This window comes from Gopherus flavomarginatus, chromosome 1, assembly GCF_025201925.1.
Source record: "Gopherus flavomarginatus isolate rGopFla2 chromosome 1, rGopFla2.mat.asm, whole genome shotgun sequence".
NCBI lineage: Eukaryota > Metazoa > Chordata > Testudines > Testudinidae > Gopherus > Gopherus flavomarginatus.
In genome coordinates this window covers 148,235,914-148,306,784 of record NC_066617.1, presented here as the reverse complement: position 1 = coordinate 148,306,784, position 70,871 = coordinate 148,235,914, and the positions used below count along the sequence as shown (strand labels likewise).

The window sequence follows — 70,871 nt, the reverse complement described above, 5'->3', positions numbered from 1 at the left end:
ACTATTGGATACTAGAGGTTGTACCAAGTAAACTCCTCAAAAGTGGGTATGCTTATCCATGCCTATTGCTCCAAAGCCCTGTAGTAAAGACATTTCACTAGACTCCTGTATGAGAAATAAAATTAATGATTAGACAAAAATATTGTATAATGGGTGATCTGTGTGTGTTAATTCTTAAAAAGAAATGTTTTAAAGAATGAAAGTGTTAGCAACCCACCAGCAGACAAATGTACATGTAATGTAAGTACTGTGTTTACCAATAATCACATTTACTATTTGCCACCACCAAAAAGTCTCAGCCTACTGTGAGCAGTGATTTAGCTGAGTTCTCGATCAGTCTTGGGATAGAATGGCAAACAGTTACCAATCATCTGTTAAAAGGTAAAAAGTTAACATAGTTCATATTATACATGCAAATGGGGACATGTTAAGAATTGCAACTGCAGAAAGACGTAACAGCTTACCAACAGTATAACATATTTTCTGGATGGTCTCCCACAACTACTGGCATACTAATGTTACTACCGCTAATTCTTTTTTGGTTTTAAATTTGTATGTGTTTAATTAAAATGTTTGGAATGTGCTGTTGGATAAAACAAATGTATGCAAAGCTAGAGCCACAGGCCCAAGTCACCTCCAAGTATTTTCTATTACGTTAACTAAGTAAGAAGTGACACTGGCGATTAATAATCTTAGTGTCAAAAGGGAGCTATGTAGGAGCAGGATTTTATAATGTCCCATAAGAATTAATGTTTCTACCTGTACTCGGGAGGTGCGAGGGGCAGTAGAGTGCTCCTGGAGAGAAAAGGGAGAAGACCATTATAGGATTTTTCTGTAGGTCCTTCGGCAGGGGAGGCTTAACTTTGGACCCTATCGTTATGGGTATACCTTGCAGGTGGAATTGCATGTTTGCCTGAAATCTTTATCACTTATGTAGAAAACTATTTAAAATCAATACTCTCTTTCTCTCTCTATATATATCCCATAGCTTATCTCAAATAGAGAACAGAAGGATGTTGCAAAGGTAAGCTTGTGTCAGCCGCCTAAATTGCAGTAAATGATGAAACAATGCATGGGACTGGGAATCTGTTTGGCCCCTTTATGTGGCCCTTTGTCGTTTTTGGACTTTATGTTAACGAGCAACTTTACTGATATTTAATGATGTTTTCTGTATGCAGGTGCTTGTCTGATCCGGTAGCTAGCTAGCTAGACTAGCTGTAGAAAAGTTTGGTAAAGCGGTCAGAAAAATAGGGGCACTTACAATGGAAATGCTTAAAAATATATTAATTAAAGCTCTCAATTTTCGAACTAGAATTTATTCTTCACAAAATAAGTTGAATCAAACTGAAGATATTCAATAAGTTTATTAAAGAATGTCTGAAAAGGTAAGTAAAGAAAAAACAGAAAAGATAGTTAGCTATCTAGACAGACAGATAGATAGATGACAGTGTCACAGACTAAGGGGAGTCAGGCCGTGCACCCCTCTTCCTGCGACTCTCAGTGAATCTCAGCCAGCCAGTAAAACAGCAAGCTTATTGCACAACAGGAACGCAGTCTACAGCAGAGCCTGTAGCCACAACCAGGACCCCTCAATCAAGTCCTTCTGGGGCTTCAGGAAGCTTAGTTTCCAGCTAGGGATTCCCTAAATTCCTCCCACCCAGCCCAAAACCGAAACTGAACTAACTCCCTCCAGCAGGCTCTCTTCTTGGGTCCAGCTTCCCAGGCAAAGGTGTCGACACCCTACTCCCTGCCTGGCTCAAGTGACTGCCTCAGGTCCTGTCCTTCACCTAATGTCATCCCCGGCTCTCCCATCCCCCACACAGTCCCTACTGCATCACAGAGAGATAAATAGATTTTCTTCCTTTTTCACTTCTGCCCAACAGTTTCTGTCTGCACTCTGGAGGTGAAAGCAGAAGCAGAGTGCTCCTGGAGAGAAAGAGGAGAAGAATACTGCAGGACTTTCTGTATGTCCTTCAGCAGGGGAGGCTTAACTTTGGACCCTATCGTTATGGGTATACTTTGCCGGTAGAATTGCATGTTTGCCTGAAATCTTTATCACCTATGTAGAAAACTGTTTAAAATCAATACTCTCTTTCTCTCTATATATATCCCATAGCTAATCTCAAATAGAGAACAGAAGGATGTTGCAACGGTAAGGTTATGTCAGCCGCCTAAATTGCAGTAAATGATGAAGCAATGCATGGGACGGGGAAACTGTTTGGATCCTTTATGTGGTCCTTTGTCGTTTTTGAACTTTATGTTAATGAGCAACTGTACTGGTATTTAGTGATGTTTTATGTATGCAGGTGCTTGTCTGATCCGATAGCTAGACGTGCAGGTGAATGAGCCCCTGATGGTGTGGCTAATGTGATTAGGTCCTATGATGGTGTCACTTGAATAGATATGTGGACAGAGCTGGCATCGGGCTTTGTTGCAAGAATAGGTTCCTGGCTTAGTGTTTATGTTGCATGATGTGCGGTTGCTGGTGAGTATTTGCTTCAGGTTGGGAGGCTGTCTGTAAGCAAGGACTGCCCTGTCTCTCAAGATCTGTGAGAGTGAGGGATCATCTTTCAGGATAGGTTGTAGACCTCTGATGATGCGCTAGACAGGTTTTAGATGGGGGCTCCAGGTGACCGGTAGTGGTGTTTGTTATTTTCTTTGTTGGGCCTGTTCTGTAGTAGGTGGCTCTGGGTACTCTTCTGGCTCTGTCAATCTGTTTTTTCCTTCAGCAGGTGGGTACTGTAGTTTTAAGAATGCTTGATAGAGATCTTGTAGATGTTTATCTCTGTCTGAGGGATTGGAGCAAATATGGTTGTATATTAGAGCTTGGCTGTAGTCAATGGATCATGTGACGTGTCCTGGATGGAAGCTGGAGGCATGTAGGTAAGTAGAGCTGTCAGTGGGTTTCCGGTTTAGGGTGGTGTCTATGTGGTTTCTTAAAACTACAATACCCACTTGCTGAAGTGAAAAAACAGATTGACAGAGCCAGAAGAGTACCCAGAAACCACCTACTACAGGAAAGGCCCAACAAATATTGTAGTTTTAACAACCACATAAACACATCTGCCAACGTGATATATGCCATCATGTGCCAGCAATGCCCCTCTGCCATTTACATTGGCCAAATCGGACAGTCTCTACGCAAAAGAATAAATGGACACAAATCTGACATCAGGAATCATAACATTCAAAAACCAGTGGGAGAACACTTCAACCTCTCTAACCCCTCAGTGACAGACTTGAAGATGGCAATTTTGCAACAGAAAAACTTCAAAAACAGACTCCAAAGAGAGACTGCTGAACTCGAATTAATATGCAAATTAGATACAATTAACTTAGATTTAAACAGAGACTGGGAATGATTGGGTCATTACACTAATTGAATCTATTTCCCTATGTTAAGTTGTCCTCAGACCTTCTGTGGGTCATCTCAATTATCACTTCAAAGTTTTTTTTTTCTCCTGCTGATGATAGCTTATGTCAATTGATTGGACTCTTCCAGTTGGTATGCATACTTCCACCTTTTCAAGTTCTCTGTCTGTGTATCTCCTGTCTGTGTGTTCCATTCTATGTGTCCAAAGAAATGAGCAGTAGCCCATGAAAGCGTATGCTGAAATAAATTTGTTAGTCTCTACGGTGCCACAAGTACTCCTGTTCTTTTTGCGGATACAGACTAACACAGCTGCTACTCTGAAACCTGAGTTCGTAGTGTTGTTATAGTCAGGTTTGGTCCAGGATATTGGAGAGACAAGGTGAGTGAGGTAATATCTTTTATTGGACCAACTTCCGCTGGTGAGAGAGACAAGCTTATGAGCTACACAGAGCTCTTAAGAATCTGAGGTTAGATGCCCTCAAGAGTGGAGTTGTTAATATAGGAAGCAAATAGTTCACTAGAGATCTCCATTGGAATGTCAACTGATACCATCTATTAATTTACCATAGTATGTCAGTTATTGCAGTTATTTCCAATTCTAAGTCCACCACCATTGTTGGCAAGTATTGGTTTTATAATGGTGACTGAAATTACTGTATGAGGTAATCGTTTTCATAGAATCTAAATTCATCAATCTTGGGGAGACTTGATTTCAGTTGTGATCCATTCTATTATTGCATACTACTTTGGCAATGCCGCTATGCCCGCAGGTGCTTCCTACCTAATAATCAGTTGAATGTTAGAATCTTCTTCCATGGACAGTAGTTTGTTATCCAGACAGCAGCTAAACAGATAGCTTTGTCCAACTGGAAGAAGGAATGAAGGGACTAATTGAAAATAAAACACTTTAAAAGCAGCAAAGAATCCTGTGGCACCTTATAGACTAACAGACGTTTTGGAGCATGAGCTTTCGTGGGTGAATACCCACTTCGTCAGATGCATGTATTCACCCACGAAAGCTCATGCTCCAAAATGTCTGTTAGTCTATAAGGTGCCACAGGATTCCTTGCTGCTTTTACAGATCCAGACTAACATGGCTACTCCTCTGATACTTTATTAGTACAAACTTTACTAGTAAAAGATGACAGCCATTCTATTTCATGACAAGCTGACATAGATCCCTGTGTGCTCAGATATCATGGAGATGAGTGCAGACTAAAAACTTCATATTGATCCCAGGAGGCAATGGAGAACAGTTGCAAAGTGGTAAATTGTGTCATTTTAAACTTTTCAGGGCTAAAATTCAGAATAACATGAACTCACAGCTGGTGATTCCTGGCTTGATCATCTTGGCCATTAAACTTGTCGGAATGTCCCTGTTCATTGTATATTGTGAGTATCAAACAGTATTTGTTATTTCTCAAGTGGAATTTACATTCTCTGGGATCTTTGTAATTAAATCTCACTGCCTCAGGCAAGGCCCATATAAATCCCACTGGGTGGCATTCAAAAAGATTATCCATACCACCGTTACTGCCTTTGTCATCTCCAGGGTGGACAACTGTGCATTGGATTATGCTTGAAAACAACTCAAATCCTTCAGCTAGAGCAGAACTTGTTTACCTGTCTAAATGACAGACTGATGTGAACACATAATACCTGTGTTCTGTACCTTACGCAGTTTTCCCTTCCTCGCTCAGCTGCAATTCAAGTGGACGGGACTTCGCTATCTCGGATATCTCTTCTTCCCATATACCTTTAAATGCTCTTGTTGTCTGCCTCCATGGTTGAACTCTAGGAGGGGAGGGAGGTGGCATTTTAATGGAGGGCTCTGAGTGCTAGTACTAGTACTTTTTACTATTGCTCATATTCTTCAATTTTTAACAGAGTGCAAGACACATCTGGCCAATCTGTCCTTTAGCCTCCAAATGAGTTTTGCCAATAGTGTGAAGATGAAAGAGAGTCAGCTCCTATATGGTTCTTGTGACCATATTTTGTAATTGGTATTGATTATTTACATTTTTATACCTACCTGGAGAGAGTTCCAGACAAAACATTTTGGTAAAATGTAGTTGTAGCCAAGAAAAAAAATCCATAACTTAAGGAAACATGTAAGATAACATCATGGTTCTCAAAATTGAAATATTTAAGAGCCAGGAAATTCAAGATAATATTAAAATTTAAAAATTGTTTGAAAGTATAGGAACTGACCATTAAGATCTCCTGAGCAACCTTAACTCTGCCCCTCTGAGCCTCACCTAGCTCAGCCACCATTCCAGTGACAATAATATTCAACAATAGAGGGCAAATTGACAGTTTTGATATTAGTATTGCATAGGGCATAGAGGCCACATCAGGGATCAGGGCCCATTGTGCCAGGTATGTCAAATATACAGCAAAAAAAATGCTTCCCATAAGAGCTAGCAACCTAAGTATAAGACAAGAGCTATCAGATGGCTACAACAAATAGATGTGGAGGGGGAGCACAAAGCAACAGTGAGATGTCTATGACCATGTGAGTGGCACCAAGGTGCATACAGTGACTTGTGTGTAATTTGGCATATTAACTGAGGTGCCACCTGGCTGCTGTTTGTGTTTGTATTTCATAATAACTAAATCCTGTCTAATAGTCAAAGGAAGAAGTTTGCTGGAAGGTGCAACTTCCTAGCATCAACTTTGTAGCTTACACAATTCATACAGAAAAGACATCCTGACCTATACAGAGGAGATCACAGTTTACCAATAATATACCCATACAGGGATGGTAGAAATGTGAGGGCTGCCCTCTTGGATGACACACTGAGACTGAATCAGGGATCTCCATTATTAAAAGCACAAGTTGCTACAGCTTGAGCTAAAAAGTCAACTTCCTGTAGCTGGTGGCTGTAACACTCACATCCTCTGTGGATTAGTTCACAGAGGTTCCTGTAACACACACTGACCAGTGGATTACAAAAGTGCTTCCTAATATTGTCTGATATGTGTATCTATTTATCTATCTATCTATCTATACTTGAGAGATGCTGCCCTTTGTTGGGGAATGTTCCCTTCCTTGAAAAGGGATGGGCATGCTTTGCACACACATAGTTCTTGGTCTCTGTTCCCCTTAGGTATCTAGGGACTGATCAGAATATAGAAAAGCAGCAACTGTATGGACTGGCTTTGGATACAGGGGATCTGTTTGTCATGTGTATTTCCCCCATTTGTATTTATTCTGCTAAAAGTCTTTCTGTAATCTTACTTCTCTATAGGCCAAATTGACAAATTACACCCCCACCAACTCCAGAGACACAGCCAATGCATAAATGGAAAGAAAGGGGAGTGGTTGTCTCAGAAGTGACTAATCTGGCAGGTTCATATTCACTTTGTTGCACAACACTGCCACAGCCAGTTTCCTATTTTACTATGAACTGACAATTTCCTAAGGGGTCCATAGCTACCAAAGGAAATGGCTTATGTATGTCTATGGCAAGTGGGAGAGAAAGAAAGGACTGGAGTTTGGAAGCATCTCCATCTAAACCAGTGGAGATGCGTAGTGAATGACCATCATGTGCTGTCTGCTGATGAACAAAAGTTCCACTGCCAATGGGAATCCAGTTGTATAACATGTTTAGAGAACTATAATTATCCCCAAATCTACATGCATCCCCAAGTATGGATTAGGTTGTCCTTTCCCCAAAGCCATTCATGGTTGCTTCCATGATTGTGATGTGAATTTCATGCTTTGTGGAAACTATAGCATGTGAGACAGGAGCTGAGCCACACATCTTGTAACAGAAGAGCATGATAGCTAGGCAGTCACCTTAATATGTGCCTTTGTCTGTGCATGCCCTTTTGCTTAATTTGACTGTTTGTGCCTCTTGTGCTGAGTTTGCACCTGAACTCGTGATTGTTTTGGCTGTACATGTGCCTGCATCACTTCCCATGCTCATAACTCCACCTAAACTTGTTGTCTGTATCGCTGCTTGTGTCCTTGACCTCTGCTTGCTCTCTTTTTGCCTAAATCTCTGCATGGGTCGGATCATTTATCATTTGATGCTATTTCTTAGAATGTCAGAGATATATTACTCCCTCCCCTGAATGCTATATTTTCCCACTGTATTCTTTGCCATCCTAAGGCCTAAGGACATGCTCCAGTGTCTTGGGAATGAGAGGCAATGATGAACTCTTGCTGAGATCCTTGGTGTTCCCAAATGCAGTATTAATAATAATAAAGTAAAACAAGAAATGCACAACCATTCAAAAATGTATCACCCCAGGTGCACTTCATATTGAGTATTATAGATCACCTCCCAGAGATCAACAGCTAGTCTTGTGATCAGTTCCACAGATCTTCCCCACTCTGGTTTCTCAGAGGATGCTCAATTCCACAACTGAGGGGAACAGACCAGGTAATGTTCAGGCAGTGAGATTCTGGGATTTGCTGTGAAATTCTCTGGGGGCAAAAGGGGAGTTATCTTGGTTTGTGTTCCTGATTCCTCATCACTGATGTCCACTTCTGCAAAGTACCCCATTGGCTGAGGTATTTGCCCAGAGAGATACTAATATTTGCATTTGTGTCCCAGCTGGGGTAGGGGTCTGCAGAGATGGGATTGTCCCTCACTCATCATAGTGGATGGGAAATGGTTAGCAGCATCCATCTGGGATATGAGGTCTCTCCTATGAGGTCTCTCCTGTCTGCCCCTGTGTCCTGAACCTTGTGTGCTACAGGTATACCTGTGCTTCTTATGCCTGGGTTTGTGTTTGTGCTTTCCTTGGAGCCCTTCCCTGCACTTCTGGACTATTATTATGTCATTGGTCCAAAGCAGTGACAGTCTTCTGGCTATTCACCATTTTTTGCAGGTCAGGGTTCAATGGGGAGTCCTCTGCTGCCATTCCCAATAATCCCAGCAACCATAATAATGAAATAAAACCTATCCTTGCTTTGGTTATGTCCAGACCTTCCTAACCTCTAATTTATGGACTGTGTGTGTGTGTTCTGGGTTTTGGGGATAATGATGGGTGCAGCAAAGAGGGAAATCTCAACTTTTTCAATTTTGCACTGTAGATCAGGAAGCTCATTTTGATAGGTTGGATCACAGAAACCCCCTTGGGAACTGCCATCTGATGCGCTGAGATTATCTCTGAGCCTGTTTTCCCTGGCAGCTGGGGACTTCAGTGCCCAGCCTGGTTGTGCCAGACATGCTAGCCTGCTACAAACACAGACTCAGGTCTGAACCACATCCCCCACAAGCTGCAGGCTTAACTGAAAACAGCTTAAGAAGTGTTCCTGTCTCCAACACTCAGATACCCAACTCCAAATGGGGTCCAAACCCCAAATAAATCTGTTTTACCCTGTATAAAGTTTATACAGGGTAAACTCATAAATTGTTCACCCTCTATAACACTGATAGAGAGATATGTACAACTGCCCCCACCCCCTGGTATTAATACATACTCTGGTTAATTAATAAGTAAAAAGTGATTTTATTAAATACAAAAAGTAGGATTTAAGTGGTTCCAAGTAATATCAGAGAACAAAGTGAATTACCTAACAAAATAATATAAAACATGCAAATCTAAGCCTAATACAGTAAGAAAGTGATTACAGATGAAATCTCACCCTCAGAGATGTTCCAGTAAGCTTCTTTTACAGACTAGCCTCCTTCTAGTCTGGGTCCAGCAATCACTTACACCTCTGTGGTTACTGTCCTTTGTTCCAGTTTCTTTCAGGTATTTTTTGGGAGTGGAGAGGCCATCTCTTGAGTGAGCTGAAGACAAAATGGAGGGATCTCCAAGGACTTTACATAGTTTCTCCCTTCTGAGTGGAACCGTCCCTCTCCCCCTATGTAGAATTACAGCTGCAAAATGGAGTTTGGGAGTCACATGGACAATCACATGTCCATGCATGACTCAGAACTTTACAGGCCAAACCACATAGCCAGGAAAGCTCAGATATGGATTGGCTTCTATCAAGGTCTATTGTCAGCTTAAGTATTTCTTGACTGGACACTTATTGAGTGTTTTCTCAAGAACCTGACTAAATGCTTCACTGAGGCTAGTATAAATCAAACAAATACACATCCAATATTCATAATTTCGAATACAAAAATGATACTTACATACAAATAGGATGAATATATGCAGAAGAACATAACCTTTGCAAAGATATGTTACATAGCATATCTGACATAAAGCATATTCCAGTTATGTCATATTTATGAGTAAGCATATTTCTATAAAGCATTATGGGGTGCAATGTCACACTCATCTCCTACAACTTCTTTTTTCCTGGCCTTCCTGATCCCCATCACAATCCACCTCCAGACTAGTGCATCTAGATCACTGCTGATAAAATCTTTTCCCCTCACCCATCATGCAGACCATGTCCCTCCTCTTTCTGAATTATTCCACTTTCTGTCCTCTTACCTTCCATAGCAAAGACATGCTTGTCGTCCTCCCCTTCTAGGCTCTGCACAGTGATGCTTTCATTGTCTACCATTCTTCCCCTCGCTCCCTTGGATCCATCGAAGAATCCAACCTTACTGCTAACATCATCCTCTCTCAGGCCTGGTCCACACTACGCTGTTAAACCGATTTTAACAGTGTTAAATTGATTTAACGCTGCACCCATCCACACTACACTGCTCTTTATATCGATTTAAAGGGCTCTTTAAATCAATTTCTGTACTCCTACAAAACGAGAGGAGTAACGCTAAAATCAATATTACTATATCGATTTAGGGTTAGTGCGGATGCAAATTGATATTATTGGCCTCATTCTTTTACAGTAGATACCTAGATTGCACCGCTCCAGAAATCTACACTAGCCTCGGACCACGGACGCACACCACCGAATTAATGTGCCTAGTATGGACGCGCACAATCGACTTTATAATATCTGTTTTATAAAATCGGTTTAAGCTAATTCGAATTTATCCTGTAGTGTAGACGTACCCTCAGGCTTTTTTTCATGCCCTCTATCCAGGGTGACCCAGGCTGCTTAGAATGCTGAACATGTTCTGACCTGTTTGGTAAATGGTCTGTCTTTTTGCTTGTCTGGACATAACTTTTAATGTGGCTGTGTTCAGCCAAGACAAAACTGACCATTTATCAGACAGGGGATGAGGTTAGAGAGGTCTGTGTAAGGGAAGACTCAGGCTGGGGATGGTCTCCAGGCATGAGGCAGTTTTTTACTGGAAAGAAGGCATAGTGTTTTGGCTACCCATGCCTGGGGACCATTCCCTGTCCCAGAATGCCAGCAGCTGTCGTCTCTTTCATAGCAGCTTGGTCTATGTCAGGACTTAAGGTGACCCTACTCAGCCCAGACTGTGGGTACGTCTACACTACAGGATAAATTTGAATTAGCTTAAACCAATTTTATAAAATAGATATTATAAAGTCGATTGTGAGCGTCCACACTAGGCACATTAATTCGGTGGTGTGCGTCCATGGTCCGAGGCTAGCATCGATTTCTGGAGCGGTGCACTGTGGGTAGCTACTGTAAAAGAATGAGGCCAATAACGTCGATTTGCGTCCATACTAACCCTAAATTGATATAGTAATATCGATTTTAGCATTACTCCTCTCGTTTTGTAGGAGTACAGAAATCGATTTACAGAGCCCTTTAAATTGATATAAAGAGCAGTGTAGTGTGGACAGGTGCAGCGTTAAATCGATTTAACGCTGTTAAAATCGGTTTAACAGCATATTGTGGACCAGGCTTGAGTCAGCTAGTCAATCCATAAGCAACAGAGCCACAAATTCTATCTGTGTCCCAGCAGCCCCAACAAATAAACTCCTTTATATCCATTACAGTTAATTCCTGTCTCTTCTCTGCAGTGGGGAACATTGTCACCTACTAGGGTGACCAGACAGCAAATGTGAAAAAGCGGAACAGGGGGAGGGAGTAATAGGAACCTATATAAGAAAAAGACCCGAACAATCAGGACTGTCCCTATAAAATCAGGACATCTGGTCATCCTATCACCTACCCTCTGGTCTTTCAAATAGTTCCTCAAAACTCACTTCTTCCCTGAAGCATGAGCCCACATAAGTAAAATGCTCTCATCCACCCCATAATTACCAAATAAACAAAAACCCACCCCGATAAAATCTTCCTGTGGATCTCCCAATGTATGTGTTGTGCTGCCCATCTGTTTAGGTCACAAGATTCCAGGACAAGAACAGTCTCTCTTGACATGTCTCATAGGGCAGTGTTTTTCAAAGTTTGGGTCACGACCCTGTACTGGGTCATGGCATATCAGGCACTGGGTCACTCTGGTCAGCACCGCTGACTGGGACGTTAGAAGTCCTGTTGGCAATGCTGCCCAGCTAAGGCAGGCTAGTCCCTACCTGTTCTAACACCGTGCTGCACCCCAGAAGTGGCCAGCAGTGGGTCTGGCTCCTAGGAAGGGGGCTATGAGGGTCCACATGCTGCCCTCATCGCAGGCACCAGTTCCACACACCCATCGGGGGGCGATGCCTGCAGGCGACCGCTGTGCAGAGCCACTTGCATACCTCTGCCTAGGAGCCGGACCTGCTGCTGGCCACTTCCAGGGCGCAGCATGGTCCATGATGCCAGGACAGGCAGGAATCCTTTCTCTGCATTCTGGCTGCGCCACTGACTGGGAGCTGCTGGAGGCAAGTCTTTGCCCCAAGCCCGCACCCTAATCCCCTGCCCCAGCCCTAATTCCCCCTCAAACCCAGAACCCCTTCCTGCACCTCAAACCCTTCATCCTCAGCCTCAACCCAGAGTTTGCACCCCCAGCCCAGAGCCCTGACCCCCCTCAACTCCCTGCTCCAGCCCAGAGCCCCCTCTCATACTGTGAACCCCTCATTCCTGGCCCTACCCTGCAGCCCTTACCCCCACAACTCAACCCTCTGCCCCAGCCCTGAGCCCCTTGTGCACCTCAAACCCCTCATCCCCAGCTCCTTTGGGTCATGGGCATCAACAATTTTCTTCAACTGGGTCCCCAGGAAAAAAGTTTGAAAATCACTGTCATAGGGCATCTGGCACTTAATAAATCAAGAAGAGCAAATGCCGCCTAAGCATTTATTGCCAAATTTATTTTTATAGCCAAAAGATATCAGAGGTGTGTGTTTAGTTTCACAGATCTTCTCCACTGAAGACGCAACAGAGAACTCTTGGTCTTCAACCAGCAGTGGAAGAACAGGTAAGATCAGTGCATTGAGAGTTTGATGTTTGCTGTAAACTGTGATTGAGAGAGAAGAGTTCTTTTCCTGCCAATTAAATGTTGGTATTTTCCTCTTTCTTTGCATGTGCCCCTCCTACAGACTGCCCGATACGGTGGACTTTTCAAAGGGGAAAATGCTACTTCTTTTCTGTTCAGGAAAAGACTTGGAATGCCAGTCAAAGAGCATGTTCTGAAGCAAACTCTAGTTTAGTGATCATCAACAGCAAAGAGGAACTGGTGAGAGTTATTGTAGAAAGAGCATATAAACCATGAACTCTGCTTCAAAGAACTTCCCAGCCTGTCTTCTCCATCTCTGAGTTCCCCATGCAAGTTTCCTATGTGCACTCTTCCAAGTTCTCCCTTTCTCTCCTTAGCTACACCCTACTTTAATACCAATTCAGGGGCTCGGCTGCCTTTGTGCAGGCCGAGATTCATTACCTGCTTCTCTGCTAGCTAACTGAAGATACCCACTCCAGGATTTATGATGCACCACGATGCACAGTGTGCTAGCATGCATACAGAGAGGCAGGGCCCAGCAATACGACAGTCAGGCCCCCTGTGTACTACGTGACAGATGTCAAAGTACTTGGCAGGGAGATGGAGTGGGGAGAGATCGGGGAGAGGCATAAAGCCACAGGTGGGCATACTAATATGTGGCCAGATATCCCGCCATAGGAATGTGCTGTAATGGCATTTCATAGGCTCCTATTATGAGCCATTGGCAAATCTGTTAGATATAAAGCCCTGTGAGAGCGTTGTCCTACAGAGAGTCTCTGATGGGGGATGGGACCTAATAGGCTTTGTGTTGGGTTTGCAGCAGGCTGCTGGGGATCGCTTGGTCAAGTTTGGTTTGTCTAGACTAGGAAAACAGTTTTTGGCTAAACTGGACAAACCCAGAAAATCACCCCTACTGGCAGCCCAAAAAGATGCTAATGCTATTGAATTGTCTCTGGCCACAGGTAAGAATTCTCAGAACTCACTGTATGCTTCCTTTGCAGGAGTTTCTCCATAGTAACACAAAAGCTGAAGATTACTTCATTGGCTTGTCAGTTAGAGGAGCTGAAGGTAGATGGAAATGGATTGACAACACAGAGCTTAACACAGACATGTACGTTCATTCCGTATCCAAGTGTCAGATACATCAGAGGAAATAATTGCCACAGGTGTATTGTGGAGAAAGGGAACTGTACACAGGCTAGGATTTTCCTGTGCCTACAATAGGGAGAACACAGGCAGAATAGATGCTAAGGTTAAAAAGCTACTCCTGGGGGCATTCTGCGCCAAAAATAAAAAATTCTATGCACGATTTCTTAAAATTCTGCAAAATTCTGCAGATTTTACTTGTCAAAATAACACTATATAATCACGCCAGTTTTACTTATTTGGTAATTTATTTCAAAATACCTGTCAGCAAGTATGTCTGTAACAATACAGACACACACAAAAATTCCCCCATGAATAGAGTTAAAGAAACCCCTATGACAACCCAGTTCCTGTTTCTCTGCCCCTTGCCTCCCCCTCAGAGTCCAGGTGTGGGGGGGGTAGACACCCACAACCCCTCTCTCACACAGCCCAGCTTTGGGGCCTCCCCCCAGCCAATATACCCGAGCCCCCTTTCCCCCAGAACCCAGCCATGGGGTCCCCCATTCCAGATACCTACACTTCTTTCCCCCACCCGAATCCAGCCATTGGGTCCCCCCTTCCAGGTACCCACACCTCCTCCCCCCAAGAGTCCACCCGAAGGGCCATCACTTACCCAGGTACCCACAAGCCCTCCTCCCCCAGAACCCAGCCTCTCTACCAGCCACAACTCCAGCCCTGGCCCCAACTGTGGCCCCGCTCCTGGCTCTGGTCATGGCCCCAGCTTGCAACTCTGGCTCAGGCCCCGCTCCTGGACACAGCTCTGGTCATAGCCCTGGCTGTGACTCCCAGGGACTGTGGACAGATTTTTCCGTTACCTGGGGGGGGGAAGAAAAAAATTGGGCACCACTGCTCTGGAGAGTGAGAATCTCCCAGGCTATTCTGTAGAACCAGATAAAGAACTCATTGTATTTGTGTGTGCATCAGAGAGAGAGAGTTGAAAAACTGAGTGTGTGAGTGTCAGAAATGTGGGGATTGAAGGAGGTGACAATATGAAGTGGCTTCCATCACTCATCAGGAAACTTCTGACTAGAAGGTGAAATATCCTTAGTCTGTCTTTGGAGTTATTGCATAAACTTTGGATAATTCAGAATAATAGGAGTGAATACCCTGATTCTCATTTCTTTTTCATCTCCACACAGATTTATGAAACGTTTGAATAGTGACACCTCTGCTTGTGTTGTAATCGGATTAACTGTCGTGGGTACTATATCTTGTTCTGTACCAAACCGGTGGATCTGTGAAAAGAAAGCATAACAGCTCCCTTGGACAGAGGAAGACTCTGGGGCTGTCACACACAGGCTAACTGGAACTTGGGTGGCACTGTTTAGTGGTTAGAGCAAGCCATTCGGAGTCAGGAGACAGGTTTTCTTCTATACTATATCGGCTGAAAGGCCTTGGCATAGTTACTTTGGCTTTTTGTGCCTCAGTTTTCCCATCTCTAGAAAAAGAATAATAGTATCCACTTTTGCAAAGTATACCCATGAGCTCCTCAGATGACATGCACTCAGGGCCGGCGCTTGCATTTAGGCGGCTTAGGCAATCGCCTAGGGTGCCAACATTATTAGGGGGCGGCATTTTGCTGGAGGGGGCGGCAGGCAGCTCCGGTGGAGCGGCCACAGTGGTGCCTGGGGAGAGTCCGCTGGTCCGCGGCTGCGGTCGACCTCCTGCAGGCACGACTGCGGCAGCTCCACTGGAGCCACAGGAGCAGCCGACCGTCCGTAGGCAGGACTGTGGAGCTGGGGGACCAGCGCGTGGGGCGGCAAAATGGCCGTGCGCCTAGGGCGCTCAAACCCCTAGAGCCGGTCCTGCATGCACTATGGTGGTGCCATGTACTGATGTTAATGCCCATATAATGCTGTATTCACACAACCTTAAGTAAATCACTCCCATATAAAATTGCATAGAGGCTAATTCTCTGTCTTACACACATATGCAGTCAGGGACAAACTTACCACTGACATAAGCAGGTGCAATTCTATTAACTTCATATTAAAATGCAGAGAATCCTTGAATTAAAATAAGCATGACAGATAAAAAGTGGAGGCTGAAGAAGACAAAAGTGGTGTTGGAAATGACAATGGTTAAAAACACTGTTATGTAGAAAGGTTTGGGGGTAGAGCAAGACCTGTGCACCTGGAAGACCCTGTTCAGACCAAGGACATTAGAATCCTTGGAACTGTTGAGAACAACACAATTTTTCTGGAGGCCCTTTTTAAAAGCTATGTAGCAGCTCAGCTATATTTAGCACTTTGATAGAGCTTTATGGGACTGATTCTCTGCTCACTTTCACAGGAATAACTTTATTAATGTCTTTGGAGTTACACCCGTTCAAAATCAACCTGGCACCAGGAGTAAAATCTTGACCCCCCACTGGAATCAATAGCAAAACTCTCACTGACTTCAATAAGGTGAGGATTTCACTCCTAATCGTGTGAGAAACGCACAAACATTAGCTAATTAAAGAGAACACAGTTTCCTGTAGGTTGAATACTGTTGTTACTGATCACCACAATGAAACACATGGAAGGTACACCACAAAGGGAAGTACAACGCTTGACACACTTCCTGTGATGTATAAAACGGAAAATTTTAAATAGCAGGAGCTGTGGTGAGACACTAAGATCGTATTATAGCTAGCACGAATTGTTAATGTTTCTGGACTTAAGCCTTGTGATGCAACAGGGAAGTAAAAAAATTGTAAAAAAAAAATATGCAGTGCTGTTATAGCCATGTCAGTCTCAGGCTATTAGAGAGACAATGTGGGTGAGATAGTATCTTATTTTATTGGACCAACTTCTGTTGGTGACAACCTGAAGAAGAGCTCTGCTTAAGCTTGAAAGCTTATATCTCTCACCAACAGAAGTTGGTCCAGTAAAAGATATTACCTTATTATAAAGAAGAGGTTTTTTTTGACAGAGCATTTCCATCTCAGGCTGTTGCAGGCAAAACTAAAACATTTATCCTGAAATAAACCACCTTGTTTTGGGGGTAAATTCAGCAGTGCAACTGCTGGAGATAATCATTGAGACTGTGAGGTGAAGGCTCCCAATCCATACTTTTGGAGAACTAAACCATAGTTATATTCAAGACTACCCTAAAAGGCTACTCTCTCTTTTAAGGGATGACATCAAAGTATTCCTCAGTTGTATTAAATACAGCTCAGCTCCACTTCTACTAAAAGACCCCCTCATTTAAGCAACCAAATGTCAGTTCCTTCAGTGGTTACTTAAGATGGGTTTCACTATATATTTCATATACCCAGGGCCGGCACTTCCATTGAGGAGAACTAGGCAATCTCCTAGGGCGCCAGGATTTTCGAGAGGTGGCATTTTGCCAGGGGGGGCAGCAGGTGGCTCCGGTGGACCTGCTAATTGAAATTTGCTATTTGCCTTTTATTGTAAATGTAAGAGTGCTGTTGTCTTGTTGTGCTTTTAGATTATTTGATTTTATACTGTATCTTCAATTGTATCTAATCTAATCCATTCTATTTACATCACATAACCACAGTATGTAACCATCTATTGTCATCTACAAATAGTAGATAGATTTTCTGCAATATTCTGAAATCCCCAGTCTCCTCTGTTTCCCCTTTTTGATTGTTATCCCTTATCTGTTAGTGAGGCTTAAATTTTATATATTTCTGCAAATACTAAATAACATGTCACTATGAATTTCTGTATGTGCATACATATATGAAGCTTAATACTGAAGAAACCACAATCAATGACTGTGTATGAAAAAGATGGCTTTTGTGAATTTACAATATTAAAAACAAAGTTTATTTTTAAAATGCTGTGTTCATGAGTATATCTTCATGTCATCCAGTTTGAATGCCTCATCTGGCAGTGTTGCCTGGGACATTCCTGTGAAAATGATTTTTAGGTGCAGCATTTCAAGAGGCAATACCAGAGAAAGTGATGCCTTTTTCTGCTCTGGGAATTAGTTTACTCAATAGTGGAGAAGATTTACTAAGCAGCTGCTCTCAATGTGTACATACTCACCACATTACCAAAGCCAAAACTCAATCTAGGAGTCTTGTGAGATCTTCAAGTAGCAGGTCTCAGGAAAGCCAAGACAGTTTCTTTCCCAAAGTCAATCTTCCTCTGACCTAAAGGTATGCTCCGTATCCTGCTCCTAATTCATTAAATCAGTCATCCCATATGGATTTATGTTTGATTGAAAACAGGGACCTGGCAATGAGAGGCTTCCTATCCCATTCTTCCATCCTCTTGTGCTAGGGCAATAGCCCAGACCTGTTCACCCCTAGTCAGGAATGTGTCACCAAGATAAAGGACCCTCACCTCTAGGAAGTTAGCAACCATGCTCTAAACTCTTATGGCCAACGGTTAGTGTTTTTAATCTTTTAACACAACTTTTTGTCTGGAAATGTCCTTTGTTTTGGGGAAGTGATTTTTAAGAGCAGTTGAGTGACACCCGGATGCACATGAATGACTTTGGAGAAGCTCTGCTCTGGCCCATCTGCCTCTTGGAAGCTCTGAACTGGACTTTTCTGTTTTTGTGCTGTTAAAGGTGACAACAAACAAAATGAATGCCACCACTAATTCCATCTCAATTCCACTTTCTAAGCCACAGCCACTGTTGCTGGGCTGGAGCCTCATTTGAAGGCAATATAGCCAGGGATGTTTGCAATGCAGTGCAGTAGTTCTGCAAAATGCAGCGGGCACCTAATAATTCCACACAGGGTTTACATTTGCAGAACACTGTGGGCCAAATTCTGCGATCCTTACATAGCATGAGTAGTACTTTGCTCCTTAAACAGTCCCACTGATCTCAGTGGCTACTCAAAGGGGGCACAATCTACCCATAACTAATCTTCTAAACTACCTAACTATTAGCCTCATGAGGAAAGTGGGACTCAGGCCTGGTCTATACTATGAGTTTAAACCAAATTTAGCAGCATTAAACCGATTTAATCCTGCACCCGGTCACACAACGAGACCCTTTATATCAATATAAAGGGCTCTTAAAACTGGTTTCTGTACTCCTCCCCGACGAGGGGAGTAGCACTGAAATCAGTATTGCCGTGTCGGATTAGGGTTAGTGTGGCCGCAATTTGACAGTTTTGGCCTTCGGGTGGTATTCTAGGGTATGTCTACATTATGGGATTATTCCGATTTTACATAAACTGGTTTTATAAAACAGATTGTATAAAGTCGAGTGCATGCGGCCACACTAAGCACATTAATTCGGCAGTGTGCATCCATGGTCCGAGGCTAGCATCGATTTCCGGAACGTTGCACTGTGGGTAGCTATTCCGTAGCTATCCCATAGTTCCCGCAGTCTCCCTCGCCCCTTAGAATTCTGGGTTGAAAGCCCAGTGGCTGATGGGGCAAAAATCATTGTCGCAGGTGGTTCTGGGTAAATGTCGTCAGTCATTCCTTCCTCCAGGAAAGCAACGGCAGACAATCATTTCGAGCCCTTTTTCCCTGGATTGCCCTGGCAGACGCCATAGCATGGCAACCATGGAGCCTGTTCAGCTTTTTTTTTTTACAGTCACCATATGTGTACTGGATGCCGCTGACAGAGGTGATACTCCAGTGCTGCACAGCAGCATTCATTTGCTTTTGCATGATAGCAGAGATGGTTATCTGTTGTTCTGTATTGTCTGCTGCCAGTGTAAATTGGCAATGAGATGATGGTTATCTGTTCTTCTGTGCTGTTTGCTGTTCTCATGGGTGCCCCTGGCTGAGATCGGCTGGGGGTGCAAAGGTAAAACTGGAAATGACTCCCTGAGTCAATTCCTCCTTTATGGTTTCTAAAAACAGAGTCAGTCCTGCTTAGAATATGGGGTAAGTGTACTAGAGAACTAGTGTATCAGAAAGCACAGCTGCTCTGTGCCAGCTCCTGCAGAAAGGATGAGCTACATGCCATTCACGGGGGGTGTCTCTGCAATAATCCCACCCGTTGCTTCCCTCCTCCCCCAACCTTCCTGGGCTACTGTGGCAGTGTCCCCCCCATTTGTGTCATGAAGTTATAAAGAATGCAGGAATAAGAAACAATGACTTGTTAGTGAGATAAAATGAGGGGGAGGCAGCCTCCCGGTGCTATGACAGTCCAGGCAGGACATTAAGCAGTGCGAGGGAGAGGAGCCCAGCATGCTGCTGCTATGATAGTCCAGGCAGAACAGAATCTTTTCTTTACACAGGAAAGGGAGGGGGCTGATGGAGCTCAGCCCCCAGTTGCTATGATGAGGACGGTTACCAGCCATTCTGTACCATCTACTGGGAATGACCGAGAATCATTCCTATTTTCACCCAGGCACCCCCGGCCAGCCTCACCTGAAGCCAGCCAGGAGCACTCACGGGTTGATAATAAGGACGGTTACCAGTCCTACTGCACCGTCTGCCACCAGGCAGGGGAGAGGAGTGGATAGTACTCTTCACTGCTGCAGCATCGCGTCTACTAGTAGCATTCAGTAGAAATAGAGTGACAGTGAAAGAAGTCAAGAAATGATTTCTTTCCCTTTTCTTTCACATGGGGGGTGAGGGGGGGAGTAAATTGACGATCTATTCCCTGAACCACGCCGGACAATGTGTTTGAACCTGCAGGCAGTGGGAGCTCAGCCAAGAATGCATATACTTTTCGGAGACTGCTGGGGACTGTGGGATAGCTGGAGTCCTCAGTACCCCCTCCCTCCTTCCCTCCATGAGCATCCATTTGAGTCTCTGGCTTCCCGTTACGTTTGTCATGCAGCACTGTGTAGCCTGGAGATTTTTTTTTCAAACGCTTTGGCATTTCGTCTTCTGTAACGGAGCTTTGATAGAACAGATTTGTTTCCCCATATAGCGATCAGATCCAGTATCTCCCCTATGGTCCATGCTGGAGCTATTTTTGGATTTGGAACTGCATTGCCACCCGGGCTGATCAGAGCTCGACGCTAGGCAAACAGGAAATGAAAATCAAAATTTCGCAGGCCTTTTCCTGCTTACCTGGCCACTGCATCTGAGTTCATATTGCTGTCCAGAGCGGTCACAATGGTGCACTGTGGGATACCGGCCAGAGGCCAATACCGTCGATTTGCGGCCACACTAAACCTAATCCGATATGGTAATACCGATTTTAGCGCTACTCCTCTTGTCAGGGAGGAGTACAGAAATTGGTTTAAAGAGCCCTTTATATCGATATAAAGGGCCTCGTAGTGTGGACTGGTACAGCGTTAAATCGGTTTAACGCTGTTAAAATTGGTTTAAACGCGTAGTGTAGACCAGGCCCTACAGTGCACCATTGCGACCGCTCTGGAAAGTCATCTGAACTCGGATGCACTGGCCAGGTAGAGAGGAAAAGCCCCACGAACTTTTGAATTTCATTTCGTGTTTGGCCAGCGTAAAGAGCTGACCAGCACAGGTGACCACACAGAGCTCATCAGCACAGGTAACAATGTAGTCTCCTGAGAATCGAAAAACAGCTCCAGCATGGACCGCATGGGAGGTACTTGATCTGATCGCTATATGGAGAGAGGATTCCATGCTAACAGAACTCTGTTCCAAAAGACGAAATGAAAAAACATTTGAAAAATTATCCAAGGCCATGATGCAGAGAGGCCACACCAGGGACCCAGTACAGTGCCGTGTGAAAGTTAAGGAGCTCAGACAAGCCTACCAGAAAACCAAAGAAGCAAATAGAAGGTCCGGGGCAGGGCCGAAAACATGCCGCTTTTACGCTGAGCTGCATGCAATTCTAGGGGGGTCCACCACCACTACCCCACCCCTGTCTGTGTATTCCGAGGTGGGGGTGGTAATCTCAGCCATGGCTGAGGATTCTGCGGACGGGGAAGATGAGGAGGAGGAAGAGGAGGACGAGCTTGCAGAGAGTACACAGCAGGAGCTTTTTCTCACCATGACAGAATTACCCTCCCAGCCCACCCAAGCCACTATCCCACACAATGAAGCCATGGAAGGGACCTCTGATGAGTGTACCTTTGTAAATATAAAACATGGTTTAAAAGCAAGCATTTTTTAAAGATTAATTTGCCCTGAGGACTTGGGATGCATTCGCGGCCAGTATACTTATTGGAAAAGTCTGTTAACATGTCTGGGGATGGAGTGGAAATCCTCCAGGGACATATCCATGAACTTCTCCTGGAGGTACTACAAAAGCCTTTGCAGAAGGTTTCTGGGCAGGGCAGCCTTATTCCGTCCTCCATGGTAGGATATTTGACCACGCCATGCATGTAGCAAGTAATCTGGTATAAAGATTTGCATGACAAAGCCTAGCTGAGTATAGTCCCGGTGTTTGCTGGCATTCAAGCAACATCCGTTCTTTATCTTGCTGTGTTATCCTCAGGAGAGTGATATCGTTCACGGTAACCTAGTTGAAATTCAGGAATTTAATTAAGGGGACAGAGATGGCCATTCCTACTGGGCTGTTTGCCTGTTGCTTAAAAGAAATCCTTCCTTGCAGGTAGCCAAGCAAGGGGAGTGGGGGGTGATTGACGCTGAGCTTTTTCACGTTTGGCTAGCAGTGATCTTCAATGATACCAACCACGCGGTGGGGGGAGGGGTAAAGTGGTCATCACAGAGAATTGGATGGTGGGGAGTGGTTTCTGCTGATGCATGTTAACAGGAAAGAAGCAGCACTGAACGGGGTTTGCTTGGTATTTGGGAAAGGAGGGCACTGTGTATATGAAGGCTGCAGAAGCCGAAAGACAATGGCTTACCATGGATGCATGCAAGCTGAATTCTGCTGCCCGGACCTGCGTCTATGAGATCTCTAATACCAGAGCCGCAGGCACTCAATATTAAGATGCAAAATGCGACCTTATAGTGAAATCACATGTGCTATGTAAGGTGAATAGTGTTGTTCACCGTAAAAGAGTATAAGCACTGTTTTGTAAAATGTATCTTTTTAAATACTTCTCTCCCTTTTTTCCCTCCCTCATGCAGCTGCAAATTTTTCAAGCCTCCCTATTCCATCCCGAAGGCTATCTGAGATAAGGCAGAGGAAAAAAAAAAGTGAGGCGAAATGTTCTTGGAAATCATGGAAGTGACCTGCAATGAAAGAGCTCATCTGAATGAGTGGAAGGATGTGGTATCAAATTACAGGAAAGATGCCAGTGAACGTGAGGACAGGAGGGAAGCTCGAGATGAGAGGTGGCAGCAGGAAGATCAGAGGAGGCATGATGCAACGCTGGGGCTGCTGCGTGATCAAACTGACATGCTCTGGCATCTGGTGGAGCTTCAGGAACAGCAGCAAGATCACAGAGTGCCGCTGCAGCCGCTGTGTAACCACCCTCACCTCTCACCTTGTTTCATATCCTCCTCACCCAGACGTGTAAGAACGTGTGGGGGGAGGCTCCGTGCACCTGCCCACGTGGACAGCCAAACCAAAAGGCTGTCATTACTTTGAAATCTTTTTTAGTGGCCTTTTCCTTCCCTCCTATCCTCCTTCCAAACCACACCTGGGTTACCTTGTCAGTTCTCTCCCTCTTTTTATAATGAATTAATAAAGAATACATGATTTTTAAATGATAGTGACTTTATTTCCTTAAGCAAGCTGTAATTGAAGCCGGAGGGTTGGTTGCTTACAGGGAATGAGTCAATCAAGGGGAGGGGGTTCATCAAGGGGAAACAAACACAACAGTCAGACCATACTCTGGCCCATGGTGAAACTCATTTTCAAAGCTTCTCTGATGCGCACCGCTTCCTGGTGTGCTCTTCTAATCGCCCTGGTGTCTGGCTGCGCATAATCAGCGGCCAGGTGATTTGCCTCAGCCTCCCACCCCGCCATAAAGGTCTCCCTCTTACTCTCACAGAGATTGTGGAGCACATAGTAAGCAGCAATAACAAAGGGGACATTGGTTTGGCTGAGGTCTGAGCTAGTCAGTAATGTGTGCCAGCGCTCCTTTAAATGGCCAAATGCACATTCTACCACCATTCTGCACTTGTTCAACCTGTACCTGAACAACTCCTGACTACTGTCCAGGCTGCCTGTGTATGGCTTCATGAGCCATGGCATCAAGGGGTAGGCTGGGTCACCCAGGATAACTACAGGCATTTCAGCATCCCCAACTGTTATTTTCTGGTCTGGGAAGTAATTCCCTTGCTGCAGCCATTTAAACAGAGTAGTGTTCCTGAAGATGCGAGCATCATGAACCCTTCCTGGCCATCCCACGTGGATGTTGGTGAAATGTCCCTTGTGATCCACCAGTGCTTGCAGCACCATTGAAAAGTACCCCTGGTGGTTTATGTACTGGGTGCCCTGGTGCTCCGGTGCCAAGATAGGGATATGGGTTCCATCTATCGCCCCACCAGAGTTAAGGAATCCCATTGCAGCAAAGCCATCCTCTATGACCTGCACATTTCCCAGAGTCACTACCTTTGGTAGCAGCAGTTTAATGATTGCTTTGGCTACCTGCATCACAGCAGCCCCCACAGTAGATTTTCCCACTCCAAAATTGATTCCCGACTGACCGGTAGCTGTCTGGCGTTGCAAGCTTCCAGAGGGCTTTTGCCACTCGCTTCTCAACTGTGAGGTCTGCTCTCATTTTGGTATTCTGGCGTTTCAGGGCAGGCAAAAGCAAGTCACAAAGTTCCATGAAAGTGCCCTTACGCATGCGAAAGTTTCGCAGCCACTGCGAATCGTTCCAAACCTGTAAAACTATGTGGTCCCACCAGTCTGTGCTTGTTTCCCGGGCCCAAAATCGGCATTCAATGGCTACAACCTGCCCCATTACCATCAGGATCTCCAAAGCGCAGGGGCCTGCAGTTTGAGAGAATTCTGTGTCCATGTCCTCATCACTCTCATAGCCGCACTGCCATAGCTGCCTCCTCCTCGCCTGGTTTGCAGGTCGTGGTTCAGCATAGACTGCTTGATAATGTGCGAGGTGTTTACAATGTCCATGATTGCTGTCTTGAGCTGAGCAGGGTCCATGCTTGCTGTGCTATGGCGTTTGCACAGTTCACCCAGGAAAAAAGGCGCGAAACGGTTGCCTGCTGCTTTCACAGAGGGAGGGGTGAGGCTGTACCCAGAACCATCCATGACATTGTTTTTTGCCTCATCAGGCACTGGGATCTCAACCCAGAATTCCAAGGGGCGGGAGACTGCGGGAACTATGGGATAGCTACGGGATAGCTACCCACAGTGCAACGCTCTGGAAATCGACACTAGCCTCGGTACATGGACGCACACCGCCGAATTAATGTGCTTAGTGTCGCCTCGTGCACTCGACTTTATACAATCTGTTTTAAAAAACTTGTTTCTGTAAAATCGGAATAATCCCGTAGTGTAGACATACCCACAGAGTGTTTATGTAACTTACTTGGGCCTGGTCTACACTATGAGGTAATACTGAATTTAGCAGCGTTAAATCGAATTAACCCTGCACCCATCCACACAACAAAATCCTTTATATTGATATAAAGGGCTCCGATATCTGTAATCCTCCCCGACGAGGGGAGTAGCGCTGAAATCGGTATTACCATGTCGCATTAGGGTTAGTGTGGCTGCAATTCGACGGTATTGGTCTCCGGGCCCTATCCCATAGTGCACCATTGTGACTGCTCTGGATAGCAATCTGAACTCGGATGCACTGGCCAGGTAGAGAGGAAAAGCCCCACGAACTTTTGAATTTCATTTCCTATATGGCCAGCGTGGAGAGCTCACCAGCACAGGTGACCACACAGAGCTCATCAGCACAGGTAACAATGCAGTCTCCTGAGAATCGAAGAAGAGCTCCAGCATGGACCTTATGGGAGATAGCGGATCTGATCGTTGTATGGGGAGACAAATCTGTTCTATTAGAGCTCCATTCCAAAAGACGAAATGCCAAAGCATTTGAAAAAATCTCCAAGGCTATGAGAGACAGAGGCCACAGCTGGGACTCAGCACAGTGCTGTGTGACAAGCATAACGGAAAGCCAAAGAATCAAATGGATGCTCATGGAGGGAGGGAGGGGGGACTGAGGACTCGAGCTATCCCACAGTTCCCGTAGTTTCTGAAAAGTATTTGCATTCTTTGCTGAGCTCCCAATGCCTGAAGGGTCAAAAACATTGTTGCGGGTGGTTCAGAGTATATGTCGTCAATTTCCTCCCCCTTTGCCCTGTGAAAGAAAAGGGAAAAAAATCGTTTCTCACCTTTTTTTCAATGTCACTGTATGTCTACTGAATTCTGCTGGTAGACGGGGTGCTGCAGTGCTAAACAGCAGTATCTCTGCCTATCCTCTTCCTGATGGCAGATGGAACAATATGACTGATAACTGTAGTCATCATCCTGTGAGTGCTCCTGGCTGGCCTCTGTGAGGTAGGCCAGGGGTGCCTGGGCAAAAATAGGAATGATTCCCGGTCATTCCCTTCTTTAAGCTTTGTCTCCTGGAGATTCAGTCCTGCCTGGAATATCATGCATTCTTTATTACAAATGGGGGGATAACTGCCACGGTAGCCCAGGAGGGGTGAGGGAAGAGGGAAGCAATGGGTGAGGTTGTTGCAGGGGCACCCCTAGAATGGCATGCAGCTCATCATTCCTGCAGGATGTCTGAGGCTCTGACCCGCAGCAGCTGTCCTCTCTGGTTCTTTAGCAGGCTTGCCCCATATTCTAGGCAGAACTGACTCTACTTTTAGACAAACTGTAAAGAAGGGAATGACCGGGAGAGTCATTCCCATTTTTGTCCATGTGCCCTCAGCCGACCTCAGTGAGGCCAGCCAGGAGCACCCATGACAGCAGCAGATGGTACAATGTGACTGGTAACTGTCATCACCAATTTCCAAAGCAGTAGATGTTGCAATAGGGCTGATAACTGTCTCTGCTAACTTGCAAAGGCAAGTGAATGCTGCTGTGCAGCACTGCAGAACCGTGTCTGTCAGCAGCATCCAGTAAACATACGGTGAGAGTGAAAAAAGGCTGAACGGGCTCCATGGCTGCCGTGTTATGGTATCTGCCAGGGCAATCCAGGGAAAAGGGTGCAAAATGATTGTTTGCCATTGATTTCACGGAGGGAGGATTCAGAATCACCCGTGACACTGTTTTTGCCCCATCATGCATTGGGATCTCAACCCAGAATTCCAATGGGCGGGGGAGATGGCGGGAACTATGGGATAACTACGGGATAGCTACCCACAGTGCAACGCTCCGGAAATCGACGCTAGCCTCGGTACATGGATGCACACCGCCAAATTAATGTGCTTAGTGTGGCTGCGTGCACTCAACTTTATATAATCTGTTTTCAAATACCGGTTTCTGCAAAATTGGAATAATCCCATAGCGTAGACATACCCTTGGAAGTGTGGTCTACTGGATTAAGTGTGTGGGACTGAGAATCAGAAATGTGAAGCCAGATCCTCAGCTAATGGGAATCTGGCTTGCTTTATTGACTACAATGGAACTATGCCAATTTACTCTAGCTGAGTCTCTGGCCCTTAGTTCTTTATCCTAATTCCATAACTACTTCATTGTGTGATCTTGACCAAGTCACTTAATTTATCTATGCCTATCTTGAATGCACAATGAGAATAACGCTATTTAGTCTGTAATCATTAGTCTGTAAAATACCTCTGTATCTTTGTATGAGCTATAGTAACTCCTCACTTAAAGTCATCCCAGTTAACATTGTTTCGTTGTTATGTTGCTGATCAATTAGGGAACATACTCATTTAAAGTTGTGTAATGCTCCCTTCTAATGTCAGCAAAGAGTCCTGTGGCACCTTATAGACTAACAGACGTATTGGAGCCTGAGCTTTCGTGAGTGAATACACACTTGGTCGGATGCATGTAGTCCTTCTAATGTCATTTGGCAGCTGCCTGCTTTTGTCTACTGCTTGCAGGAAGAGCAGCCCATTGCAGCTAGCTGGTGGAGGCTTGGAACCAGGGTGGACCTGCAGCCCCTCTATTAGCTCTCCACTCCCCTAAATTCCATGTGCTGCAGCTGCCCAGTAGGCTAGCAATTGCAGCTGTCCCTCCCCCCACTGCCATGTGCTCAGAGGTGAAAGTAAGCTGATACGGGCCGGTACCGAGGACTGGTAAGAAAAGAAGACTGCCTGAGGGAGGGAGAAGCCTGCCCCCTGCATAAGAATAGCTTAAATTCAGCTGTTCCCTGAATGGTTCAGTCCTCGGAGTTAGGAGTGGTTTCTGGCATCCTTGTTAATTTCACTCCCTGTAGCTGGGGGAAGGGGGTCGAGGGGAGGATGTGTTTGACCATGGCAAGGGCAGTCCTTTTCTGCCCCTGGGATGAGGGGATCTTTCCAATACTAATATACACAACAAATACAAACATTTGGCTGCACAGCTTAAATCCAGAGCTAATAAAAGCAGGTGGAAGGGGAAAACTCACTGTCACATTGGTTTCTCGTCTCCTCCCTCCCACTCCTCCAGTCTGGCTGCAGACAAGGCTCTGCATTCCTCCCCCCTGCAGGAATTCTCCTCTAGGCTCTAGCTTGCAGTAGTGACACTGGCTGAGATGCCTGCTGCTGCTGCCTGCATAAGAACAGTTTAAACTCAGCTGTTTCCCGCGCAGTTCAGCTCCCAGGGTTAGAAGAGGTTTCTGGCATCCTTGTTAATTTCACTCCCAGTTGTTGTTGGAGGGGAGCGGGGGAAGGTGTGTGTGACCATGGCAGGGGCAGTTCTTTTCTGCCCCTGGGATGAGGGGATCTCCTATACACTAAAAACGCAATGAAAATCAGGAACCATTTCCAAGTTCAAATCTAGCCCATTCCCTCCCCAAAAGAGGGTCATGGTTGTGATATCCAAACTTGTCATAAACAGATAGTTAAAGGTTAATAGAACAGGCGTACTTCATGTCTCTTTTGCCTGTAAAGGGTTAACAAGTTCAGTGAGCCTGGCTGTCACCTGACCAGAGGACCAATCAGGGGACAGGATACTTTCAAATCTTGAGGGAGGGAAGTTTTTGTGTGTGCTGTTAGTTTTTGGTTGTTGTTCACTCTGGGGGCTCAGAGGGACCAGATGTGCAACCCTGTTTCTCTCCAATCTCTTTGATACAGTCTCTTATGTGTCCAGAATAGTGAGTACTAGGTAGATAAGGCAAGTTAGGCTTATGTTTGTTTTCTTTATTTGCAAATGTGTATTTGGCTAGAAGGAATTCAAATTTGTATTTTGCTGAAAGGATTTTAATTTGTACTTGTATACTTCGGCTGGGAGGGTATTCCCAGTGTCTATAGCTGAAAGACCCTGTAACATATTCCATCTTAAATTTACAAAGATAATTTTTACTGTTTTTTTCTTTCTTTAATTAAAAGCTTTTCTTGGTTAAAAACCTGATTGTTTTTTTATTCTGGTGAGACCCCAGGGGACTGGGTCTGGATCCACCAGGGAATTGGTGGGGAGAAAGGAGGGAAGGGGGAGAGAAAGCTTAATTTTCTCTCTGTGTTAGGATTACTTTCTCTCTCAGGGAGAGTCTGGGAGCGGGGAAGGTGGATTTTCCTCTCTGTTTTAAGTTTCAAGGAGTTTGAATCACAGAGATCTTCCAGGGTAACCCAGGGAGGGGAAGCCTGGGAGAGGCAACGGTGAGGGAAAGGGTTTACTTTCCTTGTGTTAAGATCCAGAGGGTCTAGGTCTTGGGGAGTCCCCGGGCAAGGTTTTGGGGGGACCAGAGTGTACCAGGCACTGGGAATTCCTGGTTGGTGGCAGCGCTACAAGTACTAAGCTGGTAATTGAGCTTAGAGGAATTCATGCTGGTACCTCTTCTTTTGGATGCTAAGGTTCAGAGTGGGGATTATACCATAACAAAACTGCTTGCAGATTTTCTTTGTAATGGGATCCATGAAGTACGTAGGAGAGGTGGGTTGCTTGCGATTGGACCATATGGGTAAGAAATGTAAATTACTTTCAACCCTCCTCAAACCCTAGGGCTCCCAGCCACTTCTGCAGCTGGTAGCGCTAGGGGTGATTTAAAGGGCCCAGCTCCTAGCTTCAGCTGAATCCCTGAGCCCTTTAAATTAGGATTTAAAAGCCCTGGGATTTAAAGGCCTGACCTCTTCTGATAGAGGCCACACCGCTTCCGGTTGAGGCCCCTCCCACTCTGCAGGACTCTGGAGTACGGCAAGTCCTTTAAGTTACTTTCACCCCTGCATGTGTGCTCCTGCCCTTTGCCTTAGAGCTGAGACTCTGGCCTTAGAGCTGAGACTCCTGCTTGCTGTGCGGGGGGGAGGGAAGGAAGGCGGGGGGCTAATGTCAGGGTGTCCCCCTCCCCCTGCAACCCACTTAACCCATCTTCCATAGAGCAGGGGGGACACGTCAGGGCTCAGGACGGAGGGAGCTTACAGCAGCAATTACAGCTTGCTGATCTAATTAACAAGGCAGTACACTTAAAGGGGAAATGTGCATAGCTCCCTCCATTCCTGCTGTCTTGTAGGGTGAGAGAGTTAACCCTTGAGGGCTCAGCCAATTGTTAGTTCATCATTTAGTAGTAAGGGAAATATCCCACTCTCTCACTCCTCCACCTTAACCAAGCTTCACAATCATCATCACTGTGTACCAGTATTAAATTGTTTGTTTAAAACTTATACTCTCTGTGTGTGTATATATGTGTATATATATATACATTTTGTCCAGTGAAAATTTTTTTCCTACAACCTAACCCCCTCATTTACATTCTTATGGGGAAATTGGACTTGCTTAACATTGTTTTGCTTAAAGTCACATTTTTCAGGAACATAACTACAACGTTAAATGAGGAGTTACTGTATTCTGGATAAATACAATATATCAAGTGCTCACGGTATGGCAGAGCTAGGAAAAGTACTCAAGAGCTTCTTGCTCCCAGAACCCACTCAAGCCACTGGTCCTCTCTCTGTAGCCAGGATTTCTCATAACAGACACACCCTGGGAGCTTCCATTGAAAAAAAATTAAACTTGACATTGAAAAAAAATTACAAGAATTCTCAAAAGCAGTGCTCCTCTGGTTGTCCAAACTCTCCTGTCTCCAAAATACCGTGTTTGATTCCTCTCAAACTTTACTGGGGACACATGGGAAACTTCTACTGGATTGGTTGAGTTTTGTTGATGTTAGGGCAGAGGTTTAAAATCAAGTATTTAATGGAAAGTGAGTCTCTTAATTATGGAGAAAAGCTATTGTCTTTCCTTTCTTTCAACAAATATTAGGTGAGGTGATTAATCCCTTCATAGAAATCTCTCCTTGTTAGGAACTTCTGCTGGTCTAGTAACCAAACCTCTTCTACCCTGTTTAATCACCCTGCGGCAGCACTTCTCTGATTTTAACACCACAGATGTTACTCCACTTGCACAGTTAACTGCTCTTTCTCAAAAGGAATCTTTGAGTTTTGCAAATCTGCATGGTGTTTTGTAATTCATTTGCTGTGTTAGCAAACCATGAGCTGATTATATAACAGGGGAATGCATATCCTTCCTTTTTACACATCTAAACACCATGGCTTGAAAGACAGTCAGGCATGTTCAGAGGATACTTAAAGTAAAAAATAGATCTAAGCCTTTACAGCCTTGTGGCGAATGTGCAGAGAAAGAGAACACCATTATCATTAGAATTTATACAGGGCTCAAAGTGTGCTAAGTACTTTACAAACATAAGGAGAGAAGGTCCCTGAACTGAGCAGCATACAGTCAGAATAGGCAAGGAGTCGCCCAGGAAGGTAATGGTCTGTTAATGTAACAAAATTGTTTTTCATGCCTCACTATTTAATAATCTAATTATTCAAAGCCAGGCTGTGTGTTTACGGCACTGGGTTGGGGATTGTGCAGCGCTCGAAAAGGAGCACAATAAAGCACAATCTGTCCAGGAGTCAATGTAAGTGCCTCTATATGAGAGTTTACCATGTTCCCTGCTCTGCAAATAACCAAGGGTCACTAAAAAGAATTTAGGCTCCCGAAGTCCAAAATGTAGGCACCACTGAGATCATCAAAATCCTGCTCAGCTGCCACCTAACCCTGGAGGCACCTACATTTTTGCTGTAAAAATCCTAAAGGATCTAAGCATGCACCCTGCTGCCCCGAGCAGGCATCCAAGCACCTATCTTTTGCCTAAGCCTCTATGCAATCCTCACATCAGGGGAAGATAGGCATTCCCCCTCCTAGGTCGCTTGCAAGGCCTGATCCAGGAGGCATGCTCAGAGGACACCAAACACAATGGTAGTTGGGAGGAAGGGAGACTGCCCTTTTAACCCATGTTGTGGGAGATACTGGTTCAGTTCTGTCCTCTGCCTGATGTGAACAAGGGATTTGAATTTAGGTTTTAAGTCTTCCAAGAGAGTGCCCTAGCCACTGGACTATGGGATGTTTTGATATAGAGTTCTCTCACACCTCCCTCTTGAAGCTGTTACATAATTATTTATACACAAAATATACACTGGGCCAGCAAGACAATGGCTCTATAGTTCTGTGATTGGGGCATTCGCCAAAGAGGTGGGAAATCCACATTCAAATTCTTTCTCCTCAGCTCAAGGGGGGAATTGAACTAGTGTGTCCCACATCCCAAGTGAGTGCTATAACCTCTGGGTGAAAGTTTATAAAGGAGGTCCTCCCTTCCCCCCTGCCCAGCCAGTTGGTATGGATGTAGGCATGTGCCACTGCATTTCTGGCAAAAAATGGCTTAAGAGCTTGATTCCAGGAGACAATTCCAGACTGTGAATCCCAAGCAGAGATAAGAGCCTCCTTCCATCCTGGGTTTAGGCGCCTAAGACCCAGAGAGGGGTGGGGCTTAGGACACACCCCTCTCCTCAGTATCTGCTAGTGGTTGGTTAGACAGCTCCATGCCCTAGTGTATGGGCTTTTGTGGATCCCATTTTCAGGCACATATCTCTCCCCATGCATTTTATAGGTAGCCTATGTGCTCAACTCAGGTTTTGTGGATTCCACTGGGTAGCCAAACACCTAAAGTTAGGCATTGAACTGGACTGCATTGCCATACCTAAGTCTCTTTGTGGATTAGGGCCCAATTCTTTTGGACAACACTGGGAGGAGGAGGTAGGGCTACGTCCTGCTTCATGCCTACCTCTGCTGTGCAGAGAGCAGTCCATGTATAGGAGCTGTGATCTTTCCTGGCCCTTGAGTAGTTCTTGCACCCTGTACCCTTTCAGCCCATGTGACCTTCCATGGAGGTCAGTCTATCAGATGCCTAATAGAATCATTAAGGTTGGTGAAGTGTCCTTATTACAGAAAATGAAGTCCTCCATTACTCTTCCTACAATGGGCTGATGAAAATGCATCCAGAAATGGTGTCGAAAATGCATACATTAGTCTGGGAATTTGTTGTGGATAGAAAATAAAAAGTGCCATAGGCCAGGATCATGTTAAGGTTCCTCTTATTATAAAATGAGAATACATGTGCATATTTGTGTTTTGAGATTAGGGGAAAATGCCCCAGCTGGATTCCAGTGCCACAAACTACCTGTGCTGGGACTCTCCCAACATAAGAGTTATTTCATTGTCTTCTCACAGATCCACTGGTTTCGTTGATGACAAGATGCAGGACTCAGTTCTCCAGCTCTGATAACTGCACAGTCGTTTTCATAGTCCAATGTCTTTGGTTTCAGAGTAAACCTGGGCAAAGAGAAATAACCAAAAAAGAAGCTAAACTGTTGAACTAAATCCTTATTTTCATTTCTTTATGTGCATGCACATGCATACACAAGTGTCTCCCTTCTTCCCATTCCTTCTCTAATAAGAAAATATCTCCTCCCACAAGCAAAGAATCTGCTAACATTATTCCCCATAAAAGCCCCAGGGAGAAAACTCTGTTCTGTCTGACACTAATGCAGACTTTGATGACAAACACAGTTCTTCTGAGACAGCTTCAATGAAATTCCAGACTGAAGGAGCCCTCTCCCCATGTGACAATGGCACAGACTTCTTCAGCAAACACTGTTCACTTGACAAAATCACAGCTTGTTTTCACGGGGGGATTCTAGTACTATCCACAATTAAGTAGAAGTTGCATTGGTAGATTCACTTACATTCATTTAGCCAGATTCTCATCCTGAGCACATTGGCATAGCTCTACTGACTTCAGTGGAGCCACACACATATAAATAATGATGCTCTGGCCCATTATGTTTATTAGCTATGAGAGAAAAGAAGAAACATACAGGCTTCTCGTAAGCTCTGTCTTGTCAATCCAGTACCATCTCTTCTCCATCTCTGAGTAAGTTAGTCCAATGAAATAATCAGCATCCCTTGTTTTATTATGAAGAAACTCCTGATAAGGAAAGGAAGTGTGTGGTAAATCAGTGACATACAGGAAATGTGAGAGGAAAATCCAAAGAGTGTCTCCTTTATCTGTCTCTTACCACTGCGTCTGTAATGGCTGTGGGAGCCAGGAACCAGGTTATCATCTGAATTGAGAGTAACTGGAGAAATGTTACCTCCTTCATTTTGCCAGCTACAATTACTTTGCAAACCAATGCTCTACCCCTGCGTATAACTCTGCAGTTCACACACAAGCTCATTCCTCTTGTCAACCAAATATCCCTTGACGTAGTTGCAATGTGGTTAATATTTGTAGTGCAGACAGGATCTAACCTTTTTGCTAGTGACTTTGTTGAATCCTGGGATAATTCAGGTTGTTAACTAGGATATTGGGATATGACTTTAGTGCAATTTTTCCTAACCCCTAGCTTGGATACATGCGGTTATGAGGATGGAAGGAGTCTTCCCCCACCTTGGCTTACTTTGAACAAGAACAAAGAATGATCGCAGCCTCTGCACACGAGATGAATACAGAGATTACTTCCTCTCTGCACCCTGGGGTATGCAAATCACCCCAAGAGGAGTGAGGTGGGATGGGGAGGAGGTGAGGCACTAGAGCTAGCCAGGTATACTGAGGGGAGCAGGGTATGCCATCCCAAGGTTACATACTACAAAGCTAAATAGTTCAATCTAATCCTCTAAGGCTTAGCTGTACTATAATGAGGTCCTTTGATGTGGTTATACTTGGAGGGCCAGATCCTCAGCTGGTGTAAATTGATGTAGCTCTGAACCCTTAATGTAGATGAGGCCTTACAGTGAGTGTGAAACACTAGTTTACACATTGTATGAGGTTACTTTGCCTTAGGTTACTGAATCTCTGTCATTGTTGTCAAAGGATGCACATGCATGGTTGGGTACTTGATTAATCGGAGATCAGAGAGATGTATCTCATTCCTCTGAGGCCTCTGATCAGGACCTCCGCTGTGGCTGCATTTTCTCAAGCTCTGAGGTGTCTCCTGGTGCCTTGCAGAATGCAGCATGTTGATAACAAAATGGTGGGTGACTGAGGTATTAGGGGGACAGGTGGGCCCAAGAAAGGATGTCTTTCTTTGGAAGAGATGCTTATAATGAAGAAGTTGCAGAATCACTGCTACATAGATGACTGTGTCTGGCACTAACAGCATACAGAGACCCAGTACGCTGGTCATGAAAAGGTGTCTGCAGTGGGAAGGACTGATTACAGACCAGAGTATTGTAGGCTTAGGTTCAGAGACTCAAAGGTTTCAATGGGAGTTAGGCACCTAAGTACATTTGAGGATCTGGGCATTCAGCATAATCTCAATTCCCACAAAGCAGTGTTCGATCTTACCAGCTCTTTTCTGTCACTGATGACAACTAGATCTGAGCTCTGGTCATCACACTCTGTTCGGCTGGAACTCCAGACATCTTTGGCTTTAGAAAATAAGTAGTAATTCCCTCGGTGCCTCTCCCACTGTAGGGGTTTAGCTGTAGAAGGGAACATGACCACACAGAAAAACATGGAATTTTGAAAAGAAATGAAGAGACAGTCAGTTTATAAAATCACAGAGAGATGAGAGGCAAAAACCTTATTTACAGCAGGAAAACTCCCTACCCTTCCAATACCTACAGGACACCACTGGAAAGGCAGGGAAGCCCAGTGGTCAGCTGGATAAATGCCAGTAAAGGATTCACTACAGGTCAGCCATAGTACAGTAGAACTGTGGATATGTCTAACTGGCTCTGAATCAGCTGCTACTCAGTCTGTTCAGTTACACACACATTAACCGCACCAGGAATCTGGTTGACTCATCTCTGAAATTGGTCCTATGTGTTTTATTTTCAAGATGTCACATCTATATAGGTTAAATATATAGATTAGACTATGTATGCATTAGATGTATATATTAGATGAGGGTTATTTGAATTTCTACTTGAATTAAGTGAAACATTATGGAATTAAGTTTAATACCCGTGGGATTTTTATGCAATAGCTTATGTGTTACTGTAGGATTTTATGTAACTTTTTCAGAAAACTGACTAATGTAAACCTTCGGAATATGTTAGGAACTTTAAAAAACTGTTTGGGATAATACATATGAAGTGGGTTTCCTATGAGGTACTTGGAAGGCCTCTGAAGCTATGCCCTGGGAATAAAAACCTGTTGTCTACTGATTACCTGCTCCTGGGAGAAAAAGCAATCAGGTCTGCTTAGGCAGTCTGTCTTTTGCTGGAAATACCACAATAAAGGCAAATAACTGTTCAGTCTAAAAATATCCAGGCCAAAAAAAAAGAGAGAGAGAGAGAGAGAGATGTGGTGAGGGCCAGGGGAGTCGAAAGCCTGGAAGTGGATGTCCTTGCTGAACCCCTGAGGGGAAATACCAGGGCAGTTGCCCTAAACTGTGACATTAGAGCTGCATCCCAGCTGCAGACTCTGCATCCAGGCCTCAAATCTCCCAAAGCTCAGAGTGTTTGCATCTGGAGTTTTGTGTCAGTATGTTATAGAGAAAGAGACTAGATGTGACATTGGATACAGATTCATATTTCAAATACCTCCCAATACATACAATCTGGGGTGCTTTGGGTCAGAGGGGAGATTTGGTTCAATTAAATAAACATAGCTGTGTGGGGTGGGGGTGAGTGGAGGTGAGTGTGTGAATTTGACATCAATGGGAATGAAGGAGTATGGGTGAGGGCAAAATTTGTCCCTAAGGACTAAACTCAGACTTTGTGTAAACAGGTTCAAGCCTCTGTGGGCCAGATATTGCTCTCATTTCCAACTGTATAAATCTGAAGTAAGTCACTTACTTTCACTAAGTTAACTAGGATTTACACCAGTGTAATGGGGGCAGAATTGTTCCATTGATTTACACATATGTATATCCATGGCAAATTTCTGGTTTGAAGGGAAAGCTTTCCTTGTTCAGTAATCTGAACATAAAAAAATATCTGGAAATGTGGTGGAAAAATGCTGTTTACTTACACTCATACCTCAGAAACATCCATGTCAAATGTACTAAACTTCCAGAAATTCACCTTTGGGCTGGGAACAAGCATGACCAATTACCTGGTCATATATTTTAAAAAGAATGATAAGCACCTGAATGTAAGCATTTAAACAAAAGCTCCATCTCAGCCCTCACTATAGCATCTATCTAATAGGCGTACAAACAGGGCTGGATTAACCATTAGACTAGTAAGGCTATAGCCTTAGGCCCTCCTATTTTTAGGCCCCACTGGTCAGGCAGGGGACCTGGTGTGTGTGTAGGGGAGAGCAAGCTTCTTCATGTACCTCTGCTGGAGTGCTCCTGCCAGCTGGAAAGGCAAAGCAGGCCCCTGTGGCTTGGAAAGAGCTGAGCAGGCAGCCTGCTGCCTCTCCCTGTGCTGCAGGAATGCACTGCCAGGTATCTGGTTAACACTGGTGACTAGACACTAAAAATACGGTTACCACGAGAACCCGTGCCAGTTGTGGGTACAGTTTAAGCAGGCATTGTCTCCCGCCCCAGCTCCCCCCATCCCTGATTTCTCTGGAGCTCTGCTTAGCTGTCAAGGAGGGAAGAAGCTCCCTCTGTCCCTCTTCAAAGCTGAGGCTGGCAGGCAGCTCCAGGACACTGCCTCCTGGGTCCTAGTGCCCATCATCAACATTGTCTATATGTGCTGGGTCTTGTTTCTGGAGAACTGGTGAGTGCCTGGGGTGGGGGAAACAGGCAGTACCAGAGCAGTAGGGTGGGAAGCTTGCACAGAACATGCACACATTCTATCCAACTCCACACATTCCATGCTTACCCAACATTTTCCACTTGGGAAAGAAATTATTTTGAGTTGAGGCAGAAAAATGAGGACTAATTTCAGGTTTATTTAGCTTTATGTTTTTGGAATGAAACTCAAAAGAAGTCAAATGTGAGGTACTCTCATGATGCATTGAACAGCAAATAGACAGAACCTGCCTTTAGCCTATTCCGCCAGTCTTTCTATCATAGCCTGCAAAGAAGTGGATTTAAAATTTGTGAGGGAGAGGGGAGGGAGAAACCTACAACATTGCGTTTTAAGCTTCCTCCAGTGCTTTTGCAACCCCTTAAAAGTACAAAGATGTGCTGGCCTGTAGAGCTAGGCTGAGCATGAGGAAATAACTTTGTTGCCTGTGCATCCCAGTACAGAAAAATACATCAAAGAAAAAAATTGGATTTCTTTGAGTTTTAGTACATGTGATTAGAGAAAGGAATGAGAACACAGGCCAGTTCCTGCTGACAGTTACACCTGTGTAGCCTTATTGATTTCAGGGAGAACAGATTTTTGCACAAGAATAGATTTTGGTCCCTTCTGCTTTTTCACACCTGAGATAAGCAGAATCTCATTCACTTTTCTCCCCTAAACTCTGAGCACTTTAAGGAAAAAAAATAAGCAAGGTCTGTTTGACTTACACATGCAAAGGAAATAGGGAGCTCTCCTTTCATTCTACCCAGCCTTAAACAAACACCAGACCTGATGTAACAAGGGTGTTACTACAACGGCCTTGGTTGGACTGTTCTTTTGAAAGATCCTTAATGGTTCTTTTAAGATGCTGATTTTCAATGAAGTCTTCTTGTTCAGGGGGCAGAGAACACAACAGGGAATAGCTCTGTTTTGTCAATTCCTAGTCAATCAAAAACTGAAAGACTTTAGATTAAGTTTGTTTAATGTTTGTCAGGGGCGGCTCTTGGCACCAGCAAAGCAACCACCGGCTTGGGGCAGCCCATTTGCAGTGGGGCAGGGGAGCTGAGAACCAACAGGGGCTCTGGGAGCTGTAGTTCCTTGGTTAGCTCCCTGCCTATAGAGCCAGCCCTGGAGAAGGGAAAGAACTACATTTACCAGCATTCCCTTGGCCACCACTGACTGGAAAGGAAGGAGAGGGACCTCATGGGACAGCCTGCTGTGAGTGCTGTGAGTGGTAGGAAGACCATATTTTAACATTCAAAAAACAGGACACTCCAGGGGGAGGGAAGCCCCACCCTGCCACCATCCACTCCCTCCGACTGCCCCCCACAGAAACCCCAACACATCCAACTCCCCCCTGCTCCCTGTCCCCTCATCGCCCCCTCCTGGTGTTGGTGTCACTCTGGCATAACCCTAGATAACTCGGAAAGGTGATAGACCACAAGTGTCAGTGAAGCCCTCCTGTTGTAGGCCTCAATGAACCAGTGTTGCTCCATGTTAAACACTTTGTGTAACCTAATGTACTAACAGCTGCAAAAATGTAGTGTTAGCAGTTAGTTTTGGTTGTAACAGCCAGTTCTCTGCTGTAATACATTGAAGCTCGGCTAAAGCCCGCTCAAGGCCGTTTTAAGATACTGTGTAAATGTCTCCGCAGCGGAGAGGGGGGAGGAAGGGGGAAGTCAAAAGATTGAATGAGAGAAGATACTGCAGCTGGATGGGAAAGGAGGGGGGAGTAAGAAATCAGCTAGTCAGCAAGAAAGTTTTGTAGTAAACAACTGGGATATAAAAGGAAGAAACTGCTTGTTTTAGGGGTGCAGGATCTGAGATTGTTATTTCTCCCTGGCATCTTATTTGAGCTTAAATAAATTTGGTTGTTTGCTTCTCCACCCTAGTATGTTTATTGGCGCTTAAGCAGTCTAGGCAACGAACCACTGTTGCTTGCCTCTGGCACTGCTGTGTCTGCAACAGTTTTTGGCGTCCCTGGGTGGGCTGAGGCGAAAATTAGCCTTGCCTGGATCCCTCCTGGAGGTCAACGGATCGCGGTGACGACCGACGCCCAGTGCACACCGGTGACTTCACCGGGGGCCTCAGCGGAGACGCGGTGTGAGCGACCCCAGAGGGCACAACGGTGCAACGCGCTCAAATAGTGGAGAAGCAGTTGTGGGCGACGGTGTGGAACTGGTCCCAGGCGACGGTGAGGAACCGGTCCCTTGGATAAGGTAGGAACAGTCCGGTTGTCCGGACTCTCTCTGTTAGGATCTGGGGACGCCCAGCATCTACCTGCGACACGGAGCAGGGGCAGAGCAAGGTGGGGAAGGCAAGGTGCTCCCCCCTAGAATGCATTCTGGAGAATTGGAAGGTGTTTGGATCGGATCCGTTATCCAAAACTAGGTTACAAAGGTTTTGTACGGTGGACTGGCCTCAGTACAAATTAAAGGGTCAGGAAAGGTGGCCACCTGAAAGATCAGTAAATTACAGTACAATTACTCCTGTTTTGTCAGTGAACAGGTAGGTTCTGAAACTGTTTGTATGAAAAGCTCTGGTTAAAGAAAAAAAAAAGAAAAAAAAAAGAAAAAGAAAACAAAAACAAAAAAACAAACCGTAACTCCTGTTCTTCCCCCTGTCTGGTGGAGTGCAAGGATCCAAAAGCAGGTTAGGGATAGTTCAGGGACAAAGGAGGGACCTGTCTAGGAATGGGAGACCCTATGTCCTAGTGCACTCTCTCCCTGTTGTGGCTGCAAAAAAAAAAAAAAAAAAAGGGGGGGGGCAGTATGAGTGACTGTTACTGGAAGACGCCCAGAGTACCCTGTGAAGCAAAAGCTCCTGACCAGGACTACTCTAATGCAAGCCCGGTAACTAGTGGATCTGTAGGAGGTCCGACCCATGGTGGGCTGATTCAGCCTGGCATCGTCCGGTGAGGAAGCTGCCTGGGTCTAGGAGTGTGTGTACCCATCTTCCCTCCCCCTTTCCTTTCCGTGTGGGCTACTGACAGTCTGATCATCTCACTGGATGCAATCAGAGTAAGCGGCGCCGTCTCCCAGAGACTAACCGACGCTCTTTGCTGAAGGGAGGTGTAGGAGAGTCGTGGCCATCCTCGTTAGCCTCTCCTGTGTGAGTACCCTGTAGGGAAAAATCCTTAGTTTATGAGCCGCTAGTGCAGACAGGGCACCCTCCCTGTGTGTGTAAGTGGAAAATGGGGGAGGGGCAGTCTAAACATTCCATCTTACCCCCTAAGAGTACCCCAGCATATTACATGTACGTACATTATGGTTCAACAACCTGCAGGTATTTAGAGAATTGGAATATTTACATGCGTGAAAATCCAACTAAACAATGCCCACTAGAAGGTACTTCAATCTAGATAAGATCATACATCGAAGAGGAGCATTTAATCACCAAAAAGCCCTGACACAGCGTGAGCAAATTTGTCTATTGAGGAAAGGAACGGGTTAATTTAAAAATCATCTTGGCCCAGGGATGGAAGTGGGGGGGGCTGCTCTGCATTCAGTGTCAGGAATCAGCGCAGACTGTGCTTGGTGCAGGGAGGGGCTGCTTTTGGCCCCAGCTGGCTGTGAAAAAATATAGACAGAGGCGAACCAAAGGCAATACAAGTTACAGAACTGAGATTACATTTGCAAAGCTTAACTGTCCAGTAAGTGTGCCTTTGTGACCGTGGAGTCGGTGTGGCTTGGTGACACCAAAGAAGCCACAGGCAGCCGACCTGGACTGGAATCTCTGAAAGAGACACCGCAGGAGATTCCAGGGTGTAAGAGAACAGCCCTCCCAAGAGCAAAAGCATGTTGGAAATTCTGGACAAGCCGTATACAGGATAATCTCCTGTCCACCTCTCCCCCTCCTCTGAACATTATACACAGAAGTGGCCAGTCTGGACGTACGTATGTGGGTATGAAAGGGGCTTGGGCATTAATGTTTTCCTGAGTGATGAGGGAGCGTTCCTAACACTCTCTGTTGTTTTATTATTTTATTAATGAAGCTTTAAAATTCAGTTATATGGTGTGTTTTCTTTATCTTCCCCCAACGATCCTGTAGTGTCAGCCTGAACACCTGACACGAGGGATAGATTGGTAACAGAAATTTGTCACAGTTTGGTGAGCAATTAAGAAGGGGGGAGCCCTGCAGAACTTACACCATCTATTTGTTTTACCCTTGTTATTTTATGTTTGCTTTGCTTGGTACTGTTGGTGTTATATGTTGAGAATTGCATGAGTAAAAGTGAGCCCTAATAGGATAAGGAAACACTATCTGGTTCTGGTTCTGTTCTGTTTAACCGGTTACTGTTGGTTTTCTGCTCTGTTCATTTGGACGTTAGGAGTGTGGGCGGAACTGAACCTCTCGTTCATAATTCCTCCGAGTGGAAGCCATGTGTGCGAGAAAGCTCTGAGGTTGAATTGAGATCCTTCTGTCCCGTCCCCTCTAGCGGTCAGTGTATAGAAGTGGGAAAGTCTGGCTTAGACTGTAATTCCTTCTGCGCTCTGTGTAATTCTCTTTTCTGTTTGAGTGTCAAACAGATGAATGAGTCTCTGGGTAAACCCTCTAAGAATAGTCCTTTAAATTATATGTTAAGTAACTGGCCTTTGCCCAATGGGCCATGTGTTTTTGTCCAGGTGACAAGCCTCGTGAAGGAGGACTTGGGTAGTCTTGTAAGTAAGAATGTTTAAGGGAAGAGACCAGGAAGGGTGGGGGCTAGTTGAGAAGCCCACCTTCCTAGCTAAACTGGTAGGGGAACAAGTTGGTGCTCATGGAAGGGACGGTTCAGCAAGAAAAGCAGGATCGGGCCCAGGCAGGTAGGCAACAGACAGAGAGATTGGGAAACAGGTTGGAAAACTTTAAGGGTGTAGTGGAAGGAAGGAGTCAGTAAGTGTAAGTATGGGGATTTCAAATACCCAGGACTTACTTGGAATGGTGATTTAAGTTGATAAAAGTGGCTGTTGGAAGACAAGCAAGTGATTTAAGGGAGAGTGAGAAGTTAACTCTGTAGTTGCTGGAGAAAACAGCAGTTGAACTTTGTGAAAATGCTAAAGAACAAAAGGTTTTTGGTGTCTGTGAAATGTTTGTAAATAAATTCAGGCAAAGAAATTATTGGATTGCAATCATTTGGTTTGGCTATGAACAATTTAGTTAAATTAGCTGAAGAATGTATACAGTGTTATGTAATTGAAAACCTGGGCTGCTTATGAAACAAATACAAGAAAATATGGGGTAATTCCTCTGTTTTTGCCTGAAGTCAACAAGGGTATTTGTATATTTCAAGTGATGATTGTCTGCTCAGAAAGGGTGGGTAGACCTCTTGTTTTTTTGTCTTTCAGATAATCAGAGAAAACTGATGCCAGCTGAACAGCATTCAACATACCATGCATTTACTGGCACAATAGAAACTATGTTTTGTGTTCTATGTTCTGTCTTGTGGTGTTTGTCTTGTGGCCGGAATTTTTGTGTTTAATATTTTTATAAAATAGTCTAGTTTAAAATCAAACAAAAAGGTTAAATTAAAATGCAGATACTTGTTTTGTTCAACTTGGAATACAAAGTGTTTGGGTAAATCAGAAGAATGTAATATACTAAAGTCTAATGCATTTCCTCAAGGAAAAGAAACTTCATTGGTCAAACTGTTAATTGCAAAAATTGTTGTTAAAATTTGCATACCAACAGTCTTTGAAAGCAAGGACATGAAAAGTTAACCCACTCCCCATATTGTATATGGGATCTTTCTGGCTACCTCAAATTTCTAGCCAGAGGGCTGGGGATGGTGGAAAGCTATTGGACTAGAGGTTAAATTTAATGAACTCCTCAAAGCGAGTGTGCTTGTCGTGGCTTGTTGCTCCAAAGCTCTGTAATAAGGTTATTTTAGTAAAAGGGTGTGTGTGGCATATATTAAATAATAAGACTAATTACTGTATAATGACAATGTTTATGTCTTCATTGTTGGGAAAAAGGTGTATAAGTAAAAAGTGGAAGTTTCCTTTGCAGGTTAAAAGAAGACAAGAAAGGAAGAAGAACAAAGCACAGAATGAGTTAACGGAAAAAAAAAAAGAAAAAAAGAATTAGCTAGCAAGCTCAGGCTATAGATAAGACACTGACTCCATTCAAAGGACACTGCTCACAGTTAAGACTTGGCTAACAACTAGGAAAAGGGGGGCTTGAATTTGCCCACACAGCTATGAGATCTGAAAAACACTGCCAGGCACTAATGAAATGTGTAAGTTTCTTTTCTCACAGGTAAAGAAGAGCTACCCAAAGACCCTAGCAGCCCTGCCACTCCTTGGAACCAGGAGACGGGATTGATGTAAAGGTCCACCGACGAAAGACTGCCTTGGCTCCACCCTGGAAAGGCCCTTAAGTCCCGGTGACTACCAACATTGCTGTAAAATGTCAAAGACTGACTGCTTGGACCCAAGATTCTCACTGCAAAAAGACCCCTTCACATCGGGAGAATTCTCCTACTGATGATTAGCTTATTTCACCTTCTAGCTCCACTGTGCCTTTTGGACAGCAGGGAAAACGTACAAGGTGACGTGCTAGTAACCTCTCCCTTATCCACTGACAGATCTACTGTGCCTTTGAATTTTTCTAGAAGAATCAAAACCATTACAGGGTTATGTGCTAGTAACCTCTGCCCTGTAGGATGCTGCATCACGACTGTTTTGGGAAAGAAGAAGGAACACTCGCTCCACTGAAATTGCCAAAGTCCAGGAATTCCTGACTAGAAAGGACATTAAGAACTGACCCTGGTGAAGAAACAAAGAATTATACACTGGTGGGAGGACATTTGTGGGACCCATGTTTGGGAATGTGGTATTGAATGGATTTTGGGATTTATTCTACAGGCTGCGCCCTGTGTTTTGGATAAATCCCTCAGCATATATAGCTCTCTAATTGGATTTTAAAACAACAAGTACCCAAAAGTTTGTTCTGCTACTAGAAATTTTACCCATATTGAAACCATTCCAATGACTAATAATGTATGCTCTTAATGGGAATGCCTTTTGACAGTACCTGAGAATAGTTAAACAACAGGTGTATTATAGTACTACACCAAGAAGGGATGGTATTGAATATAACTGAGGCTGGGAAGGCATTGCAGTGGGATCTAGTATGTTTAGGAATTCGGGATTTCCTGAATGACCAGCTGATGGCCATCCGGAGTGATCTTGAGTACCAGACTTGGCCCACTGCCCTTACAGACGCATCAGGAATACCATCTGATCTGTGATCATGAAGACATATGTGGACACTTCCTGGGTGGAAGTGTGGCTTCCCAGGGCGGGGTGTGCGCCCTTATAGGGGATGAATACTGTACTTATGTCCCAGAAAGTGCACAGGATATTAACAAGCACATCCTGTCAGCCAAACAGGCTTTTGAACAGTGGGAGGCCCAGGAAAGGAAACCTACTATATCTGATTCCCCCTGGGGCTGGTTGCTCAACCTGGGAGAACTAGGGGAAGGTATTGTTCACCTCCTGCTCACTGGTGTGGTGTTGTGTATTGTTACTCTTCTCTTGCTTGCTTGCTGTAAAGCACTCCAGCTCCCTAGAGCTTAATCACATGTTATCTTTTAAATGTGAGAACACTCAGCCAAAAGTTTGTTGAGTATTCTCAAAGGAGGGAATTGTTGGTGTCACTCTGGCATAACCCTAGGTAACTCGGAAAGGTGATAGACCACAAGTGTCAGTGAAGCCCTCCTGTTGTAGGCCTCAATGAACCAGTGTTGCTCCATGTTAAACACTTTGTGTAACCTAATGTACTAACAGCTGCAAAAATGTAGTGTTAGCAGTTAGTTTTGGTTGTAACAGCCAGTTCTCTGCTGTATTACACTGAAGCTCGGCTAAAGCCCGCGCAAGGCCGTTTTAAGATACTGTGTACATGTCTCAGCAGCAGAGAGGGGGAGGAAGGGGGAAGTCAAAAGATTGAATGAGAGAAGATACTGCAGCTGGATGGGAAAGGAGGGGGGAGTAAGAAATCAGCTAGTCAGCAAGAAAGTTTTGTAGTAAACAACTGGGATATAAAAGGAAGAAACTGCTTGTTTTAGGGGTGCAGGATCTGAGATTGTTATTTCTCCCTGGCATCTTATTTGAGCTCAAATAAATTTGGTTGTTTGCTTCTCCACCCTAGTGTGTTTATTGGCGCTTAAGCACTCTAGGCAACGAACCACTGTTGCTTGCCTCTGGCACTGCTGTGTCTGCAACACTGGGACCCCTGCCCTTAACTGCCCCTTGGGACCCCAGCCCCTATCTAAGCCTCCCTTGTCCCCAACTTCCCCCCAGGACCCCACCCCCTACCTGTCCCCTGACAAACCCTTGGGACTCCCATACCTATCCAACCACTGCCTGTCCCCTAACTGCCCCCTGAACCATCTAACCCCCCTTTTCCCAGCCCCTGACTGCCCCTCCGAAACTCCACCCCATCCAACCCCCCCTGCTCCCTGTCCCTTGACTGCCCCCCTGGAACCCCCTACCCCTTCTCCAATCTCCAGCCCCCTTACCGTGCCACTGAGACCAGCGTGTATGACTCCGCATCATGCCAGACACACTGCTGCATACATGCTGCCGTGCTCCCCCGCGAAGCCCACAGGCCCCCCCCAACACACCCAGCACCTGCCTTCCAGATTTGAACACCTCAAAATTCAGGAGTGCTCAAGCTCAGTTTGGGCAGCTGTTACTTCATTTCTCCCAAATCAAATATACTGATCCACTGTAACTTGCTGTAGAAAACGTAGGATAACATTGAGCAAGAAATGCTTCCCAGTGGTTTTTAGGACTGGAATTGCTATTTTCAACAGCCATTGCCTTTTTTTTAATTTTATTTGTTTAAAAGGAAGACAGTGATATTGCATTGGCAAATTCCCCATAGAAAAAGAGTGGAACAAAAGAATAATAAAAGCACCTCAACTTTTCCTCATTTATGGAGGACAGTCTTATAATATGCATCCAGATATCCTCCAATCACACAAGCTGAAAACTGTTCCACTTTACTGCAGCTCTGTAACCATATGGGAACCAATCCTGTCTGTGTTTTGTGCACATCCAAAATTCCTGCTGAATGACCCGCCCTGAGAGTGAGTTACCAGTGACCCAGGGCTGAGGCGAAAGGAGGGTGCAGGTGGGGGCGGGGAGCCCAGGGCTGGGGCAGCAGCGGGGTGGGGGGGAAAGTGGGAAGTCCAGTACTGGGGTGGCAGGGAGTGTGGATGGGGGGCGACGAAGAGAGCCCAGGGCTGGGACGGGGGAGGGGGGGCAGACAAATTTTTTTTTTTGCTTGGGGCGGCAAAAAAACCTAGAGCCGGCCCTGATGTTTGTACAGTGATTTTGAAGTACAGAAGTGCTAAATATTATGACTGGGCAACCAACTAAAGATCTGTGTCACTTCTAGCTGTTGCCTTTTTCTTGCAGAAAGCTTAAAACAAACAAATGCAAACCGTAGGGGTCTGGTGCACATTGAACGCATGCTTAAAAAAATTCTGCTGATCTGTTCTGCTGAGCTGCTGATCACACATTCTAGAATAGATAGTACTTAGTCTTGCCGTGAGTGGAAGAGACCAGACTAGATGACCTCTTGAGGTCCCTTCCACTCCTATGATTCTATTTTATTATTCTAATTGTGGAAGAACTTGGTGACAGAATAGCCTGATGTGATGAATCACTGGAGATTAACTGCACAAACTAGGTTCAGCGTGAAAACAGTAATTCATTGTCCTCAGCTAGTGCAACATTGGGAGACAGCTTTCAGAGCAAGACAGCCTAAAATACAATGCCACCCAATGTAATTTTCCCATTGCTACTTCCTCTACTTCAGTGAATTTTACACCTGAGGGGTTTTATTTTACATAACAAAAGCTGGCTGCCTCCTAGACTGCAGACAGAGTGAAACAGGGTATGTGGTGTAGAGTTCATAGCTTGGGGGAAACACCTGCAGGGCTTGGCTTTGCACTGTGCCATGTGGAGAGCCGAGGGTAAAGCACAAGCTTGAAAGAGGTGAGCAGCATGGGGAATGTTGCAGTGTTCATCCTCATACAGATGAGCACTCCACTAGCTAGGAGGAAGGAGGCCTAAAAGAGGGACAGTGTAGCATCCCTTGTGTTACCTCGTACTCAGCAGTATCTGTTTGAAGAATTGAGTGTAGTGAGAGCAGATTAAACTTGTTAATTTTACATAAATACATAATATGTAAATATGTATGTACATAAATGTTTCATGACTTCATTATTTTTTCACAATATGTAATTCCTACGCAGGCCCTTCCCTTCCATTAGCCTTGGGCCTCTCATAACCTTATTCTGTCCCTGCGTACAAAGGTCCATCTCCATGGACCTTAATGAAATTAATCTTCATTTACATCTTTTGTATAGCTGAATACAGACATGTCTGTATATTTCAAAACAAAACTTAATCTGCCCATCTAGTCATATATATGCCTATGATACTGTAATGTGCCCAGCACTGTAGCTCCATATCCATCCTGCAAGTCCCCTAAGGGCAGAGAAAGTATCCCACAGGAACCATCAGAAGTAACTATCCAACTTCAAGAAATTCTAGAGATGGCCTGAATAGCGGGTTTGGACTTAGCATTTAAAGTTGTTTAGGGCTTGGCATTGCCAAAACTTACTGAACTGTCTTTGGGAGATTTCGATCCCTAGTGAAAGAAATGTCCTCATATTAGCTAAAATGGACAGATTTCTGCCATCTAGAGTGGTGGAAATCTTCCAATAACAGATATTCTCATGATATTTTAGCCATTTTAAGGGCGCATCCAAATTGGATCTGGAAAATAGGCCTCTTTAGGGTTTGGATTCAATCAAAAACAAAACTGTAGGGTCAAATTTGGATCAGGATATTTGAACCTTATTCTCCACCAACCAAACTTTAGAAAAGAGGGGCTAGACATGAGGTTCTGCTTTAGGTTCTCCTTGACTTTTATCAAACTGATATCTTAAATCGGATTATAAATTCCACACAGGTACCTGTTCTGTCGCGAGCTGTAGTTGTGATTGTGCTGAAATCAGGTTGTGTCTTAGGCAGGCCTGGGGTAGTCTGTAGAACTGAAAATAAAATCCAATTCCTCTCTGAGCAATTCAATTTGAAATTGGAATCATTTTTAGGATCACTGTATATTGGAGCTGGTTGAACAGTTAAAAAAAGCTACATGGGTAAAACTAGCAAGTTCATTTTCCTGTATATATTTCTTAATTAATTATATTAATTATATTATATTATATTATATATCCTGTTTAAAAAGTTTCTGCCAATCAGGCAGCAGAAACGATACCATGTGATTCAGACAAACAGCCACAAATTTGTTCGTCCAAACACTTCGGCAAATATTCACAAATAACAATTCACTAACTAAAACTGGAGATGAATTGATAATGCATAGTACTGATTGAATACCAGGGGAGATCAGTTGTGAATATTTCACAAAAGCTAGGGATAAATTTTTCAAAAGCACCTCAGTGATTTAGGAGCCTAAGTCTCATTTTCAAAAGTACCTAAGGGATTGTTTAAATGGAGGCACTCAGAAAGTTAATTTAAATTAACTTTTAAAGTGGATTATTTAAACTGCATTAAATCCCTGGGTGGACAGTTTTATTCAGAATTAAGGTGGCCTTACTTCAACTTATCTTATTCACTATCAAAGTTCTGCAGCCTGGATTTAAGCTCCTATCTTCATGACCTTGCTTACACTTGCGGCAGCATGTGAAGTACATGCAGCTGTGTAAGACTCTGGATGAAGGGAGGCGGCATGGAAAGGCTCTTTCACCTCTCCCTCCACCCCTCCCCATCAGAGCCTTTCCCCATTTCCCCCCACCAGAGTCTTTCACTGCCGCATGCAGCTACATACCACACTGTGGAAATAGCTTATCTTTCACTGTGGTGTGTAGCTACACATACCCTACACACCACCACAAGTGTAGACAAGGTCTATAAGAGGGGCGGGGCATAGCATCTCATCAGCATCTCCCATTGGATATCTTAGGCAACTCCCCACCTAGTGTGCTGGCCTCATTCATTGTATAGGGAGCCCTACACACCACCACAAGTGTAGACAAGGTCTATAAGAGGGGCGGGGCATAGCATCTCATCAGCATCTCCCATTGGCTATCTTAGGCAACTCCCCACCTAGTGTGCTGGCCTCATTCATTGTATAGGGAGCCTAGATGCCTAACTCAGGCTGTGTGGATCACAGTGTTGTTCCTGTGATTTTCTAGGTGCCTAAAAGATAGGTTTTGTGATGCATCTCAGCATCTCACCATCTACAGCCTTTTGTGAATCTAGGCCTTGGGCGCTTCTGAACATTCTACCTTCATCCCTCTTGAAGCCCCTTCACACTCACATCCTCATGATGTTTTCAGAGTGGTGTGTATCATTCATTCCAGTGAAAGTATCAGACGTATGTATCTGTGAGGAAATGCTCATATGAGGAAGGATGATTTTGTGATTAAGACACATTGGTCTTAATTCAGTTCCTGGCCACTGAGTATGAACAGCTGGGTGCTCAGCACTTTTGAAAATCAGGCAGGTACCTAAGTGTGGATTTAGGAGACTCACTTTAGGCTCCTAGTGTTGAAAACCCTAGCCAAAAATCTTGGCTTGATCTTTCTGAGCCTCCTAATTTGTAAAATTGGATTAATGATATTTGCCAACCTGAAAAGGTGTGTTGTGCAGATAAAGTCATTAATGTTTGGTGAAGTTCTCTGATACAATGATGAGAGCCTCATCTAGACAGATCACAAACGCACATCCAGAATACATGTGGTTAAGTCCAAATACTGAATCTTAGTATCAGTTACAGTGCAAGTAATCCATAGTCAGTCATTTGTCTGAACAACTTGAGGATATTATATATAAAAAGTGAAGCTAACCCTTTTAAGGTAGTTCTGTGGCCCCTATTACCATAGTATTTGAGCATCTCACAATTGATCTGTGAGGTATGGAAGTACAATAACCTGCATTTTATAGTGAGAAACTGAGAGACTAAGTGACTTTCCCAAGGTTGCATAATAAGGCTGTGGCAGAGCGAGGACTGAATTTGGATCTCCCAAGTCCAAGGCTAGCATCTTAACCATTGGGACATCCTTCTTCTCTAATACACTCTCAAATTTAAGGATTTAACCACAGTTGGGAAATTCAGAATTAAAGCGGTCCAGGAAATTCTGCCCCCTTGCTATTATATTGGTCCAATAATATGCCAAGGAACTGCATTTTTTTCTACAATATCAGATACATATGTGGCAGTGGGATTATCACTAGAGTTGTGGTTGTCAGTTAATCTCTTTGTGACTCAGCTCCTCAGCAGTTAAATGGGGCTTATAATACTTATCCTGTGGTTTCTATTTAGATAGTAAATTCTTCAGGGCAGGCAGGAACTTTTACCATGTAATTGTACAGGGCCAGTTCTAGGGGCAGTTGAGCAGGGCAGCCACCCTGGGCATCAGTTTCCAGGGGCAATGAGCCACTGGACTTCTTTTTGAGCAGGCTATTTTTGCTCCATTCTGATTTTTTTTTCACATTGCCGTTGTGAGCTGGGGTGCTCCTGGCCCAGTACAATAGGTTCACAAACTCAGGTGGGCCCTCTAGGTTCAGTAATAATAAAATGAGCATTCAATAGAAACAAAGAGAACGCCCCATTTGCTCAACAGAATTTCATAGAGAACCCCAACATCTTACCTGTTATGTTCCTTTCAGTTGTGGAATTGAGGGTCCCTTGAGAGCCCGGCATGGGGAAGATCTGTGGAACTGAACACAAGCCCAGATGTTGTTCTCCTGGAGATGAGTCTTAATGCTGCCTATACAACATTTGGTTAATAGCAGTTGTTTGGAAAGGGTGTTCGTAGCCCATTACAATGGGCAATGAATCATTACTATGGTCTGAAATTAGTTTGCCATAAACGTCCATAGAACAAAACTTGGTTGTCACACATGTCTTTGTACAGCATGTAACACAATGAGGTCCTGGCCCTTGCCTTGCGCTCCTAGGCGCTATGGTAATACAAATAATGATAATATATGCTTGTAAAAAGTGAGTAAGAAGGGTGCAAACATGGGCAAAGAAAAATTCTCTACAGATATCAGGCACATTTGTGAATAATTTGTCAATCAGCTCTAACTCCCAACATAAATGACTTCCCATATTCCAGACACACCTTGTCCATAGAAAATCCCTCCTAGGAATACTCCTGGCTGTGTGGGAATCATTGCACTTCCCTACTCCCAGAAGAGGACTGATGATTCAAGCCCTATGTGCCCACAGGATGGATCACTCCCTTTGCTTCACCACCAAGGCAAATGTTGTAACATGCTTTACAAACTGCTGCCATGCCCTGTGGAGATACAAGCTGGGTGAGGTAATAACCTTTATTGGACCAACTTCTTTTGGTCTCTGTGTGGCTTGAAAACTTGGCTCTCTCACCAACAGAAGTTGGTCCAATAACAGATATTACCTCACCCACCTTGTCTCTCCTATATCCTGGGACCTACACCAAATACAGAAACAAATGCCATTACTCCTAGGGGCATTCTGCACCAAAATATTTAAAATTCTGAACACTGTATTTTAAAATTCTGACAATTTTATTTGTCAGATAAGTGTGGAGGCTCCAGCACGGCATTGGGGAGCACAGGCCACTGGCTGCACAGAGGTGAGAGATCACTGTGCAGCTCCCCGCTCCCCTTTCCCCTGGGACACAGACTCAGTGGCGAGGCTGCACCCAACCCTGACACAGCACAAGAACCGGGTCTGCCCCAGAAACACCACTAGGCCCCGCCCCTCCGTGCCAGGTTCACCAGGTGTGGACAGGCAGGCTCAGCAAGGCAGGATCCAAGTGTGAAGGGGCTTAATGTGGAGGGATCAAGTTGTGGGTTGAGAGGGTTCTGTGTGGGGCAATCTGGGTGTGGGCGGCTCAGTAGGGGATCCGGGTGCGGGGGGAATCGGGATGCACAGGGGCTTGTTGACGGCTTCTGGGTGCAACAGTAATGGGATTCTGGAGTGGGGTGAAGGTGGTTAGGGCTCAGTTATGGGGGTCTGGGTGTGGGGGAATAGAGCCCAGAAAGGGGGTTTGGGTGTGGGGGGCTTAGTGGGGCTTCAGATGCTGGGGGAGTGGGGCTCAGTGGGGTGGAGACCCAGGTATAGCTAGCTGGGACTCAGTAGGGTGCAGATCTGGGTGCACGTGGCTCATTGGAGTGGTCCAGGTGCAGGGGGAGTGGGATTCATGTTGGGGGTGAGACTCCGTGGGAGGGTCTGGATATGAGGGGGATTGGATGTATGGGGGGTTGGGCAGATGGGGGAGCAGCTCCCTGTACTGGAATCCCTCCCCCTAAAGCAGAGGAGCAATGGGTGCAGGAAGCAGGGGAAGGGGAAGTTTGCAGAGTTTCCTGCAGCTAGGAGAGAAATCTGGAAGTGGGTATGAACCAGCCCCAGATGCTGTGCAGGGACAGAGGACGTCCCATCCTCCCCAGCACAGCCGGGACCAGCAGCTGAGCCTGGTGCAGGATAGGAGCCACCAGCCGGGTTTTCCCTAGTCCCACCTCCTACCCCACAGTGATTTACCTCTCTGCTGGCTATACTGGGCACCTGAAACGTACTGCTGGGGAGGGTCGCAAGACTGCTCTTGTGGCTTCCCTTTGCTTCCCTATCAGAAAGTCATTTTTCTGAGGGGAAGCAAAGAAATTTGTGGGGGACATAAATTCTGTGCATGTGCGGTGGTGCAGAATTCCCCCAGGAGTAAAATGCTGAGTTTTTCTCTCTGCCTCTGTGACCCAGGCAGAAACTGTCAGCTATCAGAGAAAGAGGAAACTACAGTTGTGAGATCTCTCAGTGCAAGTAGGAGTGAAAAATCCCCTTAGCTAAAACAATCACGCCTTGGAAAACAAATTCTTCCCTTCCCCCCTATGAATCCTTTCTATGCAGGGCACATATTGGGTGGGTTGTGATCCATTTCTCACTTCACAGAGACCAGGAATTCTGCAAAGGAAGCATCAGGAATCACTCTAAAGTGACTCTGTCTGACCAGTCGTAGAGAAGTGGGGGAGGGATAGCTCAGTGGTTTGAGCATTGGCTTGCTTAAACCCAGAGTTGTGAGCTCAGTCCTTGAGGGGGCCATTTAGGGATCTGGGGCAAAAATCTGTCTGGGGATTAGTCTTGCTTTGAGCAGGGGGTTGGACTAGATGACCTCCCCTTCCAATCTTCATATTCTAAGTGTTGGTGGCCACTGGAAAACATTTTACTCAGGTTTCCTAAGTGAATGTGAAAAAGAGGGTGACAGAGAAACAAATATAACAACCCTAAACTAAGGCTGGTAATAGATAAGGGGAAGAGATGTATTATGACATGGGAGATGGAGGCTGACGTTACACATGAATTGGTATTACCAAGTGCAGCTTCACCAGTTAATTAATCTAAAAGTTTGCTATTACCCTCTGGGTTTAGATCCCAAGGGACAGCAGCCCGACACATGTACTTTATTATAATACTAACTCTTTACTATTATAGTGCACACTATCTAAAAGAATACACAACATTGTGTAGTCATGGTTTCAGTTCTTTTTTACTCACAAGATACAGTAAAGTGCACATTACGAATGGCTTACTCATACAAAGTATCAGAGGGGCAGCCATGTTAGTCTGTATCCACAAAAACAAAGAGGAGTCTGTGGCACCTTAAAGACTAATAGATTTATTTGGGCATAAAGTTTTGTGGGTAAACAACTCCACTTCTTCAGGTGTAGGGAGTGAAAATTACAGATGCAGGCATAAATATACTGATACATGAAGAGAGGGGAGAACCAGTGCAGAACCAGTGTGAACAAGGCCAATTCAGTCAGGGTGGATGTAGTCCACTCTCAATAATTGATGAGGAGGTGTCAATACCTGGAAAGGGAAAATTGCTTTTATAGTGAGCCAACCACTCCCAGTCCCTATTCAGGCCCAAATTAATGGTGTTAAATTTGCAAATGAATTGTAGCTCTGCAGTTTCTCTTTGAAGTCTGTTTTTGAAGTTCTTTAGTTGAAGTATGGCTACTTTTAAACCTGTTATTGAATGTCCAGGGAGATTGAAGTGTTCTCCTACTGCCTTTTGTATGTTACCAGTCCTGATGTCTGATTTGTGTCCATTGATTCTTTTACTCATAAAAAGTCATGCAGCAAAGAGGAGTTGTCGGGTTACCTCAGGATGCTGCTCAGCTCTTCAACGAGCCACAGAGAAGTATTCCTAGGACACATCACCACTGTCTAGATCTAATCCCAGCACCATTCTTGGGGGTATTTTGTGCCTAGTTTTGTTTATGTGAGATGCTGAGATTCACTGTAATATCCCACACTACACAACACACACATGAAAGTATCAGCTGCTAGAAGAAAAGTGCTATAAAATCAATAAATAACTGAAAATTACAAATACACATCAATACTCACAATAGATGAGAAACAAGGATGTCCCTACTAGTTTAATGGGCAGGATGACTAATCCAGGAATGACCAGTTGCCAGTTCATCTTGCCCCTGTGGAATGATCTGAAAGGTTTAGAACATCCTTGCTTAATGTACACTGGACAGAATGGGTCAAATTTCAAACTAAACCATGAGAATTTAGACAGTCAAAATGGTGTTTGTTAATTACATTGCGTTACTTGTGAAGAAAATTTTTACTAAATTTTAGCAACGTAACAGAATAGGTATCTAATAATAGTTACCTATTAATAAAAGCTCCCCACTGTTCAGTTCCTGTTTGGTAGATGGTGGTATATCAGACTAGATGGGCCTGTAGCACTATATCCTCACTTGTATAAATCAGCATAGCTCCCCTGAAATCCATGGAGCTGCACCAGTCTATGTCGGCTGAGGATCTCATCAATAGCTTGTTTCCCAATAGGGCAGGTAGCAAGATACTAGGCTAGATAGTATGTGTTCCAAGGACCCTGGAGCTAAATGCATGGCTGTGTGGATGGTATTGTCAAAGGGGCTTCGGCTTCCTCAGCCGTGGGGTGCTGTTCCAAGAAGAAGGACTTCTGAGCATATATAGGGGTCCATTTATCAAGGAAGGGAAGAGTATCTTTTGATACAGACTGGCTAGGCAGGCTTTAAACTAGGTTTGATGGGGGCAGGAGACAAAAGGCCACAGGTAAGTCCAGAACATGGAGACCTGGGCGAAGGGTCAGAATCTGGGGGAAACATGGACAATCACAGTGGGGACAAAGGAGATACCAGAGGGAATAGAGGGACAATTTAATGAACATCTTAGATGTCTGCATTCTAGTGCAAGAAGTATGGGGAATACACAGGAAGAACTAGAAATACTAGTGAAAAAACACAATTACAACATATTGGCATCATAGGTTCATTCATATGACTGGAATACTGCCTAATGTAATAAGGATTAAGATTTAGATTGTGCACTTATTTTTATTTTGTTTGGTGACTATCTTTGTTCTTTTATGCCTACTACTTATAATCACTTAAAATCTATCCATAGTTAATAAACCTGTTTTATGTTTTACCTAAAGCAGTGTAATTGTCTTGAAGTGCTTGGGAAACCTCAGCACAGGAACAAAAACTGGTAAATGTCCTCTCCACATTGAAGGAGGGGTGTGTTAGGATATAGATATTCAGGTCTGTCTGTAAAGGCCTATATTTTAAGAATTTGGGTGTATTCTTAGCTAGTTATAGAGGTATAAAAGAGAGAATCAAAATCACTGTCAGCTGGTGTAAGGGCCTTCTCTTACTGTAACAGTCTGAGGCCAGGTTCTTAGGCTAAGGCCTTCAGCTAAGCAGCAGAGGCCAGCCATAAACTGGGAAGTGTTTGGTCACATCCTTACATTCCAAACTAGTCAAATTGAAATAAGGTGCTTTTGGGCTGTTAGGAATACAATCCTGTCCTGATATTCCTGTCACCTCCAGAGAAAGGGAAGAGCCTAGAAGATGTAAAAGGAAACTTAGTTTAATAGCATCTTGTCTGGCAAGAACTCACGTATCAATAGCTGGGATGCGAAATCCTCATTTCTGTATTGTTCTATCACTGTAGTCTCCACTTCCCTATTGTTTGTCTGTATAATCTGGTTCTGTGATTGCTTCTGTCTGACATATAATTAATTTTGTTGGGTGTAAACCAGTTAAGGTGGTGGGATATAATTGGTTAAATAACCATGTTACAATGTGTTAGGATTGGTTAGTTAAATTTCAGTAAAATGATTGGTTAAGGTACAGCTAAGCAGAACTAAAGTTTTACTATACAGTCTGCAGTCAATCAGGAAGTAAGGGGGGGGGAATGGGAACAGGGACTGAGGTAGGGGAATTGGGATCATGTTTTGCTAAGGGGGGAATGGGAACAGGGGATGGGAGTAGGAACAGGGACACAAGCAAGGCTCTGTGGTGCCAGAGCTGGGAAAGGGGACACTAAGGAAGGAATCATGCTTGCTGGAAGTTCACCCCAATAAACATTGAATTGTTTGCACCTTGGGACTTAGGGTATTTTTGCTCTCTGTTCATGCAAGAAGGACCAGGGAAGTGAGAAGGTGAAGGAATAAGCTCCCTAATATACTGGGTAATAAACATATACTGCTCAGGCTTCTGACCTGTGCAAGATGGTACAGCTCAGGATTGCATTGTTAGGAGCTGGGAGAACTGCCTGGAGCCTCTCTGTTGTTAGTTAATGAGTGTCTGGGAAAATCATTCATGTAACTCAGTTGGATGTGTCCCTGCCTGTGGATGTCTGTGTAAGTGCAGTACCTACCAGAGGTTTGCAGCTTATCACAGCAGTACAGTGTGAGATGGAGCCTAGGTTGATGGGCTCGGCAGTACTCCAGTTCCAGGTTGTACCTTGGGAACCCGTCACAGATACCAAGCTGGGAGGGGCAGCAAGCACTTTGGAGAACAGAATTAGAATTCAAAATCTTGACAAACTGGAGAAATGGTATGAAATAAATAGGATGAATTCAATAAGGACAAATGCAAAGTACTGTACTTAGGAAGGAATAATCAATTGCACAAATACAAAATGGGAAATGACTGTCTAAGAAGGAGTACTGCAGAAAAGGATCTGGGGGTTACAGTGGATCACAAATGAAATAGGAGTAAAAAACGTAACACTGTTGCAAAAAAAGCGAACATCATTCTGGGATGTATTAGCAGGAGTATTGTAAGCAAGATGAGAGAAATAATTCTTACACTCTGCTCAGCACTGGTAAGGCCTCAATTGGAGTATTGTGTCCAGTTCAGAGCATGACATGTCAGGAAAGATGTGTACAAATTGCAGAGAGTCCAGACGAGAGCAACAAAAATGATTAAAGAACCAGAAAACATGACCGATGAGGAAAGCAGGGCTGGCTCTAGGCACCAGCACACCAAGCATGTGCTTGGGGCGGCACTTTCCAAGGGGCGTCACTCTCACCCCCAACCCTTTTTGTTCCTTTGGGGAGCAAAAAGCTGAGAGCTGGCCCTGAACCAGCATGTTCCCTCTCAGCTGAGGCTTTCAGGCTGAGCTGGAACTGACATTGCAGTTCTGGCTTCAGTAGCTAAATGGCGCTCACAGCAGCCTGAGTCGCACAGGCTGGATCGCAGTTCAGGCTGCCCTGCTGCTGGGAAGTCTGAGCATCATCCCCCGGAACCAGACCCGGGCTGCGGCGGCGAGAGGGGCTCAGCTCCAAGGGATGATGCTCGGGTTCCCCAGCAGCAGGGCAGCCTGAACTTCAGTCTGGCCTGGGTGTGAGGAGCTGGGGAGGGAGGGAAGCAGGGCCCGAGATGCAGGGATGTGGGAGGGGTCCTGCTGCCGCCACCACTGCTGCTCTGCTCCGTGTCTCCCCAGGGCGGTGTGGTGTTTTGCCGCCTGAGTGGGCTGTGCAGGGCGCCGCCGGGCTGGGCAGGGGGCGTGGGTCTCGGCTCACACACTGACGGGAGGAGTGGCTGGGCAGCCCGAGCTGCCAGGGAACTGCCGCCTCCTGCGCACCTCTTCCGCCTCAGCCCCGCGCTGCCTGCCCTGGGCGGAGAGAGGGAGAGCCAGCTCCGAGCGAGGCAGCGGGGGGTACGGCCCTGCTGGGGGACCCCCACAGCTCGGGCACCTGGGGGGTCAGTGTCTGTCCTTTGGGCTCTGCCTGCAAGGGGCTAGGGAAGCAGCTGTCAGCACCTGCCCCTCTAAGCTCTTGCACCCCCCCATCCCGCTCGCAGCCCCTCCACTTGTACCTCCCCCCATCGCTCCTTCGCTGCACCCCTTCCCCATGTACTCTCCCTTCACCTGCACCTCTCCCCTTGTACACTCCCCCAGCCCTCTCCTCCCACACCTCCCCTGCACCCACTCTCCTCCTCTGCTAGTACATCACACCCAGCTTCTCTGCCAGCGTAGAGCCCCCAAGCACCCCCACACCCGCTGCGCTGCCTGAACCCTCTTTACTAGATCCCCATCCCTTTCTGGGTACAAGGTTTGAGGGTTAGTCCCTATGTCTTTCATGTGCATTTGGAGCACGAAAGATGGGGTTGCCGGGGAATGAGGAGGATGAGATTAATACTAAAGTGATATAAAAATAGGAGAAATGGTTTGATCCTCACTGCAAGTTTAAACGGGGATTGCTGTGGTGAACGAGGAGGTCACGTTTGTGGTGGGGAGCCCAGGGCTGGGATGGTAGGGTGTGTGTGTGGGGGGGGGAAGAGAGAGCCCAGGGCTGGGGTGGCAGGGGGTGTGGGTGGGGGAGGGAACTGGGGGGGGAGAACCCAGGGCTGGGGTGGGGGTGAGCTGTCATGGTATAATTCCCCACTGTGAACCTTAGCATCCAAAAGATGGGGTACCAGCATGAATTCCTCTAAGCTCAATTACCAGCTTAGTACTTGTAGCGCTGCCACCAACCAGGAATTCCAGTGCCTGGTACACTCTGGTCCCCCCAAAACCTTGCCCGGGGACCCCCAAGACCCAGTCCCTCTGGATCTTAAGACAAGGAAAGTAAACCCTTTCCCTCACCGTTGCCTCTCCCAGGCTTCCCCTCCCTGGGTTACCCTGGAAGATCACTGTGATTCAAACTCCTTGAATCTTTAACAGAAAGGAAAATGCACCTTCCTCTCTCCTTCTCTCTCCCCCTCCCAGACTCTCCCTGAGAGAGAAAGTAATCCTGACACAGAGAGAAAATTAAGCTTTCTCTCCCCCTTCCCTCCTTTCTCCCCACCAATTCCCTGGTGGATCCAGACCCAGTCCCCTGGGGTCTCACCAGAATTAAAAAACAATCAGGTTCTTAACCAAGAAAAGCTTTTAATTAAAGAAAGAAAAAAACAGTAAAAATTATCTTTGTAAATTTAAAATGGAATAGGTACAGGGTCTTTCAGCTATAGACACTGGGAATACCCTCCCAGCCTAAGTATACAAGTACAAATTAAAATCCTTTCAGCAAAATACACAATTGAACTCCTTCCAGCCAAATACACATTTGCAAATAAAGAAAACAACCATAAGCCTAACTCGCTTTATCTACCTAGTACTCACTATTCTGAACTTATAAGAGCCTGTATCGGAGATACTGGAGAGAAACCTGGTTGCACGTCTGGTCCCTCTGAGCCCCCAGAGTGAACAACCAAACACTAACAGCACACACAAAAACTTCCCTCCCTCAAGATTTGAAAGTATCCTTTCCCCTGATTGGTCCTCTGATCAGGTGACAGCCAGGCTCACTGATTTTGTTAACCCTTTACAGGCAAAAGAGATATGAAGTACTTCTGTTCCATTAACTCTTAACTATCCGTTTATGACAGCCTCCAAATTTTTTTTTGCTTGGGGCAGCAAAAAACCTAGAGCCGGCCCTGGAGGAAAGATTCTAAAAATTGGGTTTGTTTAGTCTGGAGAAGAGAAGATGGAGGGAGGGGGGCATGTAACAGGCTTCAAGTATGTTAGAAAAAAGAGTGTAATAAATGGATCCTCTTATCTACTGAGGAGACGACAAGAAGTAATGGGCTTAAATTGTAGCAATGGAGATTTAGGTTAGACATTAGGAAAAACTTCTTAATTGTATGGGTAGCTAAGCACTGGAACAAGTTACTTAGGGAACTTGTGGAATTCCCATCAATGGAGCTTTATCAGAACAGATTAGATAAACCCCTCAGTGATAGTCTAGATAATACTTAGGCCTATCTCAGAGCAGGGGACTGGACTAGATGACCTATCAAGGTTCCTGCCTGTTCTATACCTCTATGATTCTATGATGTCATCTCCTATGTTCAGGAATATACTGGGATGCCGACACTATATTTTTTAAAGTCAGTTATTTAACATCTGTGCAAATAATTAAATCCTTCATTTAGACACCAATCCTTGTCTTGAACTCAATCGCCCATGTGACAATGCATTGTAATTTTACTAGTCGAAGCCCACCTCCAGGCCAGCCAATGAATACAGAAAATTGCAGGAGAATGACATACGAAGAAATTCTGTTTTGGTTGGGGGTTTGGGCTCCTTTTCTTACTAATCTCATTCAGTATTATAGTAGCAGCCAATCATATTTATCTTTCAAAGGATAAAGCAAAGTGCCCGAGTACAGTACCTTGCAGAACCAATAGATTAAAGTTGTGGTTAAAGCCCAGAACTGAGAGACTTGAGATATGCTACTGACTCCTTAGCAACTTTGGTCAAATCATTTAGCCCCTCTATGCCTCAGTTTTTCCACCTATAAAATGGAAATAATATTTTTATTTGCTACTCAGAGTCACCAAAATTTTAGTTGATAGAAAATCTAACAAAGTAACAATGTAATAAAGACCAGCAAGATAAATAAGAAACAAAAATACTTATCAGGAGGAGCTCTATGCAGACAGATCCCTGACTTCAGTCCACTTCAGTGCTTGCTATAAGGAAACCGACAAAAGTCTCCCTGGGATTTATCAGTGCCCTTGTGGTTTTCAGTTACCTTGGGGGTCGTACTTTTATCCTTTGCTCTGACAGTGTCTCTCTTGTTCTTCTGTCTCTCTCTTCTCAGACAATTTCTGAGGTTTCTTCCTCTTTTTCTTAGTGATATATGCTAGGATAAGTGCTTTGTGCAGTTACAACTAATTAAATAATGTTTAACTCAAGGCTTCCTGAAACGAAAGTATGCTGGGAATCAGAGACAATGAGATGACTCAGATGTTCTAGTGATTCATTCTTTGAGGGTAATGTCTGAAAAGACTGCTACACAGCAAGGGATTGAGCTGTGGAATGGCAACTTTGTTCCCCTGTAATTTTTTTCCTTGGTTTATTCCAATGTCTACCAGCTTATCAGTGTGAAGTTAGCCCATGAAGGCTGTTTCCCACTAAATGGATTTTAAAGGGGACCTGCAAAGGGAAAATGGTTGTACTTTTGTTCTTCTTTAATATTTATGAAGAAAGTCTGAAAAGTCTTGTTTAAAAAAAAAGTGAGGTGCATATGTGTGTGTGTAGTCTTACTGGAAACCCGGGAGGTGGGTGGGCAGAAGCCCACCCACTTCTAAAGGCCCCTCCCCCCAGCTTAGTGGCAGGGACCACTGGACCCAGGGACCAAATAAGTACAGGGGATAACAAATGAGAAAAACAGGGACTGAGGTGAAGGTCATAGGTTCAATACAAGGGTACCGGATGGGGACACGAAGCAGAGAACCACAGACAAAGGTGTCGAGGGAGCCATTGGACGCTGCCCAGTGGAACTCTGCCCAGATGCATGAAACTAAGGAGGAACAGAAACAGGCCCCACAGCTGCAGAGCACCCCCTTGTCCAGTATCCTCTTCCTGGTAGTGTAGATGGAGAGTTTGGCTAGGGCCAGGAGGAGGGTGACGAGGAGGTCTCGCGACTTCGTGGGGCCACGGATGGAGTGTGCAAAAAGGAACAGGTGCGGGGAAAAGTGCAGCCAGAACCTCCACAAGAGGGCTGCAATTTGGCACATTCAAGATAGGCATGCGCCAGGTTCTTCCTCACGCTGCAGAAGGGGCAGGCTTCAGGTACAGGTGTGATCCGCACCAGGTACAGGTCTGTCACAACTTACACGCATTTAACATGTGCAATTTCAACTTTATGCATACTGCTGGAGTCGGGAGGTGTGGCCTCAAGATTTAAAGGTCCTGGGGCACTACCTGTGGGACCCAGGAGGCTCCCAGCTGCAGAGGTGGCTGGTAGCCCCTGTGGCGAACTAAAGGCTCCAGCCACCGTGGAGCTCCGGGCCCTTTAAATGCCAGCCCCAGCCAGGCTGCCAAAGCTGTGGGCGTGATTTAAAGGACTCCTTGGGGCTCCCCACCATGGCAGGGAGCCCAGAGGAGCCCTTTAAATGCTCCCCTGGCCCGGCTGTCAGAGCTGCGGGCAGGATTTAAAGGGTTTGGGGATATAATTTTGACTATACATGGTTTTCACTTCACGCGATAACCGCGGAACGGAACCCCAGCGTAAGATGCGACAGACCTGTACACACCCTTGCTCACGGTTCTGTGAAGGAGCCGCCAACCGATATCCCCAGTGGGCTGTGGGACCAAGGTGGAATAAAGGCTGGCCCACCAGGGTTCCTCACCCTCTTTAGGTGGAAGATAGTGCCGCCATTTGGTGTCGAGGCGGGATGCAAGGGAGAGGAAATGCAATGTGTGGACCATGAGTGTGTACAGTTGGTCTCTAGACATGGTTTGGAACTGGACCAGCTGCAGAGTGTGCAGCCGACTCGGGATGTGGGAATGGGGATGCTGTGGAACCAGCCAAATAAAAATGTCTGGAGGGCCCGGGGTGAGGGGTGGGCGGGGAGTGCCCTCTTGCAGGGCTCGCTGCAGAAAGGTGAGAGAGATTGACAACAAGGTGGCCTCCACCTCCTGGAGTACGCGCAGGGGGTTCGGAAGAGTGGAGAGCCCCGTGTGCTGACCGAGCACATGGGGATCCACCCAGTCCCCCCTGCCAGTTCTCCAGTGGAGAAGGATATGTGGCAGATAGATAAACACTGAGACAGAGCAGCAGACCTGTGCTCCGCTGGATGGCTTGAAGCGTGGGTGGGAGGGAGCTTACCCGCCACCCGTCCCTGACCACCAGGCCAGAGCTCTTGACCCAGATGACCCAGGCAGAGGAGACTGGCAGGCCTCCATCCGCATCAGGTTGCCTGAGTCCTGGACCGCGAGGAGCACATCGTTGGCATACACTGACAGTACCAGCTGCAGCTCTGGCTCCCGAAGAACCAACCCCATCAACCTCTAGTGGAGAAGACAGAGGAAGGGCTCGATCACCAGAGCATACAGCTGCCCCAAGAGGGGGCACCCCTACCATACTCCCCACCCGAAACTGACCGGCTTGGTTAGGGTCCAGTTGAGCCTGACCAAACACTCCACCTCAGCATACAGCACCCAGAGAAAGCCCACGAACTGGGGCCTGAAGCTGAACACCTTCAGAGTGCCCAGGAGATACCCGTGGTCTATCCAGTCGAACGCCTTCTCCTGGTCTAGGGACAGGAGGACAAATGACAGACCCATTCCTACACCCCAGCTCTAAATAACAACTTATGGAACATGGTCCGGCCCAGAAAATGTCCACCAACACAGACCTCAGCCGCAGCGAGATGGCCTTCGCTATGACCTTGTAGTCAGTGCTGAGGAGAGAGACGAGATGCCAATTCCGTAGGTCACGGAGGTCCCCCTTCTTTGGCAAAAAGGTGAGCATGGCTTGCCTGCACGAAAGAGGGAGGACCCTGCTTTGCAAAGATTCGGCCCAGATGGTGACGAGGTCTGGACCAAGGACGTCCCAGAACACGCGGTAGAACTCCACGGTCAGCCTGCCATGCCCGGGGATTTGTTGGTGGGCCGAGAGCTCGGCCAGAGAGAGAGGCAGCTCCAGCCGGTCTCGGTCATCCGCACTGACCACAGGGAGTCTGGTCCAGAGCACCCTGCAGGCTTCGGCGTCGGATGGATCTGGGGAGAATAGGCTGGCGAAGAAGGCCCTGGCCCTTCCATGCATATCCTCTGGATCCATGAGGGGGGCACCATACTCCACCAGGAGGCAGGTGATATGCTTTTTAGCTTCCCTCTTTTTCTCCAGGATGTAGAAGAAGCAGGAGCCACGATCCATCTCCCAAAGGAGAGGGATGCGGGCTTGAACGAAGCTCCTCCCGCTTCTCCCAGTATGCTGCGGAGAGTTGGATCCTCGGGGCTGGAGGTCAGATGCCTCTCTAGCTCTAAGACCTCCCACTACAACTGCCCTATCACTGCATCTCTCTGCCGCCTGGTGCCTGCGGAGTAGTCGTGGCAGAAGAGCCATGCGGGCCAGAACTCCTGGAAGGATGCCATGAAGCCCACGTCCTCCAGCAAGCTGTTGTTAAAATGCCAATAGGCCGGCCCCGGCCCCTCTGAACTGAGAGAGGCCATCATGGTCTCCAGATGGTGATCCAAGAACGGGGCTGTCCAGATGCGTGGGCCTGTGCCAGATAGAAACATGAGAAATAAATGCAGTCCACCTGGAGTGGCGTGACCGATTGTCCTCCATCCAGACATAGGTGAAGGTGGTGTTGTCATCCGGGTGGTGGTTGCACCAGATGTCCACCAGGGAGTAATGGTCCACGATCTCCCTGAGGCTGCCCACAGATGCCTGGGACTTCTCGACTCCTGAGCAGTCCCGGACCTTGAGGGTGGTGTTGAAGTCCCTGCTCAGGACTAGGCACTCGTGAGGATCCAGGGTGCTGAGGAAGGCTGACACCTGCCGATAGAAACGCACTTGTTCCAGGACCATGTTCGGGGCGTAGACGTTGACCAGGTTTAATGCCAGCCCCTCCTCACAGGCCCGGACATGCAGCAGGCAACCTGATGCAATCTCAGCGACCCCAGCACCTCGGGCCGTAGCTTGGGGGAGAACAGGGTAGCCACTCTGGCTGACCGGGTGCCGAGGTGGCTAAAAATATACCTTATCCCCCCACTCCAGCCGCCAGCTAGCCTTGACAGATGGAGCCATGTGGGTCTCCTGCAGGAAGATCACAGAGTATGCCCCCTCTCGAAAAAAGGAGAACACTTGGCTCCTGCGGAGACCCACCCTACAGCCTTGGGTGTTTAATGTGGCAAAGATGATGGCTTTCATAAGGAGGGCTGGGGCGGATCCTCACTGGCAGGGTGATTGACAGCCTGCAGCGGGCGCTGCAACAACCCATGTTCGACACCAAAAGTCATGAGGGTTGCGGAACTTGCAGGCCCGCCGGTAGGCTGTGATGTCCTGCCTCCCGGTCCCTCTCCCCTCCCCCAAAAGGGCCCTCATAGCTGGAGGATGTGATGGAAGTCCCCCTAGCGCTGGAGGGTGAGCTGCACTTTGCCCTTTGAGCCACAGGTGTCCTTCAAGAAGTGGCGCAGCTCATCCCTCAGCGCAGAAGGGGATGCAAAAGCCACTCCGCTGCCGTCCTCCAATGGGGCCTCTGAGAGATCCTTGTGGCCTGCGGAGATGGGCAAACTAGAGGCTGCCTGGTGCAGCAGCACCAAGGTTCAGACCATCTCATCCCTGGCAAGGAAGGGGGTATTGGAGGGAATAGCACAGCCCCCATAATGTCGAGAAGGGAAGACATGAAAACCGCCCCATGAGGGTTGTCCATGGGTAGCAGGAACAAGACAATCTCAGAGGTGGCAATAGAATGGCAGGTGGAGGAGAAGGGGACAGGCAATGCTTTGGGGATAGGAACGGGTAGGGGCAGGATCTGGAACAGGGGCAGAAGGAGGGGCGGGAACAGGGGCAGGGACTGGAGTGGGAGTTGGGACTGGGACTGGGGCTGGGGCCGAGGCAGGAGAGGGGACAGGAACGGGATGGGGGCAGGGATTGGAATGGGAACGGGGACAGAGATGGATTCATGGTCCCCAGCAGCCAAGCTGCTGAGGTGCAGCTCCTCTTGACCGGGACTCAAGGCAGAGGGGGGCCTTTGCCGATGCCAGGCATGGGTGTCACTACAAGCGCATTACCCACAGTCACGACGTCCGGCCTGATGGAGTCATCAGGGGGGCCCCCTCTGAAGGGGAGACTAACTGCTCCGTCTGGGTGGGAGAGTGTGTGCCCACAGGCCCAGGGCCCGGCCGCTCGGCATCGACTGTCACCCCGAGGGGCTCAGCGGCCTCACATGGGGTAATATCCGCAGCCAGGCTGATAGGTAGGGCCAGGGGCGCCCCAAGCACAAGAGCAGAGACTAAGCATGGGGTGAGGGGCAGGGAGGAGGAGGGGGCGGTGGGGCTAAACCGCCACCCAGATAGAGGCCCGCTGGTGGGGGGTCGTCCTCCTGCTAGGTAACCGGGGTCAGACCCAGGGCCTCGATCTCCTCAAATATGGATGTCTCCGCAGCCCCAGAGTCCTCCCCGCCAGCAACCGGGGCAACTATTGCCCCAGTATTGATGGCAGTGGGGGGCACAGGTAGTACAGGGGCTGAGGGAACTCCTGGAGAGGCCTCCTCAGGGGGGGGACTCGACAAAGGGGGGCAGGATCGCCTCCGTCCGCTGTCATGGCTTCCATGCCAGTGCCTCCTGCTGGGCTCTGTCCAGGGGCAAGGCAGAAGATTTAGCAGCCTCAGCCCCCAGCAGCATCTTTCGGGGGGCCTCCTCTCCCTCCTCATTGGAGGGGAGGGATAGAGCCCGCGATTTGCGGGTGCCATGCTTCCCGTGGACGAGCACCCAGCTTTCCAAGGTGGAAGTGGAGGTGGAGGGCCAGTCAGCTGGGGCAGGGCCAGGGGGCAAGGGTGATGGTTTTGAGACTCATGAGGGGGCAAGGGCGGGACAGCAGGGGGAAGAGAAACCTCCTCCTGGGGTGGACCCTTGGCTGGCAGGGGTCTCACTGCCCTTTCCTAAGCGGGCCCCTCTGAACTGCAACCAATGGAGGTGAGGCCTGCTCACTCAGCCATCCCCGTGGCCCAAGCAGGGGCTGTGCTAGGAGGAGGAGGGGCAGCAGCAGCGGTCGCCGGGCCACCAGGGTCGCTGGCAATGACAAGGCCAGCGCCCTCCCGGGTCTGGGGGGTCCTGGATGCCCCTCTGTGCTGGGCCAGGGGACAGTCTCTCTGGTCGTGCCCCATTGTCTGGCAGAGGAAGCACCAGGCCTCTTCCATCGTTTAATGGACCTGGTAATGCGCCGCCTGGTAGGGCACCAGGAAGGACCCCTCGCGTGCCACTCCATCACGTACCACCGGCGGTAGTTGGATCTGGACTTGCCGGTGGAAGGACAGGACATGATGGAGGGCAAGGTCCTTACAGCCCAGCAGGAGAGGGCTGATGACAGAAATGGGCTTCCCCAGGGTGGAGAGGGCAGGTAGCAGGGCAGCGTTGGAAAGGAAGGGTAGGACGGAGGTTAACACCACCCATACGCCCAGGTCCTCCAGGGGTTCCGAGGGAACAAACACGCCCCTTACCGCCAGGCCCTTCTCCACTGTCTCCTGCGCGGCGGCCTCTGATGGCAGAAAGAACACGACCCTCCTGTACATTTTGGAGGCTGCCACAACGGCCGTGGGCCCCACCACCCTCGCCAGTGCCAGCACGTATGTTTCAACGTGGGGGGAGGCGGACACCAAGAGGCAGTGGACACCGTGCCTCCTGGTCATTGAGGGAAAGGGGCCCCGCCTGCCAGGGATGGTACTGGGGGCAGCGGTTTGGGCAGATAGCATGGTGGCACACGGAGGGGCGGTGGCCACCTGGGTGTATGCTCTGGGGGCTTGAGATGGAACACCCCCAGAGCTGGTGGAAGGAACAGCAGGGGAAGGAGGGGCCGTGGCAGGGAAGGTGGCCCTGCTGGCAGGAGGTTTTGGTTTCTGGGCGGGGCTTGTGCCTTTTTATTCCCCTGGCCTTTTTTGCCAGTGGAAGGGGCAGCCATGACAGCGACGGAGTTGGGGCTAGGGGTGGCCAAGAGGCCAGCCACTGGGGCGGGCAGAGGCAGTAACAAAGGGGACACCACAAGGTCAGCAGAGGCAAGGACAGGGGCAGGGGCGGGGTGGGGGTTGAAGCAGGGGTTGGGACAGGGGCAGGAGCAGGGTCCTCCTCCATGATGGCAAGAGGAGGCCCTAATACGGGGATGAGTGACGGGCAGCTGCTCCTCCCTGCTAGGCAACATGCAGGGGAGGAGGGTCCTGCGGGAGGGGCAGGGGGGAATAGGGAGAGGGAATGGGGTAATCACTCCTCCCTGTTAGGCTGTCCATAGGGAAGGAGGGTGCCCCTGGGATGGCAGGGGCAATAGAAGGAAACAACCACTCCTCCCCGCTAGGGAGCACACAGGGGAGGAGGGTCCAGCAGGAGGGGCAGGCGAGATGCGGGAGAGGGACTGGGGCTAACCACTCCTCCCTGCTAAGCTGCAGTCAGGGAAGGAGGGCACCAGTGGGTGGGGAATTACAGGGGAGGAGCCTCGGGGAAAAGGGAAGAAAGAAGCGTTCCTCCCCGCTAGGCTGCAGGCAGGAGAGGAGGGCGCCAGTGGTGGGGTATGCAGGGGTGAAAAGGGGGCACAGGACTGAGTAGGGATACTGGTTCCTCTGGCTGCATGGGGAAGAGGAGGGACTACAATATCAGTGGGGAGGCTGTGAACAGTGTGTGTGTGGGGCAACCGAAAGGGGGCACAAGTGCTTACGAAGGGGGCATAGGCACACAGGTAAGAGGGACTGAACTAGGAGAGACAAGGGAGGGCAGAGGAAAAAGAAAGGGGCCTGGTAAATCACAAGGGGAGCTTCCAGGGTAAGGGCAGGGCAGGCAACCAAACCAAAACCCAAAGTTTGGGGTGGGGCAGGTAAACACTGAGGGACTGGAGCAGAGCAGGTAGACTAACAGAAAGGGAGACTCCCCAAGGGTCAAAGCAAGGGGCAGGCGAGGCAGGCTGCAGGGGGGAGGGGCAAACTAACACAGGTGGGCTGGGGGGGATACGGCAGGGAGGCAGGGCCGGCGCTTCCATTTAGGCAACCTAGGCGGTCGCTTGGGGCACCAGGATTCGGGGTGTGTGTGGCATTTTGCCGCTTTCGGCGGCAATTCGGTGGCAGGGGGTCCTTGTGCACTCCAGGTCTTTGGCAGCAATTCTGCGGCGGGTCCTTCACTCGCTCTGGGACCCACCGCTGAAGTGCCCCAAAGACTGGGAGCGCAGAAGGACCCCCCCACTGCAGAATTGCCGCCAACTACCAGGAGCACTGAAAGACCTCCACCTAGGGTGCCAAAAACCCTGGCGCCGCTCCTGCAGGGAGGGGGCCCCAACAGCCAAACACAGCTTAGGGGGTAGAGTAAGTCCAAGGTGAGAAGGAATGTGCGTCCATGTGCGCTTGTGTAGCTCAGTCCTTTTGCTCACTGTTGCAAACTGTCCCAGGTGGTAAAAAAGGGGGGGAAAACAAGCAGCCCCATCCACAGGGCCACCTGGGGGGGGGCAAATGGGGCAATTTGCCCCGGGCTCCTCAGGGGCCCCCAAGAGAACAGCTGAGGCTCTCGCCCAACCCCCACCCCCACCCCGACCCCACCTCTGCCCCAGGAGCCTCAGCGCACACAGCAACATCCCTGAACAGTGGCGCAGTGTCTGTCCGGCGGGTCCCCTGAGCTCCGCCCCACTCAGAGCCGCGTGGTCAGGGGGCGGGGCTGCGAGCTCCAGCGGGGCCTGAGCTTCCTCCGCTTGGCGTGGAGCTCGCAGCCCCGCCCCCTGACCATGCAGCTCTGAGCGGGGCAGAGCTCAGAGGCCCCGCGGGACCCACACTGCACCGTTGTTCAGGGCCGTTGGTGCGTGCTCTGAGGCTACGGGAGCGGGGAGAGCCGGGGGCCGGGACTGGGCAGGGGGGTTGGCTAAGGGGCAGGGAGTCTTGGGGACAGTCAGGGGATAGGGAGGTGGCAGAGGTTGGGGGGGGCGATCAGTGGACAGGGAACGGGGGGGTTGGATCGTGGGCGTTCTGGGGGTCTGTCAGGACTCTGTGGGGGGCTGGATAGGGGTCAGGGCAGTCAGAGGACAGGGTCCCAGGGAGCAGGGGTGGGGTTCCAGGTGCTCGGGTCTCTGGGTGATGGTGAGGGGATAAGGAGCAGGATGAGTCAGGGATTCCGAGGGGGGTGGGCAGTTGGGATACAGGAAATGGGTGGGGGTCGGACAGGGGGCAGGGCCAGGCTGTTTGAGAGGCACAGCCTTCACTACTGTGAAGCTCATTCAGCAGTTTGAGGCTTGCAGAAGAGCCAAGCTGTTAGGTTTTCCATTAGGGCTACCATCCCTTTCACTTCTCAAATGCCAAACTATAGTCTATATTTAATTTCAGTGCCATAGGGAGATTCGTGCTAGGGAAGAATAGTTTCATTTAAAATTAGCCACTGGGGGAGGGATCACATGAGAAGAGCAATATCCTACATCACCTAGCACCTTCCCAACCCTACCAAGGGAGACACCCCTCCCCTGCATTCCCAGAGGCTTCAGAGGAGTTACTTCAGTGATTCTCAAACTTTTGTCCTGGTGATGCTTTTCA

The 70,871-nt window shown here is 46.8% G+C and overlaps 2 protein-coding genes and 1 long non-coding RNA gene across 6 annotated transcripts; 2 read left to right on the top strand and 1 right to left on the bottom strand.

Moving 5' to 3' along the window:
* The first annotated feature begins 1,915 nt into the window (after positions 1–1,915).
* On the top strand, positions 1,916–16,401 carry LOC127047044 (C-type lectin domain family 5 member A-like). 2 transcript variants are annotated; one of them, XM_050944889.1, is made up of 7 exons: positions 1,916–1,964; positions 2,117–2,152; positions 4,668–4,765; positions 12,460–12,528; positions 12,650–12,786; positions 13,548–13,657; positions 14,832–16,401. In XM_050944889.1, exons 2-7 carry the CDS (start codon positions 2,142–2,144, stop codon positions 14,944–14,946), a joined length of 540 nt encoding a protein of 179 aa, XP_050800846.1. In that variant the 5' UTR covers positions 1,916–1,964; positions 2,117–2,141; the 3' UTR covers positions 14,947–16,401. The 2 variants fall into 2 exon arrangements, with proteins under 2 accessions (XP_050800846.1, XP_050800856.1); XM_050944899.1 differs by lacking the exons at positions 1,916–1,964; positions 2,117–2,152 and adding an exon at positions 2,350–2,732.
* A 16,559-nt stretch (positions 16,402–32,960) lies between these two features.
* LOC127046989 (C-type lectin domain family 5 member A-like) lies at positions 32,961–57,435 on the bottom strand. Of its 3 annotated transcripts, none has more exons than XM_050944771.1 (7): positions 57,259–57,435; positions 54,946–55,043; positions 51,204–51,272; positions 48,500–48,577; positions 35,186–35,322; positions 33,717–33,826; positions 32,961–33,171 (listed from the first exon to the last, which is right to left on the bottom strand). In XM_050944771.1, exons 2-7 carry the CDS (start codon positions 55,022–55,024, stop codon positions 33,048–33,050), a joined length of 597 nt encoding a protein of 198 aa, XP_050800728.1. In that variant the 5' UTR covers positions 55,025–55,043; positions 57,259–57,435; the 3' UTR covers positions 32,961–33,047. The 3 variants fall into 3 exon arrangements, with proteins under 3 accessions (XP_050800728.1, XP_050800737.1, XP_050800746.1); XM_050944780.1 differs by having other exon boundaries at positions 54,946–55,031; XM_050944789.1 differs by lacking the exon at positions 48,500–48,577.
* Positions 39,429–44,410, top strand: LOC127047273 (uncharacterized). Its single transcript, XR_007773367.1, has 2 exons — positions 39,429–39,746; positions 42,855–44,410. It is a non-coding gene; the product is annotated as an uncharacterized LOC127047273 (long non-coding RNA).
* Positions 57,436–70,871: the final 13,436 nt, after the last annotated feature.

Excerpts from the sequence above, each read along its gene's own strand:
- LOC127047044 (XM_050944889.1), top strand. Across the intron at positions 12,529-12,649 it reads AACCAGCAGTGGAAGAACAG|ACTGCCCGATACGGTGGACT; the intron begins GTAAGATCAGTG and ends CCCCTCCTACAG. Across the intron at positions 13,658-14,831 it reads ACAGAGCTTAACACAGACAT|ATTTATGAAACGTTTGAATA; the intron begins GTACGTTCATTC and ends ATCTCCACACAG.
- LOC127046989 (XM_050944771.1), bottom strand. The coding sequence starts at position 55,024 with ATGAACTGGCAACTGGTCATTCCTGGATTAGTCATCCTGCCCATTAAA. Across the intron at positions 48,578-51,203 it reads AACTGAAAGGAACATAACAG|TTCTACAGACTACCCCAGGC; the intron begins GTAAGATGTTGG and ends TTTTATTTTCAG. Across the intron at positions 33,827-35,185 it reads TCAGTGACAGAAAAGAGCTG|GAGTTTCTTCATAATAAAAC; the intron begins GTAAGATCGAAC and ends TTTCCTTATCAG.